At 45.3% G+C, this 72,089-nt stretch overlaps 1 protein-coding gene and 4 long non-coding RNA genes across 7 annotated transcripts; all 5 read right to left on the bottom strand.

Moving 5' to 3' along the window:
* Nucleotides 1–9,443: 9,443 nt before the first annotated feature.
* Nucleotides 9,444–10,442, bottom strand: LOC120701514. The gene is made up of 3 exons (XR_005686135.1): nucleotides 9,968–10,442; nucleotides 9,768–9,868; nucleotides 9,444–9,542 (listed from the first exon to the last, which is right to left on the bottom strand). It is a non-coding gene; the product is annotated as an uncharacterized LOC120701514 (long non-coding RNA).
* A 12,236-nt stretch (nucleotides 10,443–22,678) lies between these two features.
* LOC120699461 lies at nucleotides 22,679–25,811 on the bottom strand. Of its 2 annotated transcripts, none has more exons than XR_005685438.1 (2): nucleotides 24,536–25,811; nucleotides 22,679–24,340 (listed from the first exon to the last, which is right to left on the bottom strand). It is a non-coding gene; the product is annotated as an uncharacterized LOC120699461 (long non-coding RNA). The 2 variants fall into 2 exon arrangements; XR_005685439.1 differs by having other exon boundaries at nucleotides 24,582–25,811.
* A 569-nt stretch (nucleotides 25,812–26,380) lies between these two features.
* LOC120701512 lies at nucleotides 26,381–28,883 on the bottom strand. 2 transcript variants are annotated; one of them, XR_005686133.1, is made up of 4 exons: nucleotides 28,728–28,883; nucleotides 27,940–27,999; nucleotides 27,792–27,847; nucleotides 26,381–26,831 (listed from the first exon to the last, which is right to left on the bottom strand). It is a non-coding gene; the product is annotated as an uncharacterized LOC120701512 (long non-coding RNA). The 2 variants fall into 2 exon arrangements; XR_005686134.1 differs by having other exon boundaries at nucleotides 26,381–26,708.
* Nucleotides 28,884–29,118: 235 nt separating this feature from the next.
* On the bottom strand, nucleotides 29,119–29,931 carry LOC120699460. The gene is made up of 3 exons (XR_005685437.1): nucleotides 29,581–29,931; nucleotides 29,354–29,427; nucleotides 29,119–29,264 (listed from the first exon to the last, which is right to left on the bottom strand). It is a non-coding gene; the product is annotated as an uncharacterized LOC120699460 (long non-coding RNA).
* A 1,195-nt stretch (nucleotides 29,932–31,126) lies between these two features.
* LOC120699459 (putative polyol transporter 1) lies at nucleotides 31,127–33,778 on the bottom strand. The gene is made up of 3 exons (XM_039983463.1): nucleotides 33,393–33,778; nucleotides 32,914–33,260; nucleotides 31,127–32,409 (listed from the first exon to the last, which is right to left on the bottom strand). Exons 1-3 carry the CDS (start codon nucleotides 33,523–33,525, stop codon nucleotides 31,417–31,419), a joined length of 1,473 nt encoding a protein of 490 aa, XP_039839397.1. The 5' UTR covers nucleotides 33,526–33,778; the 3' UTR covers nucleotides 31,127–31,416.
* Between the last annotated feature and the right edge of the window lie 38,311 nt (nucleotides 33,779–72,089).

Here is a 72,089-nt window from a genome sequence, read left to right as displayed (position 1 = left end):
GACCAACGATTATCAACTGTGCCACAACATCAATGGGTCAGCAAACTCTTTGGTTTTGACTTCTCCGTCGAGTATCGTCTTGGCAAGCTAAACACAGTAGCTGATGCACTATCACGCAAAGAGCCACAGTAGCAACATCTAACAGCTCTGTCCGAACCATCTTTTCAACTCTATGATGATATCTGCACTGAACTTCAGCAAGATGACCAACTCAAACACATGAGAGACAACATCAGCACCACACGTGGTGAAGGCTGGCGTGTCGAGAATGGATTGATTGTGAAAGGTTCACGTGTGTTTGTGCCTTCCTCTTCTCAACATCTCGAATCCATTCTGCAGCTTGCACATACAAATGGCCATGAAGGAATTCAAAAATCCTGCACCGTCTCAGAAGGGATTTCATCATTGACAATGACAAAAAGCTGGTCAAAAACTATGTCCACACATGTTCTGTGTGTCAAAGCAATAAGACTGAAACATTACACCCCGCCGGCTTGCTACAACCAGTTGAAGTACCAACACAAGTCTGGACAGACATTTCCATAGACTTCGTGGAAAGCCTCCCCAAAGTGCACGGCAAGAGCGTCAACCTCTCATTTGTTGATCGCCATTCTAAATATGCACACTTCATCCCCCTCAGCCATCCGTACATTGCAGCTTCAGTGGCTCAGGCATTCTTCCAAGATATTGTCCGCCTTCACGGATTTCCATCATCAATTGTCAGTGACAGAGACCCAATCTTCACTTGACACATTTGACGAGATTTATTCAAACAAGTGGGCGTCAAACTCCGGATGAGCACAACCTTCCATCCTCAAATAGACGGCCAAACAGAAGCAGTCAACAAATCCATTGCTATGTATCTCAGATGTATGACTGGTGATCGACCACGTGCCTGGTTAGATTGGCTCCCATGGGCAGAATATTGTTACAACACAAGCTTTCACACTGCTCTCCGCACGACACCTTTCCAAGTTGTTTACGGCCGCAAACCCCCGCCATTGCTATCATACACGCCAGCTGCTTCACAGACGTCCACAGTTGACTCCATGCTCCGGGAGCGAGACGCCTTCATTAGTGACGTCCATGACCGGCTCCATCAGGCTCAGAACTATGCCAAGAAGCAATACGATGCTCACCATCGCCAAGTGACATTCAACGTGGGCAATTGGGTCTGGCTTCACATGCTACACCGACCAGCTCAGTCGCTGATGCCGGGACGCCGGACAAAGCTGAGTCCTCAGTTTGCTGGGCCGTCCCAGATTACAGAAAAGGTGGGTGATGTCGCTTACCGCCTGAAGCTTCCAGATACTGCTCGTATCCATGATGTCTTCCATGTTGGAGTTCTGAAGCCATTCCATGGCACACCACCAACTACGACTCCTCCATTGCCACCAATTCAGGACGGTCGTCTACTCCAAGCCCCAGATCGAGTCCTGCGATCCCACCTTTGGCGTGGACAGTGGTACATTGAAGTTCAGTGGATAGGCCTTCCTCAAGCATCAACTACATGGGAGAACGCAAATGATTTTCGTGCAGCTTACCCTAACTTTCAGCTCGAGGACGAGCTGTTTTCCGAGATGGCGAGAGATGTTATGGTCGGCAAGGTCTATAGAAGGAATCGCCAGGCCTGAGACAGGCACACACGCCCACGACATCGATGCAGTTGTAATCAGTTTTATTTTCAAACTTTGTAATCTTAGGCAGTTGCTACAATTTGTGAGACAAAACTATCGTATGGCAATGTAATCAGTTATGCCGGAGATCAGTTTGATCTTTGGGCGTCCCTAGTCCTCTCTCGCGTGAACTCCTCCTCCACTCGTGCGCTCCCAACGACGCCGGCCGTGATGGCGTCATCTTCGCGTCGCCGCCGGGATCCATCGCCCCGTCCTCCAGTCTCCCACGGCTACTCGCTTCGGAGATCAAGCTCTAACACACACTGACTTGTATAGGAAATTATAACCCAAATAGTAGAGAATTACACAGAAATATGAAGGTGTAAATATAGTAAAAGACATTAGTGATTTTGTGTCAAAATATCTAAAAAACATCTTCTACCAATATACCATCTATCACATTGATCTTGCTCAGATGCACTAGTCCAACTAGCAGCTACTGTTGTTATTAACAATCTATTGGAGATTACAACAATTCAACAACAACAACAAGAAAGCCTTCATATTGGACTGAATAGTTCTTTTTACAATGAATACCAAGGTGCAAATTTCGAGCTATGCCACTGTCTCATAATCGAAAACTAACAATTCAGAAAATAAACATAGTAGACCACAAACAACAAGACTATCAGTCCCGAAAAATGTACAGCAGCGGAGCAGAAATCAAACCTATAATGGCTGCATGTTGGATACAAACAAGAGGAAATGGTACCTGCAAAAAAAAAAAAAACAAGTGGCACTGGAGAAAATGAACACTACAACACCAATGGTGCCAAATCGCTAAAAGTAATAAAATAAAAAAGGCGGCCTGATAAAAAATGGAAATCTTGCCTCTCAGGCTTTGCTACTGTCCTACATGATCAGATTTGCGCCTGCAACATTGGCTTGACGACACAAATATACAGAATGAACATAAACACACCTCTAATCAACCACAAATGAAATAACATGCAATGAATCTGAATTTACAAAACAGTGAACAACCAGGTTCTAGTTGCAATATCTCAAAGTCTAAAATTTCAAAATGATATAAGAGAAACACCTTAGTCTCATAAATTTAATAGAGGGGCAAAACCAAAACAAGGGGACACGAGTCGAATCAACTCTCACATTGTGTATCAAAAGAACTAGCGAAACCATGAATCCGTTTCACTTCGATAATATCTAACACCACATTGAAGTTACACTATTTAGGAGATGTTACTATAGTACACAGACATATACATGGCCTACTATTGTCCTTATAAAATCCATAAGATGTCAAACAACCTTGTCAATCGGCATTCCTAAAAGCCACAAGAATCATAAATGCAAAATACATAGGAGAAATATAGAAATTACACAAACATCTCTATGTGTAAATTTAGAACAATAACCATGCAAATTTTCCCTAGGACTACAGTTTTCTCATGGGCAGGCAATACAAGAGATTAAAATGGTAGATATTTAAGAGGAATGACTGTATACTCAATAAAAAGTTTTCTCAGTTAGTAGGAGATTTATTTCTAATACTACATCGCTACCATGACTTACACACAAGATGAGGGGACCCACAGCTTGATTTCTAATCATTGTATATATCATTGACATGAACTTCTATTCATGATCATTATCAGCATACATACATATGTAATTTTCACATATGTCTGATAACACCAGTATGATACTCTAGCAACCACAAGCCAACCTAACCACTCGAGTCCAACAAGTATGTTATTAGCTTGTGCTTCCTACAACTAGTCAGCTTGGAAACACAATCTCACCAATAGTGCAACCTATTTTAACAAATACTGACAGTGAAGGTTAAATTCTTGCAACTCATAGATACTTACATGTTACCTTTTGAGCTTCCATCTCATCTGTTATGTGCCAAAAAATAACTTTGGTGAAATAGTCTTCGACAAATTCTCTCCTAGTAATCCTAAGTTTAGCATCAAAATTCAAAAGAGAGTATGCCTAATTAGACACGATTAACGATCCATTGCCACTGCAGAAAAATGATGTGATTGAAGTAAGCATCAATTATTATATTCTGTAGAGAGTAATTCTTCAAGTAAATTGGACATTGCCACTGCAGACAAGGAAAGAAAAGCTTCAGTAGATTAGTAAAAAGTTGATTTCATTTCAATAAAAGCTTATAGACCAAAGCAACCCATGTAAGCGCATGGCTTGAACCTACTAGATGCGTGGATCCTTGAAGTTGTTATCTATTCAAAGACAAACCCATCTAAGAACATTGTTGAATGATTATGTGCAATACATGATGCTGCGAGCTGCACTATAACTATCTAGCTCGCATGCTAAACCAGTGTTGAATTATCCCTCACTCTACCTTCCTCCTCACGTACCTACTGTAATCAGGCAACTTAACACAAAAATTGACGAAATCGAAACCCCAATAGACCACAAATTAGGCGCAAACGAGAAGTCGAATTCGAACCACATATCAACGCTATTAACCAACGGATCAGAAAAAAAACATATCAACATCTCAAAACCCTAGGCTGCCCAAATCATAACCTATGGAGAATCTCAAAGGGACAGAATGGTGAGTGGAGGCAGAATGGCACCGTAGGGACTACAAAGAATCGGAAAGGAGACGACAACTTGGAGAAGACATCAGAAACATCCTGACGGGTCCGGAAATGTACCCGACACATGCTGCAGACCCGATAACAAACAATAGCATTAGCTTTCATTAGATCCGTCTGATCATGATCCAAAATGGACAACGTCGTCGATTGAAAGATGACACAAAAATCAGTCGACTGACAGCGAGTAAATCACAAAAAGAAAATATTGGAATTAAAAATTTTAAACTATATAAATCTAATGTGCGAAGCAAATACTAATTATCACTATCGTTTATAGTCCGCCAAAAATTCATGACCGTTAGACTATTGAATCATGATTAGCTGAACGCTTGCGTTCGTAGCAAGTGGAGACACCGGCGCATGTGCGCGCCAACACGTGGTCATCTAGCTGGTGAACGGTCAAAGATCGTGGCATGCGGCACCGTTACTCGCAATAGGGGCACTCGTCCATCCGAGGCTTGCCTTGTATTGGTCCCCTGTCTGGCGTGGGCCGTAGTAGCTCGCCCCTCGCGCCAATGCCTAGGGCCGGGCCTGACGACTTGCTTCGCTCCTTGTGGCAGCTCACCTCACATGACCGTTTGTGAAAAAAAGGTTACGGAGAAAGACTAAATTTATAACATTTTTTGTTTGATTACAGGAACTTTTATTCATTTCAACGGGTTTTACATCACATTGATCCAGCTCAATCTATAACATGGACGAAACTGGGGAGTAGTTGGCCTTTGTCGTTCTTGATGTGCACGACATCGCGTAGCAAGGTACGCCGGATCCTTTCTTCGTCTTGGTCCTGAAAAAATTATGAACATGTAGTGGGTGCGTTTCAAAAGAGAATGTGAAAATATGAAAGAGCGGCGATAAATACTTACATTTTGTAGACTGGCTTCATGCATTATTATACCATCGAATGTTTTGCAAAATTGTATTGCTAGTATACCAGAAGTGATGCTGCAAAAAAAAGGAAGGTTTTTTTTTTATAATGTAACGCCTTCTTTAATATAACAACATGCCAGGACGTGATGCAAACAGTTAGTTACCTTGTTTTGGTGCTTTTCGGTCTTCTGTCACAGACATTTGCGTTGATGAAAACCTTATTAGTGTCTTCCCAATCAACGTGCCAGCTGTGGAAAAATGCTTGGGCGCACTGACGAAACACACGGTGCATCGTGCTAACTACTTTTCTAATTTGTTGCCATTCGTCTGTTGATGGACGAGTAATCACCGACGGCGAAGCATATGTTGTGATGTGCCTCCTTTTCATATCCCGGGCTACACTTGCCCAACTTCTATCTACGTTGACCATTGCAAAAAACTAGACCGGGTGGCATAATAAGTACCTTTTGTGCAGGTGTGTGAGTTGATATAGACATTATATTGTCACTCACCATTTGACACCTGGATAGGTCGTATGCAAAGTGGTCGCCTAGGAACTGGCTCCTCATCGATTTAGCTTGTATGAAATTTTCGCGGAGGGCTGGTGTGTCTGGAAGCGGACGGGCTTCAGCGATGGCTTCTGATTTGTTGCCGCTGATGATGGATGATATGGTGTCAACTAGAATCCTGGTGTCCCTGTCTATTGCAAGTCTGGCAGACGTGAGGTGCTTCAGACACCTTGCCCTGTGTTCTCTTACAGCAACTAGTGTTAAAATCTCCATTTCGTGCTCCATCTGCTTATCGACAAAAAAAAAACGTGAGTATATATCAGTCGTCATCCGTTCGCGAAAAAGTAAAAAATGTAAAATTGCTCGAGACACCTGCGCGCTCCGTCCCTTCGGTATACGAACTGGTCCGCCGGCAATATCTAGAGATAACTTCTGTCGCATGAATCTATGTGGGGGAAATAGAATCTTACGACACATCGAAACTTAGTTGCGGCTGGCTCGGTACCTTCCCAGCGCCGAACACGCGGACCGGTGGGGATCCTTTGAGACTGTTGCTGTCGGCTAGAATAAGTCTAGATACAACAGATGGTCATAAAAACTTGATTCTTGGCAAACCAATAGGACGAGTCGGCCCTCCCCCCTCCCCCCTCCCCCCCTCCCTGGCCGCCACCCACCCTCCCCGTGGCGTGTGGCCTGGGAGCGGCGGACCCCCGCCTCCCTCCCCCCTCCCACGGTACGGTGCGGCGGCACGCCGGCCCACGGCGGGCGCGCGCAGTGGGCCCCCGCCTCCCTCCCCCTCCCACGGTGCGGTGATGCGCCAGCCCCTGGCGTGTGAGCGCGGCGGCCCCCTGCCTCCCTCCCCCCTCCCACCGCGCGGCGCCCCGGCTCCCAGATCCCGGCGAAGGCGGCACTTCCCTCCACGGCAGCGGCACGGCGGCCCCCGGCTCCCGGATCTCGGCTGCAGCGGTGCTCGCCTCCGCGGTGGCGGCACACTCTCCCTCATGGTGGCTGCGGCCCAGCAAGGAGGCTCCAGATCCCGCAGCGGCGGCGGGCCCTAGATCCAGCGGCGGCGGGCCCTAGATCCAGCGGCGTGGCAATTCCCTCCCCGGGCAGCGTGCGGCTGTCCGGCCGCCCTCACTCGGCGGCGTGGCGGCCCCCACCCCGGCAGCGCGCAACCATCCGGTGACCGGTGGAGCCCACGGCCGACCGCAACCCTCCTGACTGCAGCCCGGCGGCGGCTTGGGCGTGCGTGAAGGAGGTGGAGGAGGCTGCGCGGCGCGCATGGTGCGGCGTGGAAGCTGCGACAGTGTCAAGCAGCGGAGGCGTCGTGCATCTGGGCGAGGCGGCGAACCCAAGCAGCGGAGGCTCCAACGGCGGCGAGGAGCGTGGCGCGGCGGCATCGAGCGGCGTCGCGCGGAGGCGGCTCACAGGGTGCGGCACAGAAGTTACTGCGATGTCGAGCCGCACGGGTGCTCCGCTGCAGGTCAACGAATGGGGCTCAGCGGTGCGGGGCGGCCCCCATTTCCTAGGGGATGGCAGCGGCCCCCCATGGTCATCCAGCTCATGGAGATCTTAGATCTGCTCCTCTATGACATATGTTCATAGTTTCCTTTTGTACAATATGAACATCTATGACCTCTTATGACCTGTATAGATGCATTCTCTGACCTGTATGACATGTATACTATGTCTTCTATGGTTAAGTTTTTAATTTGTAGCAGAAGTTAGATGGTGTTCGTGCCACACTTTTATGACATGTATTACTGCCGTCTTTGACACTACATAGAGCATAAAATGATCTTATAAATATGTCCTCTATGACCTATATTGCTGTCTTCTATGACATACTATTGTGATTTCTATGAGCTAACTAGATCCAAAATTCTAATTTCTTCCACCCCTAGGTGTTATGACCGGTTCCACGTGTTATGACCTGTATTAATGGCTTTCTATGAAATTTATCTCTGCCTTCTATGATATACAAAATGATATATATTGCTGCCTTCTATGATACTGTTTCTGTGACACCACCCATCCTGGTCCAACCAGACCATTTCCCACCCCCACGCCCCCCGACCCAGCCCACGTATATAAGTAAGCCCCCATCCCCAAAAACCCTAATCTGCTACCCCTGCCCCTCTCCCCACCACACCCTAGCCGCCACACCTACCCCGCCCGCTCGCACACCCCGACCTTGGTGGAGCTATCCCTCTACGGCGACCCGCCCCCGTCGGGGCTCCCCGGATGGCGCTCGTCACTCGGCAAGCCGACAGCCCTCGAGCGCGGCGGCGTTGCTCCCCAGCGGACACACGGCATCGAGCCCCCGGTGGCGGCTCCCCCGGCCGGGCGCGGCGAGCTCGGCAGCGGCTCCCTCGGTCTGGGTGCGGCGGCAGCGCTCCTACCGGTCAGTGGTGCTTTGTTCCGCTCCTGCCGTGACCGGATCCAGCGGCGACGTCCACGGATCGGGAGGCGGCGGGCTCCCTAGATCAGCGACGCGCGGGCCAGCAGGGGGCGCAGACGACGCATGTGCCCCCCGGTGGGTAGGCGGCGGTGCGGACTGCCTCTCGCTCCCCCAGCGGCACTCCCAGCCGACTCCTGGCGGTGACCCCCTGCGGCCCAGCCCACGGGGAGGAGGTGCATGGAGGGCGGCGACCTGTTCCCCGATGGATCCTTGGCAGACCCCCCTGCGGCCGGCAGAGCTCCCTGAGCCCCTCACTATGGTCCCCGGTGGCGCTCCCGGCCCTCCCTGCGGCCATGACGGGATGTCTTATATGCAAATGTCTATGCCTGTATATGTCTCTTTCTATGACATGTCTTATATGACCAGTATCTTGCCATCGCTGCCGTGCTATTAATGTTATTATGATCTGTATCATTTTCTTCTATGATATGTCTTGTATATGTATCGCCACCTCCTATGACATGTATATATAGAGTATAAACTGCCTTCTAGAACCTTCTATAATCCGTCTTTTTTATGACCTGCATCGCTGCCTTCTATGACCTCTGTACATATGTTTCTATGAATACACGCATTTATTTCTATGTCATATTACTGGAACAGATGCTTTGACTATAAATATGGATTTCTATGATGCATAGGTTTGTGCGACGCGACGTGGAAGTCGGGGATAGGGGGAATGCCCATGTCTGAACTTTTTTTATGACTAATATCACTGACTTCTATGACCTTCTATGACATGCTAGATATTTGGCTTTATAGTTCAAATTTCAAATTGTAGAGAGAATTTTGTGCTGTGCACATATGGTTCTATGACTGAATGCATATGTTTCTATGACATATAGGATAGTTGTATCTATGACTACAACTATGAGTATCTATGATGCCTAAATTTTAAAAAAAATTAAAAAAAATTCAAAGCGAATCTCATATGATGCAAAAAAACACCATTAATCTAGCAGTGAAAACCATTTTCAAATTGGATATTCAAGTGAAAAGTTGTCGCAGAAAAATCAACATAAAATGGCAGGGCATGCATGCAGCCCGTGGTGCTAGTGCTGGGCGCGCACAGGGGGTCCACCTTGGGGCAAAAAGCAGCAGCAGCCCACTCATGCAGCAGCACGGCGGGGGGCGCACGGCTGCTGGTGCATGCAGCGCGCAGGGGCCTGGGCACGAACGCTGCAGATAGGGTGCGGGGGGCTGGACCGCCCGGGGGGGGGGCGGTTGCCCAGGGCTCCCTTTAGGGATGATATATATATATATATAGAGTAGCTCTATTAGATACTCTGGGTATGGAATAGTCTATTCCATACCCGAGTGTCCCAGCGCGCTAGGTATGGAATCGTGCTAGGCGACGTTCGGCTCCCTACCTCCAAAAACCAACCTCCGGCTCGACATGTTTGACTGGTTACTGAGTCTCCCTTGCTAGCTTCTACGATCAACAATAATGATTGTTTATTAGTAACAAAAAGTTATGTTTACTGATATTACTATTATTTTCCTTGGTATACTAACCCTCAAATGAAAAACATGTGAATCGTAAATTCCATCTAGTAGCATTGCTTATTAGTAGACTTGAATATAATTTCAGTGATGTGTATACACGGAGATGGGTACCATAAGATGCTACTAGCGAGCGGGCAAATAATGTTCTTACTTAATCTAGCATGCTGCTGACTGCTTTCAGAGACGCAAACGTTTATCCTCGTGGCTCCGCGGAAGCGAGGGATCGTCGTACTCCAGCGAGGGACTCGATGCCTGTTTTTACAATCGATTCAGACCAAGAAACAAGGAGAAGAGGACGTGTGCTTGCATCAGGCTTCATCCAGACAGGGCAACAGATGGATTTTACCATACCTCTTGTCAAGCTAAAGACGGGACGCAGGTTCCGGCCACGGGGCGCTCGGATGGCAGAACCGTCGACGCGTGGTACTTGATGAACGACGGCAGCCAGCGTCGTGCTCTCCGCCTGGCGCTGGCGGGCAAGGGCCGGGAGAGGTCAGGATTGCTTGGTCTCCACCACGTCTGGCTGATTGCCTGGATTGCATGGGCGCCGGCGCTCGCGTGAAGTGCCGGGGAGGGAGCTTCTGGCAGCGACGCCGGTGATTGCCAGATCCTGTCCGGCCTCTGCGAACACCAGCGAGCGGTTCCGAGCTTTGATCTTGGGGAAGGAAAACCGCAACGTGGGGAGGAAAAACTAACAAGCGGATCCGTGGAAAACCGGACGGGAACCCGCGTGCCTCGGCTCCACGGGACGGTGGGGTGGGTTGCTTCGGGTACAGAATAAGGTATTCTATACCCTGGGTATCGAATAGCGGTGTCATATATATATATATATTCTCTAAATTATACAACTATGACAATGATTTTTAAAGGGCAAGTAAAAATATATTTTTTACCCGCCTCTAGTTCTCTCAGCTACAAATGTTATTTGCAGAGACAAGTAATGTGTCTGCTCTAAAAACCCATTTTCAAGACGGGTCACCCCTCACTGGTCCTTGAAAACCGATGTCTTTTTTTTATGGGAAAACCGATGTCTTTTTTTTATGGGAAAACTGATGTCTTGGGATGGATATACAAATCGATTTTCAAGGGCGGGTGGGGTGACCCGCCCATGAGGAGCATATCCCGCCCCTAGAAATTAATATGTTCCCAGCCTGTTTTGAGTTTGAAATTTTCAATTATGTTTCTTGCTATTTTTAAAAATTTGGATTCCTGTCAATTTTGATATATGAAGCTACGAATATGAAGCTACGAATCTCATCGTGATCGACACATGGAATATATTTGATAAATATAAATATTTACGCATAACAAATAAATCATATGCAAACAAAACATCACTATAGAGCAACATTACAGTATTTCATTAAAGTGCACATTGAATACATGTTTTTCCCCTATTCCTTACGAACGCTACTAGAGGTAGCACAATGCTATTCTCCCACTCACCAAGGTCAATGTATTTAGGATCCATTGCCAATTCTTGTGCATCATAAAAATATTTGGCCCTTGCGTTGACCACTTAATGCATAATGAAACGTTACAAATCATCGTCTACATTAGAAGTTGTTTATTATGAAGTTGGTCCTGGTACTTTTTCAGATGAATCTGCAATTATTGAATCCATGGAAAAATTAATAAGTGTTAGAGTAAAAAACAATATGGACATATGCATCATCCCTAATAAAGAGTAGCCCCTTACGGGAGTAGTATATCTCTCTTGCACTCTCGTACATGCATCACCCACATTACACGGAATTTAAAGGGTACATATAGCATGAGAAGTTTGTACGCATATTTATTTCATTTGTAATATCGGCGTGATGAGTTCCTCCTCTTGCAGCGTAGGACTAGTAAGCCCTTTTTTAATAAGTTAGTTATATATACTTTTGCGGACAACTTAGCATGATGTACACATGGAAGATAAGAAATTCACCGAGGACCAATGGTGGTCAACTTTGAATGATGAGAGATTGACAACATCGTGTGGATCTGATGTATCTCTTGGCTCGTGATGCGTAGGTGTAGGACGTGACATGGCGGTCGATGGCGCGCGGTGAAGGTCAGATGAAAGATTCATGCTGAAGGACCGTGGTGAATGATGGAAGCGAGTAGACTCGAAGAAGCGAATGGTTCATGCCGAGGGACCAAGATGGTGGAGGGTAAATGTGAGTAGGCCTGGACCGAGGGACTTGAAGAGGCCGGCGGAGTCATGAGCGGTCCACATGGTGCACGGAAGAGCAAGAGTACATGGTGTCATGGTGATGAAGATGGCATCGGCCAAGTTGGCGAGGACGATGGCGAGTCAAGTAGGAGGCCCGTGCGGCGGGCGCGCGCAAACGACTCGAAGGCGTCAAGGCTCGGCGGGAGGTTGGACATGCGCCAACATCAGCAGTTTGACCGGTTTGACCTCAAAACCGGGGAGTCAGTCACGTCGTGCGGCGGCGTGCGAGAGGGTTTGACCAATTTGACCTTAAAACCGGGGGCGACGGGATTGACCGGTTTGGGCGTCAAAACCGGGTACGGACTTGGCACGGTCATAGTTCGGACGGAGGACACGTGGCGCCATCGCGAAGCTTGCATTGAGGCGAAGTGAAGTCGTGAAGGCGGCGTGTCCGTTCGATATTTATGGCCGAAATTTCACTTCGATTCATTAAGATTTGAACGAGTATTTTTGAGTTAAAGTTTCGGTTTTTGGTTTGCTCCTCTCGTTTTTGTTTCTGTTCGTCAGGTGCAGTCCGAGCTCGGCGAAGGGAGACAGAGCAGCGCGGCGTTCCCTTCCAGGCGCACACGCGCGCGTGCGCGCGGCCAGCTGCTCGCGCGGAGCGCAGTCGCTGCGAGCAGCGCGCGTGGTCGCCGGCGGCGGCTGCTACGGCGCTAGCTGTGCGCACGCACCTCAGGTGCTCCAGCAGGCCGATTCCGCCCAGACGCTCGGTCCGGCCCAGGTGGGGCAACGCCCGTGCGGCCCGTGCGGCCAAGCAGGCCTCTGGTGCACGCACGCTGCAGCAGGCCAGCAACCTAGTCCAGCACGCGGCCCAAGGCTCAGCAACGCATGCGCGGCCCATGGCGAAACAACGCAGCAGCCCAAGCAGCAAGCACGAGGAGCAGAACAACAACAGCTAGGGTAATTTGCTTTGCATACTTCTTTTTGCACCTGTAATTGAATTCCTTGCTTTCATGGTTAAACTAGTTGATTAGCTTTCGTTCTTGCTATTAACTTTGAAGTAATTTACATGCTTAGTCAAATATTTGTTGTCACTAATCTTTACTAGATTTAAGCATGCTTATTTGATCGAGGTTGGTTAGTGCTAGTCTTTTTTTGTGAGACTTGTGATCGGTTTCTTGGATAAGTTTTGCTTCCGCTTGATTTTGAGAAGTGATAATCTTTGTTATATCATCGCCTGCTTACTGAAGTGAAGCTTTTTGTTGATAACTTTGCTCAAGTCGATTGCTTTGATTTTCCATCTACCTTGTGTCAAGCCTTTGGCGTTTTGACTAACCGTTGCTTCCGCTGTATCGTGTCTTGCTCGAGTAGTTTGCTTTTTGCCTGCTTCCTCTTTGCGTTGAGCTTTTCCTAACCGTTCCTAGAGTGAACTTGTCATGTGTTGACTTGTGTCACCTTGGCGGCTAGAAGAGAGGTGCGTGGGTTGAATTCGGGACATAGGCCTTGTTCTCTTGAAAGAATTTTAAAAGCTTCCATTTACCCCCATCTGGTCGTCTGTTCGGTCCTTCATTCACTCACAATTCTAGGATGGCTATGAATTCTTTGTATATACTCTATGCCAATCTAAGGAGTCCAATACAAGGACTCTTCCACACTTCGACTGTAGTATAAAAGTAATACAAGGATTCCTGCAAAAATATTATATACAATAATTTTTAGGCATGGATTAGAGCAAGTGTTTGTTATATCAAATGATTGAAATTAGACTTACTGGATGATTGTATGGCACAAATATGGAATTCATGTCTTTCCACTGTCGCATCATAAGCAATATTTAGGCCGCAACTCTCTTTATGGTCTCTTTATGAAATAATTTTGTTTTTTGTTTTTCCTTGCGCGTTTTAAACTACTTTAGCATGTCATCCCCATCCTTCATCCAACTTGGCCCGGCGTGCAAGGACTCGTAAATCGCTAATGGGTCAAGGTACCAGATCTTTTTCTTTAAAATAATGACATCTCTTGTTTGTAGCCAGTAGAATATAATGTATGACAATTAAATATTTATGCATATATAGTTCTTTAAACCATTATATACAAAATATTAGTATCGATGGGGTACATATATGCACCAGAGTCTAGCTATTTTAATACCATGTTCCTTTGAGGCATAACATGTGTTGGATGTCTTGAAAATTGAACATGATATCATTGATTTCATTCCCTTTATGTCCAAATGCATCCGGATCATGTGGAGCATATATGGTTCTGAGCCCAAGTCTGCATGCCCTCTTATACTAATTATGCATCCTTTGCATGTAACTTGAAACCCCCTCGATTGCCCAGTTTGGTAGAAAGTCTTTACCTTACTCAAACTCTATAGGACAATCATCTAAGTCTTGAATTTGATCAACCCCAACATCTAGTTTGTGTTCCGTGTCATGCGGGGCAAGGAAAAGCCACTGGAATTTGCATTATCCTTGATTTAGCCTATTCAACAGATTTCTTGTTTGTAGCGTGCCATCTATCTAAAATTTCTAACCCTTCTTTTTGATCCTGGTAAGCTCGTAATACTCGAGGCAGTTGTTATTGTTGTGGTGCTAGCAGAGCCGGGGTCGGTGGCGGAGCTGGTGTAGTATGCTCTCAGGGCTACCGAAGCCGGTGGTGGTGATAGTGGGGCCTGTGGTGTTAGCTCTTGTGGTGGTGGTGATGTTCGAGCCGACGGTGATAGCGGGGCCTATGGTGATGGCTCTCGTGGCGGTGGTGATGTTCCAGCCAGCTATGGTAGTGGGAGCTGTGCTGATGGCTCTTTGTGGTGGTGGTGATAGCGGGGACAACATGTGTGTTCTGTATATGTGTAGATATTGAAAAAATTCAATTTAACATGTACTAACAAATTTGTTTTTCAAAACCCAACCTATTATTGTAGGACTAAATGTTGAACAAAAATCATCATGCATTTGTGTAAATATACAAAAAATTTCTTCCCCTCTCTCCTACGTGAATCTAGAAAATTATTTACTTGGGTACGAGGCTAAAACTATATTGAGCCCAAATGATCATGTTCTCCTACTAAAACAGTACAACTTCATTTGAAAGTTTGAGACAAATGGATCCCTAAGTGGATATGAATATATACTTCTATATATGCGTAGATATTGAAAAAGTCAATTTAACATGTACTAACTAAAAAAATCAAACACCCAACCTATTATTATACCACTAAATCTTGGAAACAAACTATCATGCATTTGTGTAAATATAGAAAATATAAATTCTTCCTTTTTCTCTCCTCCATGGAACTAGAAAATTATTTACTTGGAAATGAGGCTAAAACTTAAAGATTGAGCCCAAATAATTTTATCATTACGTTCTACTACTAAAATAACACAACTCCATCCAAAAGTTTGATGCAAATAGAGCCCCAAATGACATTTCCACACCATGGAGATCCAGATCTAGCTAGAGGCTGTTATGAAGAAATTAGAATTAGTGATCAATTTCTGTAATAGTTAATTAGACGGTTACCTTTCATGAAAAAGCCATCACGAAAAGTACAATTCATAAAAGGGCCAACTCACGAAGGGGCCATCCCGGGCATGTCCCTTCGACCTCCCTTGGTCTTGTATATAAATTGTAAATTCCATCAATGGAAGCAATCATTCATTCCCTCAAATCTACTCTTAACACGTTATCAGCACGCTCTCCCATGAGCGAGAGAAGAGTCCATAGGCAAGTTGGCAAACTCGTCTGCAAGAAAAAACAATTGGCATGCTAATCGGCAAAAGGAATATGGCCAGAACAGAAGCATGGCCGGAACTGAAGTCTCGCCGGAACTCGCCGAGTTCCTGCAAGAGAAGGCAACGAGACCAAGGCAAACAAGAACTCGACGAGAAACAAGGCCATGAGCCCATGAGGCCTAATCTTCGACAAGTAAGAATGGACTATGTTCATCTTTGTTTTCTTTGCATCTCAGAGGAGGAACGTACCATCGTTCCTCAACGCCGACGGCGCATCCGCGCCCCCACAGCCGGCGGCGGCCGACGACCGAAAACCGGCCAAGCGCGGGGCATGGCGCACGCGCAGAGGCAAGGCGGCGGCACACCCGCCGCAAGGGGCAAACGCCGGGGCCCGCGCACAACGAAGGCGGCGCTGCAGCGCGGGCCATGGCGCACGGTGTGCGGCGGACGGAGCAAGCCGCCGCCGTCGGCGGCGGCGCCTTAGCGAACAGGAAGGGTGAGGCGCCCCATCGGGCAACAGACGGGCAGCGGTGGTGCCAGCGGCCGGCCCTTGGCCGGCGCACGGGGGCACGGCGTGCACACCGCAGAGGCAAGGCGACGGCACACCCAAGGGGTAGGACGGCGGCGCTTTAGGGAGGCGGCGGTTTGGGTTATGCCTAACCGTCCCTTTGCCCTTTTTCTTTTTTGCGGGCTGGCCACTTTGGGCTGGTCTGGGCCTTGAAGGCCAAGCCGCCCACACGCACGCCAAGCCTAAGTCCCCTATCTCCCATGCAACATTGCAATAAGGCTCTTAGAACTTTATCTATTTCCATTTTAGATTATTCAATTCTGCATATTTATATTTGAGGTCCTATATTATTCTATTTTAGCCCCTAGCCTAGATACAACACTGCAATATATTGCATTTATAATTGCCGATATAAATGCTTGTTTTAGACCTTGTGTTTAAATAAATTATGATGCAAATTATTTATCTAGAGTAAATTGATAGTTTTGAGACCTATGAGTCTGTAGAAATTGCATCATAATACATTATATTGCGGAGATTTTACTATTTACTATTTATATATGTTTTTCTATGTCTATGTTTTTCTGTTTTAGTCATGGACTCTGACAGAATTTGTATAGTAGAATCTTTACTCCTATACATTGTTTGCTTTTAAGACCAGAAAATTGTATATGTAAACATAAATAGTTTATCGTTTTTGTTGGTTGGCAATTATTTTAATTGCAATAAAATCGGATGCTCTTAATTAAGTGATGCTTAATTAATGACGGTTGTATTTAGGCTCATATTGGCCTAGTTTAGAAAGGCAAAATGGCAGCCAAACCATTTTTGCTAGCAAGGCTAACATAAAAAGTGCATTTTTGCTTTAATCCCTACAAAATTTGCACAAATTAAGAATTTTTTAATTATTGAGGGGTTATGCAAAATTATTATATCTATATCTTGGATACATTTTGGATTCTAACACAAGTAATGGAGTCCTAGGCATTGGTTGCGTTTAATTCATATTGAATTTTCAGCCCAGAGACCGTGCCTATGGCAGCGATTATTCGCCCATTGCTGAAAGGTCTACATCACATTTATTTTAAACTTGATGATTACCTCCGTTGTGTTCTCCCAAATAAGTGTTTTGGAAATATACAAATGGTACACTTTACAGTGACTACCATCATTCATTATTAAAGGTTACACACATGTTGTAGAGTCTTAGGTATTGGCTACAGTATATTCATGTGAATATATCAGCCCAGAGACCGTACCTATTGCAGCAATTTATTTGCCTACTACTGAGAGATCTACTCTATGTTTCGAACATAGAGATTATCTACTTTATGTGTGCCATATTAATAATCATTGTCTATGAGGTATACACATCTTGTGACTACCTCTAATTGTTGTGAGATTTGAAGTTTTGTTGACTACCTCCAACTATCCAAAACAAAGTAAAGATATGGATCCCCCTAAAATTTTGCATTGGAGATAACAACATCACCATATGATTTTTAGTTTACCTTTGTTGTAAATTAATTAAATCAATGGTCTGTCACATATTGTGGATATTGACATAGATGAGTTTAATGAACTCGCTGTAGATGGTATCACTATCACACATGGAAAGTCGACAATAAGCATTGGTTTTATCCCATTGACTAAGGGAACCATTTCATGAACCTCCATTAGGGGGTTGTTTGTTATACATCATAGATGTTGTAATACTTATTGTCAATGCATAAGTATTGTAGGTATCATATTGATAAATTTGATACTTGACAATATTTATGGATTTCTATATATTAGATGAGAATTTCATTAAATTCTTGTCATATATAGATATAAATCTTACGGGGATCATTCCAATATGGGAATGGTATGTGCCTAGTGGATTTTTTTACCACAAACTCTATAATTGGGGAAGCAAAATGTTCCTAGTTCTTATGACTAGAAGAGGGAATATTTTTGCTATCGTTGATGCGATGCAATGATAGTTTGGTTTGCTCTACCACTATCATTCTTCCTATGGGTATGAGTTAACAATTGAGGATATTTAATTATGTCCTAATTCAACTCATATCTTACCAAATTATAGGGATATCTAAATGTGTTTTTGTTTGGAAACACAAAAATAAAATATTGGATATGACATCTAGGTAATGAGATAAGTCTCATTTTGATTGTATTATGCATACAATCATCCTAGTACAAGATGTTGCGTATAAGATAATGTTTCACACTATTGATGCATTCCAAATTTGGAATGATCAACTTGCCCATCCTATGGGATTAGTTAAAAAATTATTAGCAATTCTATTTGTCATAATTTTCCAAAAGTGTGCTTATGACAAGTGCCATAGACAGATTTTTAAGACCCTCTTATCTTAAAATTATATTTCAATGTCTTAGGTTCGTTGATCATATTCAAGAGAATATGTTGGGTCCGATACAAACATTGTATGGACAGTTCAGGCATTTCATAATTGTAAAGATTCATCTATAAGATGATCTAGAGTATGTGAAGTATCCACACTCAGCCATACATTTGGTAGATAATGGCTCAAGCTGTGAGCTCATTATCCTGAACACTATTGAATTTATATGCCTTAAAACGATTGTTTTGGCTTTAGAAATTCAGTTAAATATCCAAAGGGATAAATGAAATCTATACGAAAGATATCAAATAATAGAGAACCAGTGTTAGAGAATTGCTATTTGCCAACTTCATGTTGGGGTCAGGTAGATTTACACACTCCCGACTTATGATTAACTGCATATCCCCTATATATGCATTTAGTACGTGGGAATCCTTGAAGATTTCCTATTTACGTAAGATTGAGTTACTTTGTATACGTATCAATCTCACCACCACAGCGTACATTGATGGGTACACACAGAAAATTTGGGATCAACATAAGATTTTCAATCTCCGTCAATCATTAAGTATCTAGAACCTCTCAAGGAGGACCTATTTACGGCTCATACGCTGGGTTTATTTTAATAACGAGCATTTTCAGGCATTAGGGGGACATTTGAAGTACCATATATAATACCAGAAAAATATTTAGAATGCTTAAGGCATTTCAAGCTCAGGATCATGTACTAAATGAATTGAATTTTGAGTTCAAGGAACTGATTCGCAAAATATTGCAAATAAACTGCCACATGCATTTACTGACTACTAAGGTATCTTTTTAAATTTGTTAATCCTTCACAAGTATGTGCCAGAAAGAGTGGAGATACCAAATAAATCCACTCAACTCCTAATTATAAATAAGAGGGGGGAGAAGTATGGCCATAAAACATGATTATTCATTGCTAGCAATAGAAGGCTTTCCTTCTAAGATGGTAAATGCAAGTCAACCTATGGTTGGCAACACATTGTGGGTAAATATTGGTTATTACCCGATGGATGAATGTCATCCACAAACCTAGCTCAGAGGTGCACCTAAATACTGATGCTAGGATATCAAAAAGCCATGACCCTCGTTTCAGGAAGTCATGATGGGGCGTTAATGGTACTTTTGAATCTTGATAGACTGGAGAATTATATGATACAAAGGCTATATGTGTCGACACATATTTCTCTGAATAAATTGTATACAACATTCCAAGTCATCCAATTAATAAGACCATGGCGGAGTGTTTTGAACACTCTTATTGGAACTTGTTGAATGAAGTATTACATACAGAGATAGTCTTGCTCACCAAGAAAGAGATGGGTTAGCCTATGGAGCTAACATCTCAAGTATCTTTACTGTGGGATACATAAGTGTTTTCATCCTAGAATGGATTGAGAACAATATGGTGGTGAGATATAAAGCAAGACTAGTAGCACAAGGGGTTTACGCAAAGCCCAGGCATTGATTTTCAATGCAAATTATTCTCCTAAATAATTGTTATAAATTTTCAATAATATCTTTTAATTGGCAGTACAAAAGCATCTATCATTACAGTTGATAGTTGATAGATGTAGTGATTGCATAGATTTATATGATCACTTGATTTGGTATATTTGTGAAGCTTCCGGGGAGGAGTTCACATACCCAAACCTCATATATAAAATCGCAACATATATTGTGTATTGCTTAAGTCAATATATGGCTTAAAGCAGTTAAGTCGAATTTGGTACTATCGACTTTGTGTGTATTCCTTAAACTTAAGGGATACAAGGTTGGTTACACGTGGGTGTTAATTTTTGATGTCCTTGATTGTATTTTATAGTCTTATATGGTGGTCAATAAATTTGACACCATTAGTAATGGACACACATTGATAGCGCGTGATAATCAAAGACGGAGTTTAAATAGGAAGATATAGACTAAACCAATATTTAATTTGTGTTTATGATTTAAGCAACTTCTCTAAAGACTTTTTACAAAGTTTCTATATCCAGAACATATTGAGCGATTCAATATGAAGGTATCCTATGGTTGTTCCATCTCTAAAAAGGAGAAAGATTATTGTATGCCATAGTGATTGAGATGAGATAATAGGACATATGGTTCATTATCTCTGTGCTATTAATGCGCTAATAGATCTTGCAAAAGTTCACGGCCGGATATTATTATGCAAAGATTTGATTTCTAGTAGCAGCGCTAGTCCAACCAAATATTAGTAGATTGGAATTAAGAGTATCTTTTGATATCTCAAATAGCACATGTGATCTTGGTATAATTCATGATCCGATCATGTGGATATAATGATTCTGGTTTTCTCTAAGATCCCAAAATCCAGATCATTGGAAGGCTTAATGTACAAATAGAAAGACCATTTTGTAATAGTCTATAACTAGACATTTAATGGTCGATTCCACTAATAATTCTGATATTGTATTGCACAAGACTTCACATGAATGTGTACAGCTTGACAGAATGATAGATCACATATTGAAGTTACGTGGTGTTGATTCTATTGAATCAATAGTCATTAACTATAAAGGTAATGCAACTTGTGTTGTGTAGATGAAGACAAGTTACACTTAGTGTAATATTTCTAGACTACGATGGTTCTGCTCCATAAGTAATATGGACATACGAACATTTGCAAAATAAGTGATGTGATAATCTCGTTGCAATATTCATAGAGTCTACCATACTCAACATTTCTTATGTGTTGAGTACATTGGTATGAATTTAATTTGATATTTGCAAGTATCAGGGGGAGAGTCTCTCTGAATAGTAACTTGTTGCAAACATCATATTTCTCTCTTTTCTTTCTATGAGTTTTTCCTTTGGGGCTTCTCATATAAAGTTTTTAATGAGACAATATCAACACAAGGTCATGTCATATCATCCATTTTTTCCATGGGGTTTTTGGTGGATGATACTCGGACATAACATGCATTGTACTCTTTTCTTTATGTGAGTTTTCCCTTTGAGGTTTCTTATATAAAGTTTTTGACGAGGCAATGCCAGAGCAAATGTATATGCTATATCATCTATTTCCCCACAGGGGTTTTTGGAAGATGATATTTGAATCGTATTGACCATAGGGTGAAGATGTTATTAGACTAAGACTTTGGGTTTATCTCAAGGGTCTATTAACATTGGTAATTGTATATTATGGAGTTTCTCCTTATTTTTCCCACTGGGTTTTAAGGAGTTTTACCTAGTATACCAGAAATACTTTGATTTTTCCCATAGGGTTTACCAAAGATTCTTCTCACATTTTTCCTGAAAGGTTTTTAGGAGTGTTATGTTATATATATAGGCCAGGGCTAATCTCTACCCTGGGTATGAAATAGCCTATTCCATACCCGAGCCCGTCCCGACGCCCCCTCACCGGCCGCGGCCGCGCTTCAATCTTTCAGTTTTTTTCCCGACGCGAGTCTGGTTTTTCCCGAGCGGTTTCTACTCATCCCGCGCCCACGCATGGCGAGCAGTTGAGGCGCTCGACATCTCAGCCAGACGCCGTGAAGACCGAGGAAGCCTGATCTCTCCCGGCCCTTCTTCCCTGCGAGCGGAGCGGAGAGCTACGTCGACGGTCGCCGGAACCTGCGTCTCCGTCTCTAGCTCGACAATAGGTATGGTAAAATCGATCCGTTACCCTCTCTGGGTGAAGCCTGATGCAAGCACATCCTTTTCTCCTTCGAGCGTCAACATCTGCGACGCCCTTCCACGGAGCTATAGAAGCCACGCCGTGAACGAAGCCGGTGGCAGTCTGCGACGCTTCTGCAGCGTGCACGGGCGATCCGCGGACCTGTTTTTTCCTCGCTCCCCTTTGCGATCTCGCTCCCATCTGCGATCAAGGTCTTCCTGTCCCTCTCAAGAAGCTAGCTAGAATTTTCTGCTCGTATCTGGTTACGAGACGCAAGGAGCTATCTTTACGAGACGCAAGGAGCTATCTTTACCATGTAGTTTTTATTTTCGGTTCATATCTTGTTAGGTGACGCAAGGATCTAAACTCAACTTTCCGGTAATGGTAGAAGCCAGCGTGGGAGACTCAATAATCAGGCGAATCTAGAAAAAGAAGAATCGACAATCATGCGTCCAGCCCCGTCGACTACCATCTAGACAGGTTCATCTTCCTGTCACTCGCCGGAGGCGGAGACTCGGAGACCTGACGCTGCTCGCCGGAGTCTGCGATCGTATTATATATCTATGTTGAATACATGCCAGCCTCACAAGTGTGTAAAAGCTAACCTTCAGTCATTTCCACGGCAGTTATAGAAACAAGAAACAATAAAAGTATGACCTCATCATAAATCAGGAAACAATTATTTTCGCCGTACACGTAGCCATTTGTAGACTGAAACTTCAGTCTACGAACAGCCTCCTAGCTGAGTTTCAGGAAAACAACCTTCAATCATTTCAACTCAGCTAGCTTCTGACCCGTACACGTTGCCATTTGCAGACTGAAGTTTCAGGAAGACAAAATGTTGAATGTGTCCACCTAAATGATACAGTATCATCGTTGTCAGAGACATATCATGCTGAGCTCGCTCTGCAATCTATGCTTGTGTATCCACTCTTGCAGTTTCCTTGCGACCTCATCTTAGTCATTGCCGCCTGCAATAGGAACAATATAACAAGAGAACATTTTCGCAGATAATGTCACATGTGAAAAAAAACTGAACTCTTGGAATTTGTTACTTCCTCACAAGTAATGACATGCATAGATGCAAAAATCTAGCTGCCTTGTATATTGAGTGAATCATAAAAAACCTGTCGCAAATATTCCCATGTGTAATGGAGCAGATGACTAGAGTTCAGCTCAAAGATACTTCGTATGCAAAGATTGAGTGGGGTGATAAGCCACCTAATGTTAAAAAATGTAGTGTCCTTAATAGAAGTACAAAATAAGCCATATGATCTAGTATTCAATGGTACTAGCTGCAGATTAAACTAAAAAAAACATTACAGCAAAAAATCAACTCCTCCAGGCACCAGAACGTGCGATCTCCTGCTATCAAGCAACTCCAGCAAGCAATCATTCCAGCTGACCTGCTGCACAATATATCTACTCTAGCATTAGGTACTGAATTACCTATGTGGTGAACAATTTTTATTTGCTAAACTGTTCATGGCCCTTACTCTAGCATTAGCTACTGAATTACCTATGCGGTGAACAATCATTATTTGCTAAACTATTCATGGCCCTAGTATAGTATATGTTTGATGCCATTGTGCCACATTTGAAATTAAATTCCATGATAGCAGAACAAAATGCGAAGAGAACAGACTGAACACTGCAACACTAAAGTCCTAATCCACCACACATCTACAGTGATCTATCACCATCATCCAATCCGGCTCCTATGCATACAACTTTTATATGAATTGTGCACTGGAACATTAATCCATCAAAAACATATGGCTAATCTAGCATTATCATCAAAAGCACAAGTCTGCAAAAAGAAAAAAGCATGAAGTTCAGTATAAGCAGAGGAAACTTAGGGATGAGCTGCTGCCGAAACCTGCAGGTGGAGGACCTCGAGGCCAGCGTCAGGTCGTAGGAATCTGGTGGCAACATAAATTGTTCATGTGGGGTGTGATGATATGTCAGATGTTCTTGGCGTGCATATAAATGCCCAACATCATACTAATCCAAGAGTTGATACTATGTCAGAAAGAGTACTTCAATATTCCTTATTCTGATAGCGTTCAGCCATTCACACATATCCTAGCAAAATTTCAGTTCATGTTCTTGCCAAAGAAAAAAAGTAGAGTAAATGTTTTTTAGTCTATCCAACTTCTTGCCAAAAAAAAAGTAGAGAAAAAAGTAGTGACGGGATGCCAGGTAGAAGCGTCGCCGGGGGCGCGGAAAGGGCCACAGCCTCCAAATCCAGCCAGATAATCTACTTGTGGGCTGGTTCAAATTAGTTTCTGCATCAATTTTCCAAATTAGTTCAAATTAGCTCAAACGGCGCAGTTCAGTCCCGTTAACCAAGGAAAGAAATTCTTGAGATCACCATAGTTACAGTTGTGCTATAATCTATTATCTATTATAAAAAATAAAAGTGATTAAGTCAGGAAAGCTATTAACAACAGATAACAACTAAATCACGTAAATTAACTTACATGAGAACCATCCTGCCAGTCTTAGGGAAATTGCAAAAGCCCCTACCTGGGTACCATTAGAACCCCTCAGTGCGGCCACCTCACCTTGGCACCGCCGCTCGCTGCTGTACGCCGCTGCCACCATGCACAGACACCATGTGTCAAAATTGGTCTAAGCCTTAATGAAAATCTCATGTATGCCACACAACTAATAGGGGATCACACCTCATATTCCCTACACAAAAATATCCATGCTTTATGCTCGAAGGAGAAACAATACTAGCTGTCAACGATGCGAAAGGAACTAAAACCAATTGGCACAATTTTTGCATCCTATGCAGAACCCTAACAGTGGAACAAGAACAATCAAAGTCCATCAATTAAAAGCAATAGCAACTTCTATTTCGGCGTAACATAGCTTGCCTGGACATTTCATCAAACAAGCAGCAGGTAGGCACCCAAAGCAACACACCACATGACTAAAAAAAGCTATTTGTAATCAATACGCAGCAACGCTCGACGACGATGAGCAGGATGATGAGGTGCTGCTGCGTTTCTCCACTCCAACGTGCTGAGCCGATCTCCGCTCCGCTCTACAGAGAGAGAGAGAGCCGAGTCCATGACCTGGCCTGGGCGCCTGGCCGGGGTTCGCTTCGCAGGATCGTGGGCTTGGCGCCACCGTCTCGGGCCGGCTATCGCCAGGAAGGTCGCGCAGCGTGGGATACGCGCAGGCCACGGCCGCCGTCTGCTGTCGTGGAAGGTTGCCGGGCCGTCTCGACGCGCTGGCGCCGCCGTCTCGACGTGAGGGTGTGGCCGCCGTCGGCTTTCGTGGGGCTGCCTATCGCCAGTAAGGTCGCGCCCTGACCTGCTGCTGCGTGACTCGGCGACGTGTGAAGCTCCGGCAGCCGGAAGGAGGCGCGGCGTGGGTGGCAGCGGCCCCGGCCGGATCTGCGGCGGGTGGATTTCGGCATCAATCTGCGGCGGTGGAGAAGACGATGGGCGACGTGCAGGCCGCAGTCGCTGGGCGCAGTGCGCCCCCTCATCCGCCGCTGCCGGATCGGGAGGTTGGTGCGGCGCTGGGAGGGACTGGGGGCTGGCCAAAAAAAATGTGGCCGTGGTGGGGGGGAGCACCGTCGGAGGAGGCGAGCGCGGCTGGGAGGAGAGCAACAGCGCGGGGAGGGTCCGGCGCCAGGACGGGAGCTGGGCGGTGGAGGGGAGCGGCGCCGGGAGAGCGACGGCGCGGAGGGGTTGGGCGCCGGGAGGGGTGGGTATTTGGGCTTCGCAGGAGCTGGGCGGTTAGGCGTGGGGACGTGGGGGGAGGTAGTGGGGGATGTCGTCGCGGCGAACCGGGTGCAGAAAACCGGAAGCGGCGACCGGGAGACGAGGCGGATCGGGTGTGCGGGCTGGCTCTCGGGTGTGGAATTGCTTATTTCATACCCAGGGTACTCAATAGACCTACTATATATATATGCCAGGACTAATCTCTACCCTGGGAGTGTTATTCCATACCCGAGCCAACCTCCCTACCTGGTGCGAGCGCCCCCTCCCTCCCGTGGCCGAGCTACCCTCCCACGCACGCGGGGTCTCTCGATTTTTTCCCCACGCGGCCCGTTCTTCCGGTTTTCTCCGCATGCTGAACATGGCTGGCGGTTTTCTTATTGACGTGCTAGTGCTATAGTTGCCGTAAAGAAAAAAACAGCCCACCTAGTTCCGTGTCAAGCTCGGTTTGTATATGACCAAAAAAAAGGGCTTGCAGCATGTTCGTTCAAGACAGCAAGATCACAGAATGATTGCAATTGGCTGTGGTCCAAATGCCTTTCGTGGATTGAAGCCTTGTGATCGTCATAAATACTAGCAAGCAAACTCGTAAAATGTGCAAATTTTGGTCCATAGAACATGCATTGTTTTTTGTTTGCCAATACTGCATGACAAAACTGCAGAATTTGCAAATTTCACTACATAAAGCATTCAATAATTAGGTTTGCAAATATTTCTAACCATGAACCTAAATACTATGAATTTCGCTCCAAACTACCAAATGCTCCCATTATTGAGAAATTTCACACCAAAACTTCAAATGTTTACACTCTGAAACTAAAATAAAATTCTAACGCCAGCTCCATAGGCCACCTCCGAGCGCATCCCAAAGCTCTTGTATATCTAGTGGCCGACAAAAACTTCGATTATGAGCAATCTAGCATAGAGTTGCACCCTTTTCAGAAATACATCTATATGCAAAATCAATTATTTGCAGCCTTTGATTGCAAATTATATCATGTCTTGCCGGGAAAAAAACTAGTCAAGCTTCCACATCATTCTGCAAGAACATATAGCTATCATTAGTACTAGTTTATTAGTTGAGAACAACAATAGAAAAATGAAACATTCTATCAGATGAATTATGAATCAAATATTCTTCCCACTTTCAGGCCATCATATCATGAAAAAATCAGTATGGTGGGAGAGGCGACCCCCAGATAGTTGTACATGGTGGCATCCTATAATGAGAACAGTGAAATGTTCATATCAGGGGTAAATTTTAATCACATGCTACCAAGCACATATCTCTTTGTTATAAATTTCAGATACCAACTTCCATTATATTGGTTAACAAATGAACATAATGAGTACATGAAAAATATGATGTCACCTTGACCAGTATGATCTAGCATAGATCTGGACATGGAATTATTGATTTATATTAGCAGAATGATAAATTGAGAGGACCTTGACAACAAACATGAAGGGATATTTTCATCATTATGCCATCTGAAATTTAATCCCATTAAAGCAGAATAAATGGAGAAATAGAATAGTAAACTGACATAAAAAGGAACTAAAGAGAAAGATGTTCTAAAAAGCATCCTGATCCTGAAGATGAATGGGTGGATTTGTCGTAGGTAGGAAGGAGAGAGACTGTTGGTCAGATATTTTGCTCGGATAAAACAAAAAAAATGAAATTTACTACACAACAGCAAAGGACTGAACATTCTTTCTCCATATCGCTATGATCAGTGCTAAGGAGTGCATCATTTCTGCACATTCTTTCTCCATATTGCACATAATAATGAACTCGGGAAGAGATTTTTACTAGAATAGAGTGACAGTCCTAGCTAAAGAAACCCTCCTTCACTAGCCAACACATAAGGATAATAAATCCTGTTACTATACATTTTTCCTACTGACAAAAGACTTGTTTAATATAAAACCACTGAAAGTGTAAATCAATCAACAAATAATAAAGTAACCAATTACCAAGAGATGGGAGCTAGCTCACCTAACTTGCCTGAGGCTGAGCTTCCAAGGAGCCAGCTCCATGAGCACCTGGTGTTCCTGGACAAAAGAAGGTTGAATGTTATGACTAAAGTTCAATATGTTGGGAAACTTAAAAAGTTCATATACTGACAAGATTCTAGAAAACTAACCATAGGCTAGCTCATATAGCATTTGGCAACCATGGAATCGACACTCCGATCCACCCTTTACTGCACAACTTCAAATAGCAATCAATAAAAGGTTATTAATCCCAAGAGGACCCATCTCATGGAAGAGCCAAGACAAAGAAACTCTAGATTGTGAAAAATATATAAAACCTGGATATGGCTCAAATAGAAAATGATTTGTTTAAATAGTAAAGTTATTAATGCACACAAATTTGAATGACATGTGGATATGCCTAATATAATGAACCGGTTATCATGACACATTCACTAAAAAAAGGTTAATTAGTATAAGGTCATTTGCCTGAAATTGCTTCTAGATGACAGCATTGTTACTGTCAGAGTCCTTATTAAAAGCACGAAATAAGGCAATGAAACAGTATTCAATGGTACTAGGTGCAGATAGGAAAAAAAACATTACAGGGAACACCGTAACACCTACTCTTGATCACCAGGAATATAAGAACCACAGAAATAGTAGCAAGCTAGAGAGCTCACAACCACAAGATACAGTAATAATTTGACAATTGTCCATAAAAATAAATTGAACTAATAATCAACAAAATCTTCCTAATAATTTGCTTGTTGATCGAGTGATCATAACTCTAGCAAAAGGATGATCACAGTTATCTACAACCAACGACAGAAGTTGAAATCAGGATATTAATAAGCCAAATTAAAAGCTCACCACCCGAACACATGCACCAGTGAAGTTTCACACAATGAATACGATGCTAGTCGACAGTAGAAGAAAGAACAAAGGGACAATGCACCTGAAAAGAGAGGCTGCCACACTTTCTCCTCTCTACTGTACACATCGTTGCACATTTGCTCATTGCTACTAGCTTGTTGGTAAAAGATGAGCATCGCAGCAGGATTGATGCCACCACCATGCAGTGAGACCAACTCACCGAGTCAGGAACGACATTTCTGAAAGAATAATTTTATGGTAAACAGTGATGCAAATTGTCCATTGCTCTAAACAATCAACAATTTAAACAGGTCGACCTTTAAAAAGAGTGCTTAGACAAAGAAAGATAATTTCTTAGACTGTCAAAAACGATAGTGCTACCTATCATATGAACATTCTGATCGTATAGCTACTCGCATCACATAATAGCTAAAACTTTAAAAAACATGTTCTAATATAGCAAGTGGCTTAACTGATGCTTGCGGATTGGGCGTGAGTCCGGATGAGATGCTCCCGGATGCCGGCCGCTGGTATCTACCACCTCATGGTCTGCCTGTGGCCATTAGTGATGTCCCCATGGATGTCCGAGAACCCTGCCACCTTCCTGCCTTCCGTGATCCTTTAGCATTCATTCATCTGTAAGAATATTGGGTGTACAGATTTTCTTTCCCTGCAGCCAACATTTATGCTTGAATTAAGGAGACTGACCTTGGTTTAAATCGCGATGCGGAAGTTGCAAACCTGATTACTATATACATCTGCATCCTCACGCACGAGCAGGGCTGCAAGGGAGCAAATTGAACTCAAACTAGATCGCTCAATCAGGAAATAGATCAATCAGTTTAAAGAACACTAGTTGATGGACGAGATGAGATTTATACATAGTAGCTGATGAGGGTAGTCTCCGCGCACCGAGAGTGAGAGAAGCCATTTACCAAGGGATGTTTACTCGTCAATCCTGGAGGCCTAAATCTGTCACAGCCGCACTAACACTTGCCGATCTATTTGGCCCAGATCTGCCGCTAGCAAGTCCCCACCGCCCTTCTTCCTCCCGAATCGCCCCCAAGCCGAATCACCGCCCGGTCTTCAACACCTCGAGTGGCAGCTAGATGAGGAGGGTGGTGCGGCGCTGGGATTGGCGGCACGTCTGGTGCGAGGTTCGCCGGCGGGATTGGGGGCGCGTCTGGGGGAGGAGGGAGCAGCGAGGCACGGGGATCGGGGGTGCGGCTGGGGGAGGGCGAGGCGGCGGCAGGGATCCCGGATCCGAGCGGGGCAGTTGTGGTCATGCGACGTGGGGGGCGACCTGGCGTCGGGCGTTCCGGGGGGGGGGGGGGCAAACCGTGGCGGACTGGACGCGGATGACCGGGTGCGAAGGGAGGTTCGGGTATGGAATAGCTTATTCCATACCCAGGGTACTCAATAGACCTGCTATATATATATATATATCGCATCTCTTGATTTTTCCATAGAGTTTTCAAGGAGTTATTCGATTGATTACAAGACCACAAGAAAATCAAATTGATTACAAGACCATAAGAAGAAGAAAATTGATCAAGGGGGAGTGTTATGAAGAAATTAGAATTAGTGATCAATTTCTGTAATAGTTAATTATGCGATTACCTTTCATGAAAGGGCCATCACGAAAGGGACAATTCATGAAAGGGCCAACCCACGAAGGGAGCATCCCGAAGGGACCATACCGAAGGGGCATGTCCCTTCGGCCTCCCTTGGTCTTGTATATAAACTGTAAATCCCATCAATGGAAGCAATCATTCATTCCCTCAAATCTACTCTTAAAAAAGGCAAAGAGAGCTCCATCTGACCCTTAAAACTATTCAAAAAGCAAAGAAAAGATATGGAATTAGCATCAACTTACCTACTACAACCCTCAACTCGAATGAAATCAAGTGTAAAACCTTCCATCCCTTTTTAGTTTTTATAATTTTCGGGCAGCACCTCCGTGAGCAAACAATGGGTTGTTAGAAGAAAGAAGTAGGTGGTTTGCTAATTTTGTGGGTGGGTGAGGGGGTGACCCGCCCCTGAAAATACTTTTGCAGGGGCGCAGGTGTTTTGCTATAGTAGCCCGTCATCCTTTGTAGAAGTATGTCACATTTTAACCTGCCTATAGAAAAAAAGGGTGCTTCTACTAATAATTTTTTTATCGTGCATCGTGAAAATATAAATATATATTTATATTTATATATAAGATATTCCATTTTCTTCTAAATTCATGTTCAAATAGCAGTGCACAAAATATAGCTGGTGTAAAAAATATAGATGACCCGTCGGTTGGGCCCATCTAAAACAATTATAATGGACATCATCTAGAAAACTGGAAAAAAAAAAAGCTAACCAGATACCCTGCTTCATCAATCTTAGTGCCACGTCACTCCAAGCAGCCCTTTTTGTAACAGCATATGCAGGGCGGAGGGGGGCAGGGGCCATGGCCCCGCTAATGTTGGTGTAATTACACATAAAATCTCTTAATCTCATTGATAATATTGCTCATGATAATATTGCTCATTAGTAAGGTGTGGCTCTTTCTAATTGTCGGCATTAGTAAATTGGCCTCCTCTATGTTTCAATCCTGGCTCCGCCCCTGAGCATATGCACACTCCTAATTAAGAACCAGTACGTCGTTCAAATCAAAATTTGCAAATAAAATTACACACCAACGAAACAAAATACTGTACTACTAGTAATAATAATTGTACTAGCAAACCCCTAAAAACCTTGCGTTCAACGACGCATAATCGCTGCCTCTGTCCGGATCACGAGAGCGTCGCCCGTGGCGAGGGCTTGTTGGCAACGGCGGTGTCGAAGAGCGACTCCATCTCCTCGAGGCTCCTCCCTTTGGTCTCCGGCAGGAACGCGTAGACGAACACCCACGCCGCCGCCGAGAGCGCCGCGAAGATGTAGAAGGTCTCGGCCATGCCGACCGCCTCGTACATGGAGATGAAGGTCATGCCCACCAACGCGCTCATCACACGATTCAGCGCCGTCCCGATGCCGGTGCCCTGCGCGCGCAGCCGCAGCGGCAGGACCTCCGACGCGTATATCCAGATCACCGGCCCGAACCCCAGCGAGTACATCGCCATGAACGCCGACGCCGCCGCCACGCACGCCGCCGCCGCCCACCACGTGGCCACCGCGCGCACCGAGATCCCGAGGACCAGGAGCGACGCGGCCATGCCCCCCGCGCTGGCGAGCAGCATCGGCCGGCGGCCGAGGCTGTCGGCGAGGAAGAGCGGGACCACGATGGCCACCGTCTTGACGGTGCCGAGGAGGACCGTGGCGCCGAGCACCGCGCGGTCGGAGGTGATGCCGGCGTGGCTGAACACCCGCGGCGCGTACAGGACCATCGCCCCCACGCCGCTCGCCTGCTGGAACACATGCAGGCCGAGGATGGCCACCATCACGCGGCGCACGGCCGGCGCGGGGTGGACCAGGATCTCGCGCCACACGCCCGGCGGCGACTCGCCGGCGCTCTTGGGCGACGCCTCCCGGACGGAGGCTACGATCTCCTGGAGCCGGCGGTCGGCATCCCCCGAGATGCGCGCCAGCACGCGCCGGGCCTCGTCGGTGCGGCCGTGGAGGACCAGCCAGCGCGGGGTCTCCGGCATGGCAAACACCGCGGCGGCCGCGAGGAACAGCGGCGGGACGGCGCCGATGCCGATCATGAGGCGCCAGCTGAGCGTGGTGGGGAGGTCGGCGAGCGCGAAGTCGGCGATGTAGCTGAGAAGGATGCCCGAGTTGATGGCGATCTGGCACGAATGCACGGCATCGATCATTAAACAAAAATTAAGCTGAAGAAATCAAATCACATAATTTAATTTGACAAAATTACATGATGTAAATTAATGTTGTACTAGCACTTTACTACTCTACTCCACATCATGCTTAGTAAATTTGGTCGACAAAGAAAAAAAAAGCATCAACCACCGCTAGTTCTACCACTTGATCTGCAAGTCAGCCCGGCGTGGGCAATATCTTACAATAATTCCGGTCTGATTTGACATCCAACTTAATTTAGGCGCATGAGATCCAATCAACTTTTCAGTTTAAAATTAACAGGTTTCCTTGTATTTATTTAAAACCGCACGTTAAGCTCTAATATATATTAAAAAAATAGTACCTGGTTGATCGACTTGTTTTTTATATCAAATTCCTATTAACTTAATCATCTCCACAACTAGGACCACCGCATTTGCAAGAACAAGTAACCAACGGCAGCCATGCCGCAAACGCCGCCGCCGACGTGACCGTACCTCTGGGATGCAGGAGAGGAACCCTCGCGACCTCGCCGGCGCGATCTCGGCGATGTAGACGGGCGCGACGACGAGTCCGAACCCGCAGGCGACGCCGGCGACGAGCTGCCCCGCCATGAGCGCGGCGTACCCGTTGGCTGCCGCGGTGACGGCGGAGCCCGCCAGGAACATGGCCGCGGAGAGGGCGACGGCGCGGCGCCGGCCCACGCGGTCGCAGGTCCACCCCGCCGCCACGGAGCCGACGAGGGAGTAGATGTTGGTGGCGCCGATGAGCACCTCCAGCTGCCCGTCAGTGACGCCCATGTCCTCCTGCACGAACTTCTGCGCCCCGCTCATCACGCCGCGGTCTGCATCCATGCGGTGCGCGCGCGCGCCGGCGAAAGATCAGGGACACGTCGCAACCCAACGTGATGGTGCGCGGCCATCTCCACGCCGACAACAACAACGACAAGAAGAAGATTCCGGCGGCGCTAGCTTACTGTAGCCGAAGATGATGGAGGTGAGGGAGGCGAGGAGGGCGCAGACGACCGCGTACGCGCTGCCCTCCGAGTCCGCCGGCGCCGGCTCGACGTCGGATAGCAGCCGCGACTCGAGTTCCTCCTCCTTCCTCATCGTCGCCGCGCCGCCGCCGCCTAGCCTGCACTGCAGGCCCCCGCTTGCTACCTAGTAGATAGCCGGATTTACTAATCTCTCATTCTCTCCCTGATTCACCTCGATCGAGAAGAGACAGGTCGACGGCTAGCTATATAGAAGCACAAGGCGCCACGGCGCGGCGCGGCGGCCTGGACGCCCAATGAGATTATCGTGGCGCGCGTGAGCCAGCGCAGCGAGAGGCTACGGTCCCTCGCTAGCTAGCTCAGGTTTGCATTGCCAGCCAGACCGCGGGGGACCTCTATTCATTGCGCATGCGATTGGCTTTCGTGCTGTCGCAGAAGGCTACCAGCGTGTACTCACTGCTCGGCTACAGGGGCCGGAGCCAAGGTGGGGCGCAGGGGCCTGCCCCCCTATGACTGCTCGGCCCCCCTCATGCTCGGCTCACTACCGGATTCACTGGCTTTGCCGAGTGCCGGTTACACTCGGCGAAGACTAGTCTGTACTCGGCAAACTCTTTGCCGAGTGTAACGCTCGGCAAACGCCACTCGGCAAAGCCTCACATGGCAAATGGATCTTTGCCGAGTGTCGAATTTCGGGCACTCGGCAAAGACTTTACCGAGAGCCTTGACACTCGGCAAAGCAGCCACTTGGCACCACCCTGGGCCGGCACTTTACCGAGTGCCTAACGGGCACTCGGCAAAGTGCCGGCCCAGGGTGGCGCCACGTGGCCGCTTTGCGGAGTGCTGGATCCTGGCACTCGGCAAACGTTTGAAACTTTGCCGAGTGCTAGGGTTTTAGCACTCGGCAAAGTACTGTCGTGCTGTCCTATGGAAGGCCACTTTGCCGAGTGTATTGGCTTAAGCACTCGGCAAAGTGGTCTATTTTTCTATTTTCTTTCTTTGCTTCTTTTTTCTATGTTTTTCGATACAAATACAACATATATATATATATATATATATATATATATATATATATATATATATATATATATATATATATATATATATATAAATGTAGGGGTCATTACAGGCAGTTATAACGACAAATATATAATTGTCAATTGCGACAATAGCATCGATACAAATAACACAAGATAATGTCCATCACATCACATAAAACGAGTCTAAAAGTCCATCACATAGATAGAGTCCGAATACAAGTCCATCACATCATATCACAAGTCCACAAGGGTACTACAAGTCCATCACATCACAAGTCCAGTAGGGTACTACAAATCACTCACGGTCAGGTGGAGGGGGGTGGCCAAGATTGCCTCAGGGCCGCCGGCGAGTTCTGGTCCGGAGGAGGGTTGTCCGATGCGTTCCACGACTGATTCTGCAAATAGAAACACATAAATTGAGTAAGAATAACAAAGATATAATAATTAATATCTAGAAACAAAGCATACTCACGGGAGTGTCAGAAGGTCTTGCAGGAAAATAAGGCTGAGCTGGTAAGGCGAAGGGAGGAGGCGGCGTCGCATAGTTTATCGACGCGCCAAGTCCTTGCATCTAGGTGACCATGCTGTGCAACATAACCGACTGCTCCTCCCTCAGCTTCCGCTCCTGCTCCAACTTGGCCTCGATCTCCATTCGGCACCTCCTCTCCTCCTCAAACTTTGCCTCCATCTCGGCCTACAAGATTTAAATCTCTATGTTACAATACGAAGCAAAGTTTCATTTTAATCATAGAACGGCCACTAAATCTAAACTAACCTGTCTCTGGTGCATGCTGGCCATTGAAGTCTCAGGCCGTGGGCGTATGGGTGGGGTCGAGTCGGTGGTACTTGCCATAAGCTGTGAGAGACTGGGCGTACTCACCGTGTCGACCAAGCTGTTGGCGATCAAGTACCGGCCGTGCTTATTCCCTTGTCCCGCCCTCATGATGGCTTCTCCGGAGAGTGGCGTGGTGGTCGGATCCCAAGTCTCCCCGTGGAGCGCCCTTCCCACCTCCGTGTACGCATTGATGCACGCGTGGATGCTTGGGTTTGTGTAGGCCTCTGGTGGAGCCGCCGGGTTGTAGGCCACGCCCGACGTCGCCCTGCCCATGTGAGACATGGCGTATGCCGTGAAGTCGTTGTAAGACTGGCCTGGATGAGACTCTGACTGCCAAGAAGTCAACAAGATGATTAGTAAGAATTAAAAATATAGCTTTAGAAAGAATGAAGAAATTAGTGAACTTACCCAAGTATTCTTGTACTCGCCGAGGCTAAGGCTCCCTTGATGATGTGCCGGACCCGGCATCATCAAGCGGCGCTCTCGGCATAAGGCGTGCTGGCGGGCCCAATCCTCGTTGATCCACTTGTCCACCATCATAGACCAGCACTCGGCCTTGTTTGCGCACCAGATCGGAGGCACCTAAACGTAATGAAGTGCATGACATATTGTAATATCAAATACAAGATAAATGAGTAGAGATGACATTTATTTACCCTTAAGTACTGGTCTCGCGTGAGGAAGATGTCCCTTGCGGCTGGTTTCTTGACACTCCTCTTCTCGAACTCGGCGCAGTACACAACGACGGCCTGGACACGCGCCTCGTAGTGCATGTCCTTCACCAGCTTGTAGCAAGCCTGGTGAGCCAGCTCGTTCGCCCGGGCCTCATAGCCTTCCTCGCACCTGTAGAAATTCTGCATATATATCCCACAAGATAATTACAATCATTATTCCAAAAATTGAAACAAAATGCGATATTTCAACCATTTTAGTGCGAGGATGACTTACCCACAACTCTCCGACCACCCGCCTCGCTTTGGTGGTGAAGTTTCTTCCTTCGCAATCAGTAGCGTCCGGGCTGGCCATGTAGTGGTCCCACGTGTATGCCGGCTCCAGCACCCCGGCATGCATCACGAGCCCGGGGAAGTGCAGCCGGCACAAAAGACCCAAGATACCATTGGGCTTCCGTTTGTGCTCACCAGGCTACACAAAAAACCACCCCCTGCAAGAGTGTTTAAGGTAAAATTTTATTTAGTATTGCAATTTTAAATATATGTAATGCATAATAAATAAGTACTAACATACTTACTTAGGCTCTAGTGGCCGAATCATCGGATGTCTCGCTAGAGGTATCGGACGTCGCGGGAGTTGCGACGGTCCACGCAACCACACCACCCGCTCATCTCCTGCCGCCCCCTCCTCAGCCTCCTCCTCGTCCTCCTCCTCGTCCCCCTCCACGTGCTCCTCCTCCTCCTCTACAGGAGAAGGGGTCCTCTCCCTCCTCCCCATCCTCACCTTACCTCCTCCACCACTCCCACTACCTCCTCCTCCACCCCTCCCTCTCCGTCTCCCTTTCCCTCCCCCTCCTCCACCACCTTTGCGAACACTACGGCTCCCGGACCCCTCGGGTGCGTCGGACCCACTACCGCCTCCTCCACCACTACCTCTGTACAAGGAGCTCAGCTAAGTCATCTTGTGACCGCCTGGCATCTTTGTTTAGTTACCTGAAATCAAAAGGAGTGAACGAATTAGTCAGGATAAACAATACTTGCAAATAAATAAAAAATAAAGAAAATATAACTACAAATTAACATAATATATATTAAATATTGCGAGTCCTACATGTTTTAGAAGTAGTCATCATAATTGGGATTAGCTGGATCGTAATCCTCATCATCACTATCAGCTATGTCAACATAACCAGCAGAATCCGAAGGAGGAATGTCGTCTTCACTGTCTTTGCCTAAACGTAGTCGCTCTAGTAATTGTAAGTCCTGAATATTTTGAACCTCATCTCCACCTTCCTCGTCAACTTCCCTTTCATTGTCGACTTCCATTCCAATCTCGTCGGATAAGTCTATCTCAAAACTCCCTTGTAGCCCCTCTTCTTGAAAAAACTCTCTATCATTGTTGTAATCTTCGTTGTTTGGGAGTGGTAGTTTGCCGTGTGGCGATACTTTATACACAACATCCCAACCCCAAAGACGGTGGTCGGTTTGGCACGGGTTTGAGAGATAATAAACTTGTATGGCTTGTTGAGCCACAATGTACACATCTTCGCCTTGTAAAGTTGAATCCTGTCGAATTTCGACTAGGCCAACACTAGGGGTATGTCTTGTTAATGTTGGATCAAACCAATGGCATTTGAAAATGACTGGAGTGAGCGGTACAGAACCATGAAACTTGAGTTCGTATATTGTTTCAACTCTTCCGTAATACTCGACTCCATCTTGACCCGGCGTAAAAACGCCGGTATTAGTGGTTCTTCGATTGGGTCGACTCTGCTCGTATGTCATTGTGTGGAAGCGATATCCGTTCACGTCATAAACGTTAAACGACTTGACCCTGTAGCTAAAACCATCGGCAATCTGTCTCAACTCAGTACTCATGGACGAATCAGTTTGGCCCTGCAAGCGTATGCATGATAGTTTGTCATATAGTTCGAGGACAACGAAATGGAATAGAACTATGAATTCAAGACTACCTTCTGTTGAAACCAATAAATAAAATCGGGTTGTGAATTTCCCGCGCCATTTTTAAGAAGGCTCTCCATTTCCATCGGGGTTGGAGCCCTTTAGCGACGCCAAAATAGTTGTTGAAATTCCCTGTATCAAAAATGACAAAGGGGGTTGGATGCTAAGTAGTGGAAACTTGTGAAACGGAAACTCATGAATTGGGCACAATGTTGAGTACTTACGCAATATACGGCTCCACCTCGGAAAGGTTGGTCAACACGTATAGCATGATACGGCTCCACTCTTCATGGTTCAAGGTCTTGTACCTCGCATCACTTGCACTTCCAAGTTGTCCTCGGAAGATGCTGAGACTCGATTCATTATCGCTAGCATTGTAACGAGGGGGTGGATTATGCACGCTGGGAAGATTGTCACCATAGTATTTGGTTGTGAAGTTTGACACCTCCTCCAGAATATATGACTCTGCAATAGAAGCTTCAATTTTACATTTATTTTTGCATTTTGTTCGAAGGACCTTCTAACATCTCTCAATTGGATAGCACCAACGGTACTGCACAGGCCCCCCATCCATGCCTCGTACGGAAGATGTAGAAGCAAATGCTGCATCGGATTGAAGAAGGTGGGTGGAAAGATCTTCTCCAGCTTACATAGCAACACAGGGACCACTTTTTCCATGTCCAAAATGACGACTCGAGATAACTCCTTAGCACACAGCTGGCGGAAGAAATTGCTCAACTCTGCCAACACTCGCCATATATTATCAGGGAGATAGTCTCGAACCATCACAGGAAGAAGCCGCTCAATCCATATGTGGTAGTCATGACTCTTTAGCCTGTTGATTCGCATCGTAGTCAAATTAACTCCCCTCCTCAGATTCGCTGCATACCCATCTGGAAATTGTAACTTTTGGATCCACTCTAGTGCTTCCTTTTTTTGGGGCCTCGTTAGGATGAAATCCGCCGGAGTCTTCCTCCATTATGTCCCTGGTCTCGGAGTCTTCATTTCGTATCTTGGTCTATCACACAATGTTGCCAGATCCACTCGAGCCTTGACGTTGTCCTTCGTCTTATCAGGAATGTCCATGACAGTTCCAAAAAGAGCCTCGCCCTAATTCTTTTCAGTGTGCATGGCATCAATATTGTGTGGAAGGAGGAGATTATTAATATAGGGAAGCCTCCACAAGCCAGAGACCTGAGTCCAGGAATGTTCTTCGCCATATCCCACAAAACCACCTGCATCATTGACCTGGAGAGCATCTATCTGAGCATGAAGCACGGCACCCGTCAGCATCTGCGGTGCAGATTGTGTAACTACGACACCTTTCGTGAAGTTCTTAATGTCTCTTCTAAATGGATGGTCAGCAGGAAGGAATTGTCGATGTTTGTCAAACGACGAATACTTGCCCCCCTTTCTCAACCAAATGAACTGCAGAGTTGCCTTGCATGTTGGGCATGTGAACTTTCCATGAGTACACCACCTGCAGAAAATGCCATACGCTAGGAGGTCATGCAGAAAGTAGTGGTACCACACATACATTCTGAAGTTTGTCTTTGTCGCTCGGTCGTACGTCCACACCCCCTCCTCCCATGCTTTGATCAACTCATTGATTAGAGGCTCCATGTAAACACTCATTTTATTCCCTGGGTGCTCAGGAATAATCAACGACACAAATATGGTTTGTCGTTGAAAGAGAACGCCGGGGGGGGGGGGGTGGGAGATTCAAGGGAATAACGAACACGGGCCAACATGAGTACGATGCGACCATCATACCATATGGATTGAACCCATCGGTTGCCAGCGCAACACGTACATTACAAGCTTATTTAGCTTTCTCATGATGAATCTCATCAAAATGAGTCCATGACTCACCGTCGGAGGGATGCACCATCTTATCTGGGTTGTATCGAACACCTTTTTTGTGCCATGTCATCTGTTTCGCGGTTTCCTCGGTCATATAGAGTCTTTGGATCCTCTGAATGAACGGAAGATAACGTATGATTTTCACAGGAATCGTGAGCTACCTCTTAGGCTGACCGTCACCAGCATCCACCTCCAGGAATCTTGAGGCTTTGCATTTTGGACAGTAAGTTTCATCCTCGTGCTCTTTCCTAAATAAGATGCACCCATTAGGACAAGAATGTATCTGGTCATATGGCATCTTCAGTGCACTAAGGATTTTCGTCGCCTGATACATTGTCTTGGGCAGAATGTGATCTTCCGGAAGCATGCTCTCAAAAACAGTCAACATACTATCAAAGGCGTCTCGGCTCAGGCCAAACTAGGACTTTAAGGCCATAAGGCGTCCAATGCCGTCCAGCTGAGAAACCTTTGTTTGGCCATGAAGAGGTTTTTGTGCCGCCTCCAACATCTCGTAAAATGCCTTTGTGCTTGCCTCTGGCTCCTCCACCTGCGGTCCTTCACCGAAATGTGCCTCCTCATAGTCGTCTAACATGTCTCCAATCCCACCAGCAGCATCACATTCATCAATGCGTTGCCACACGACCTCGTCCCTCGTACGATGGGCTTCACCGTGAAAGATCCCCCGGGTATAGTCTGGCGTAAATCCATAATTGACAAGATGTTTGCCCATGAACTTCTTTGTCTTTCGTTTCTGGTTTCCACAACTCTTGCAGGGACACCACATGAATCTCGAACCTTCAGCTTGTGCCTATGCCCCTTCCAAGAACTCGTTAGTCTTCTCAATCCATTCATTGGTCATGCTAGCTGGAGTTACCCGGCCGGTGTACATCCACTCACGGTCATCCATCTTCCAAGATATCAGCGACTACTATCAAAATTCGGCTTAGACTCTAGTAGGTAAAGATAGGTCCTAGTCCCACCCGACCATGCGTAGATAAGATCAGCTGTCCGGGCACTGCGGGCCGGGGGCGGCACGCCCAGAGTGGCACTGCGGGCCGGGGGCGCGGTCCGGCGGCGCTGCGGGCCAGGGGTGGCGCGGCTGGAGCGGCGCAGGATGGCGCTGGCCGAGGTGGCGACGAGCGGCGGCGGCGCCGGCACAGGCCCGGGCGGGGCGGGTCGCCGGCGCGGGGCGGGACGACGGGGCCAGGGCGAAGCCGGGACGCCGGGGCTGGGGCGGCGATGGCGCTGCTCGGGTCGGCGGTGGGGGCGCGCTCCGGGGGCGGCACAGGTCGGCGGCGGGCCGGGGGCACGACGGCGGCGGCGTGGCGCGGAATGTGGGCGGCACGGGTCGGCGGCAAGGCGGGGGCGCGATCCGGCGGCGGGACGGCGGCAGCGTGAGCGTGCGTGTGTGTGTGTTGAGTATGTGGCATGCGTGCGTGTGTGTGGAAGGCGCTGGGATAAGTCCTGAACCCCCCACTTCGCCGAGTGCTGCATCGGCTTTGCCGAGTGCCCGTGATCTAGCACTCGGCAAAGCCCTTTAAAAAATAATTCTTTCGTATGTTTGCCGAGTGCCGGGTCAGGTGGCACTCGGCAAATTTTTTTTTACAATAAACTGCGAATTAGAATGCAAATAAACCATGAATTCAAAAAAAATATTATTTCATGCATAATTATTTCAAACTCAAATTATAACAATTTGTATTTCAAGTTTCTTGATTTTATGCGAGAAAATCTGTTATTTCATGTGTTTATAAAGTCAAATTTAATTTATATCAACAAATTTGTTTTGATGAGGTATGTAACAAAAATTTAGTGACTATCAACTAAATAATTTACCAAAATAATGCAACAATTTATGGTTCATGATTTCATGCAAAAAATCCTATTATTTCATGCGTTTAAAGATCAAGTTGAAACTAAATATATATATTGATTTTCAATGTGTCCCATAAATAATTTTATATATACATAACGAAATAAAAAATTAACCAAATTTTCAGAGGACACATATTTTATTGTTATTTCTCTATATAAGAAGTCTCACGTTGAAAATCATATGCAACTTTCATTTCAACCACAAATCTCTTTGAAACTTCTCTGGAGATTCTCCGGCTTGTAAGCGGCGTACATTGTCACGTGTCTGAAACACTATCAATTTTTTTCCACTCTATCCTCGCATGAAACCAAGAGATTTGCACAAGTCCCATGATTTTTCAGACATTGTATGCTATTTTTGGTTTTTTCCGAACGTCCGTGCACACGCTTGTGATCAAGTTTCCGAGTAAAGATGCTTCAACTTTTAAGTTCTTTCGCGCATACGGCATCAGTTTTGATTCACGTACATCAATATCAAATTTCCATTCATTGATTTCGAAATTTCGACCCACTTCTAATTTTAAATTGACTTCAACCGATTATTCCCCTCAAACAAATAAATTAACAGAAAATAGTAAACCAATCAATAAAAGTATTTATGTTACTAGGCATTACATTCTCAAATTTAAGTACAGAACAAAAAAATTTGAAAGTTCAAAAAAAAAACCACGTTTGCCGAGTGCTGGAGCCCGAGCACTCGGCAAAAGAACCTTTGCCGAGTGCCAGCTGTGGGCACTCGGCAAAGATTTGATCTTTGCCGAGTGCCATGTGTAGACACTCGGCAAAGACTTAACGTCATGAGCCACCCTAACGGCCGGCGCACGGCGGGCGCGCGTGCTGGGCACGTGCGCAGTCTTTGCCGAGTGCGGGCCCGATGGCACTCGGCAAAGAGCAATAGTTGCTGAGTGTCATACTTTGCCGACGGCCAGCTCTCGATGAAGTTAGGGCATGCCGTGTGCCACGTGTTTGCTGAGTGCCCTTTGGCTGGCACTCGGCAAAGATCATGTTTGCCGAGTGCCCGTGGTCTGGCACTCGGCAAAGGCCGCGACACTTGGCAATTATTGGTTTTCCGGTAGTGGCTACCGCAAGTCCGCAAGGGCAAAAAAAAACCCTTCGGTCAGTTCTTCACCGGATGATTTAACTGGTGAAGTTGTAGTGTTCATTCAGTGGGCTGCTGGTGGATATTTGTCCGGTGGGGGAACGCGCAGGGTGTTTGATTGGGGGTACAATAACCCAATCCTAGGCTGATTTTGATTTGCGTTCGGCAATTCCTACGGTCAGCGGCAGCTCAAAGCTAAGTTCACTTTCGATGCGGATTCGTCATTTATATGCGTCGATGGCGACTTGATTGATTTAGTTGCCGGATCGCAATGCATTTTTGCAATGGAAATAGCATTGAAAAGTTCCAAAGCTGCTAAGCCACATTATACCACTTATCCTTTTATGTTCCTCACTCACTTTTTTTTTGAGGAGGCATAACTCTTTATTCATCAACAAAGTTATACGAGTTACAAATGCCTTGAGCCGGACTTAACAGCCAAACTAGCCTACCAAACTCAGCATAAATCGCACTCCTTGTGATGGTATGAGCATCCACATTGGAGCACCTGTTCTCATGAACAAAATCAGCAATGCTAAAAAGCGCTGCTCTAGCCTTTATCTCCCTGATGATATGGCCATGAACGGCCATTCCTTCCTCCTTGATTCCTCTGATCACATTAACATTATCCGAGGCTAGCCTGAAGTGTTGAACCATGAGGTCACTTGCCAATGCCAGGCCTTCCTTGCACGCAATAGCCTCAACGGTCTCTGGATCTGAGAGTCCACGAATCACCAACGCAGATGCTCCTAGAAAATTACCTGCAGCATCCCTAGCGATGACAGCTGCCACAGCCTTGCTTGAATTCTTCGAAACTGCTGCATCAACATTGATTTTAACAAGTCCTCGTGGTGGGGGAATCCACCGGGGTGGAACACCTTGGGTTCCCCTCACCGGCGCTGTCTGCACCGTCTTCATCATCTCCATGTCGGCTATAAAATTATTCACAAAATAGTGAGTAGATAGAGGACTCTGAAAAGAGCTCTCGTGGATCGCCTTCCTGCGAGCATACCAGATGGCCCAAAGAGTGACCACCAACCTCGTCGGTTCTTCATGCTTTAGCAAGCTAAAAATAGCCGCTAACCCACCCCTAGGTTCAGTCTCCTGAATTTCACTCATCAGCTGTGTAATTTCCTCGCGTTCTAGAGCACACACACATTTCACCATGTTGCACTCTATCAGTGAGTGCTTCCACGAGTCAGGCATACCACAGATCGAACAAGTGCTTTGAGTAGCCATGTTCCTATGGTGCAGTACATCCCTTGATGGCAAGGAGTGATGAGCAAGCCTCCACAAGAACACATGTATCTTTGATGGTACCTTTACCTGCCAAACCGACATCCATTCATTTTCCTCAGACCTTAAATCTGATCTCCCAGCAATATTCTCTAGGTATGCTGTAGCTCGTTCTTTGTTTATGGCCAACATCCTGTAGGCTGAGCGAACTAAGAAGAAACCCCTCTTTTCATGGTGCCATGCCCAAAAATCCCCTTGTCTCCGAGTACAAAGGGGTATATTTAGAATTGCCTCAACATCATATGGACAGAAAACAGCATGAAGCTTTTGGACGGCCCATGATGCCTTCGTGTGATCTATCAACTCACTAACCATCTGCGGAGGATCAGTCAAATCCCTCCTAAAGGGTCGAAGAGAGTTTTCTCTCGGAATCCAATTCATTTGCCAAATATGTGTTGATTCTCCTGTTCCGATCCTCCTAATTAGTCCCCGCTCCAGGACTTCCCTGCCATCAAGTATGGAATGCCATATCCAAGACGGAGAAGACCCTAGATTAGCATCTAAGAAATCCACATTTGGGAAGTAAACTGCTTTTATAATTCGCGCACTTAGTGAACTCTCCTCCGTGAGAATGTGCCAAGCCTGCTTCGCCAGTAATGAAAGATTAAACAGTACAATATCCCTGAAGCCTAGGCCGCCCATACATTTTGGTTTGATCATCTCATCCCAAGCGACCCAGCATGTTCTCCTTTTTCCATCCTTGCTACCCCACCAGAAGTTCCTTAATAAACCATTGATGTGCTGGCATAAACCTCTAGGGAGCTTAAAACAGGACATCGAAAAAGTAGGTATTGCTTGCGCAACTGATTTAATCAGTACCTCCTTGCCACTTGATGACAAGCACTGCTCCAGCCAACCCTGGACCTTTTTCCACACACGATCTTTAATATATTTGAAAGCCCCGTTAGTGGAAGCACCCACATCTGTCGGCATGCCTAGGTATTTTTCAATCAGAGATTCATTATGGACATCCAGCTCGTCCTTGATAACCTCTCGAAGAGACTGCCTGCAGCCCTTCGCAAAATGAATTGAGGACTTATCCATATTAATCCTTTGTCCAGAAGCTTGACAACAAGTGTTGAGTACCTCCTTGATTTCCTCTGCACTTTCCCTATTAGCTCTAAAAAACAGCAGGCTGTCATCTGCAAAGAGTAAGTGAGACACCACCGGAGCTGATGGTGCCACTTTAATCCCATTGAGTACGGACGACTGATTTCTAACTTTTAACAGGAACGAAAGGCCCTCTGCTGCTAAAAGAAACAAATAGGGAGAGATATGATCTCCTTAGCGGATACCCCTCGAAGGTTTAAAACTGTCAAGTCTATCACCATTAAAAAGAACTGAAAAGGAGACGGATGTTACCATGCACATCACTGTCTCAACCCAACATTGGTGGAAGCCCAAATGGACCATGATTGCTCGCAGATAGTCCCACTCAACTCGGTCATAAGCTTTCCTCATATCTAACTTCAGAGCACAACATCTAGATCGACAAGGCTTTTCCCTCTTCATAAAATGCAAACATTCATATGCCGAGACTATGTTATCTGTAAAAAGACGCCCAGGAACAAAAGCAGACTGCTCTTCTGATATAGCCTCAGGCAAAATTTGCTTCATCCTGTTCGCAACAACCTTTGAAGCGATCTTATACAAGACGTTACAAAGGCTTATTAGCCTAAACTGGCCCAACTCCTCTGGATCTGCCACCTTGGGGATTAGAACAATAAATGTATCGTTTATTGATGTAGCTTCATCCTCCCCTCTCAAAATCCTCAACACTATAGAGGTAACTTCAGTTCCACATAAGTCCCAATGTCGCTGGAAGAAGTGTGCCGGAAAACCATCGGGCCCCGGGGACTTTGTCGGAAACATCTGGAACAAAGCTTCCTTAACTTCCTTCTCTGAAAAGGCTGCAAGTAAGCTACTGTTCATTGCTGCGGAAACCTTCGTTGGGACTGTATTCAACACTGCATCCATATTACTGGTCCCGTCCGAAGTATACAACTCCCTGTAGAAACCAGTTGCTAGATCCCTCATCTCCTGGATATTTTTTGTAACCTGTCCATCTGGTTTTTCAATCTAGCAATCCTGTTTCTCCTCCTCCTTCTGCTAGCTCGGATGTGAAAAAACCTAGTATTTCTATCACCTGCAGAAAGCCACAAAATTCTGGAACGTTCCTTCCACATTATTTCTTCTCTATGGTTCAGTTCCAGAATGTTCTCCTTGATCTTGAGCTCCGCATGAGTTGGACCCGTCCGCTGCGGGTCGGACTGTAGCCACTCTAGCTCTTGTTTCAACTTGCGCAGCTCCCTGCGTACATGCCCAAATGTGTTCCTGTCCCACCTCACAAGATGGCTAGAAACTTTTTTCAATTTGCTCTGTAATTCCTGCAGGGTCGTTGCCTCATCCTCCTTATGCCATGACTCAAGCAGAGAATTAGAAAACTCAGCATGGGATTCCCACATAACTTCATACCTGAATCGTTTCTTCCCTCGAGGCCGTGGCTCCTCAGACCTCCAACTTAGCAAAATCGGCACATGATCTGAAGCGGCCTCCGACAGATGCTTGCACTTCGCCAAAGGGAAACGCACGCTCCAGTCCGGGGTTGCCAGCGCGCGATCCAGGCGCACCCGACAAAAGGACCCCCCAGCTACCTTCTTTTCATACGTCCAACTGTGACCTTCATAACCTAAGTCATTGAAGCCACATACATCCACCATCTCACGAAAACCGGCAATTTGAGCATGGCATTTCTCCTGTATGCCTATGTGTTCCGTTTGATGTAGCACTTCATTGAAGTCACTAATACACAACCAAGGAAGGTGCGATGATGACTTAATATGTTTCAACATATCCCACATCTTGTGCCTCTCATTTGTTTGTGCCTCCCCGTAAACACAAGTCAAGCGCCACGGGTCACCATCCCCTTCCTAGACTAAAACATCAATATGGTACTGAGAGTAAGGCAACAATGTCACTCTTATATTATTGTTCCAAAAAATACCAAGTCCGCCACTACAGCCCGAACTACTGACAGCAAAAGAATTATCAAAACCAAGTGTCTGCTTCAGTCCTTCCACCCGTGTTTTGTGCACCTGAGTCTCCAGGACACATACCACCGACGGGGCAACATCCTTCAATAGCTCGCGAAGATCCTTAATTGTCGCGGCGTTGCCGAGTCCGCGACAATTCCAACTGAGGCAACTCATTGGGACTTGCAGCGCTCCTCATAGGAGCCCGCTCCGTTATTTGTAGGTAGCGCTTCATAGCCCGCCTTTGTCACCTCCCTCCTAATTCCCTTCCAAACACCCAGGCAGAAAGCCTGAACCATAACAATCGGGCAAAAGAAGACCTCACGAGTTAGAAACCATGCAGATAGCATCTTGTTCTTTAGTGAAGTCACGCTGAAACCTTTCACCGTTATCAGCTTTGCCCCCTCTTTTGCCAAGAACACTCCCTGCTTCTCATCATCATTCATGCGCAGCTTCTGGAGCAGCACCTGCACACCCACGCCCTCCTTGCTTCTCTTCGTCTTTGAAAACTCCACCATCATCCTCGTTCCAACCGACAACCGGATCACGAAGCCCTAATCTGACGCTACCAAGGCTAGGCAGCCGAACCAGCCGGCCCCGTGGTCAGCCCGAGTAGTGAGCAGATGTCGGGGAGACGATCACCGGTAACCGATCCGATCCGAAAACCCCCGGCGACAAAAATCGCTGCCGCGGTCACCCAACCCTAGATACCTAGGTCCTCATGAACGAATCTTGTCCGATTGTTCCTCACTCACTTGGTCCAAATGTGGGGGGTCCCTCGCTCCTAGCCTGTCACGGGCTCTACTTCCTCGTCCAGTACCGGTCCAGCTAACCCTTCCAAGAAGGCCTAGCAAGTCAGGTAACATCAGCCCAATCCACGCTATGCAGACCCAACCTGGGACAAGCTGATCGAGCACGACATCGCTGAACTCCGATAGGATCTACAAATAGCTACTGTTCTTCTTCTCCTGAATTTAGGCTGAATGTAATAGGGTAGTAATATGCTGGCTTGCCGGGGACTTGGACGATGAATCCTTTGTCGTTGTACTTAAACAACTATCGATGGACTGCCTACCATAGCCTAACACTTGGTGTGAGATTATATTCCAGTTCTACCTTACCACCGCCGCCCCCACATCCACCTTGGCAAACATCCCCGGTTACCTCTAGCGCCCCCACTACAACACCCATATCTAGACGCAACAAATGGAGACAAAGAAGCAGATCTTCAACATCACAACATTGCTGGAGAAGATCCGGGTGACTTTGTAGGGGCACACAACCTTGTTCGCTGAGTTGAAGACATGGAAGCACGGTGGCGATGCCTAGTTGGACGATATTGATATCGCCTCCAAGGTTGCGGGTCTCTCTGCATCGGTCGAGGATCTCCGTCACAGACCGCGCTGCTCTAGCAAGATCGCAACCCTGCCTACAAGGTGTTCGAGACATCAATTTGATAAAGCCTAGTGCTGTCGATCTGGCACATTCCTCCCTGGAGATGGCTTTAGGGTCTAGTGACCACGGCGATGCAACACCCCAATGAAAGTCTAGTTCTGGAGGGGTCACCACTCTGCAGCCGCCTCTAGTCACAGGTGTGCATCACCTCTGACTTTAGTCGGGTTCCATGCCTTGTATGATGGTAGAAACCCGAATATCTAGCAGTGAAAATAATGTGAATCTTACTTTGAGCTCTATGCTTTGTCACATGTGGATTAAGTTAGCTACTATTAATTTTATCCAAACAACAGCATTCTAGTTGCAATATGTTGATCCCATGATTTATAGTTGCTCCTAGAAAAATTTCTATATTGCAGTAGTGACTAATCTCATTGGTGGCCTTAAATATTAAATCTATTGACATGATTCATAAGCCTGTCAACCTCGATTCTGCTAGTTCGTTGGCTTTGTTACAGAAGGAGCTAGTCACTGATGTGTACCAGAGGGATATTAATAAGCCTAAGGGTTTTATGGTTTTCGAACACTCTTTAATGCAATCTCCAAGTACTCCTATGTAGAATCAAGTTCCAAGAACACCACATTACTCAAGTCCTGAAGGGAAGCAACATGTGGAATCTCTGAAGGTTCAATCATTTGATGATAAGCTGGTTTCCATTATGGCTCGAGTTTTCCATTGGCTATTTCGACCTATCACAGTCAAGAGATGGAAATAAGTTCTTTTATATTTAAATTCATTGGAATGCTGGATTTAGTTTATCACCTTGGCTGTTAGCGCTGTCTCGGTTAGGTATCATACGATTAACGGTGACGATAAATTTGGTTCAACAAGCTTGATGCAGTTCATTTATAAGTGCACTTATCTTCAATTCTAGCTGTTACATGAGAATCGGCTCTACAACCGATGATCTTGCTGGCATATCGGGCTACATGGCCGATATCGTTTTCATGGAACTATTCAAAATACTAGTCGATAAGTTCCTTTATTGATTACTGATTAAATTTCTTTTCTTTTCTTTTCTTTGTCAATTGTAGGTGAAATTAACTGGCACACCCCGAACCTAAAGGGCAAGACCTGCATTGGAGATAAGCAGAGGTCCCAAGCCTTAGCGTGTCGTGCTCTGAAAGATTAATCGCGCCGAATGTCGCAGCAATAGGGTTCTAACAATTAACCATCATCAATGTAATTAGATCAGCAATTAGCCTATATTTAGCCCTACTATTTGACATGTAAATAAAGTAGGCTAAAGTTTAGCCTATTGGATCCAAACAATCTATACAAAGTCAACCATCTCACATGAAGACACAGTCTGGCATGGAACTAAACTAACTAGTAAATGAGATTTGCAGCTATAGACTAGCAAAGTACGTGGCTCCTATTACGCTCACGCATTCTAGAGAAGTGATGAGGTTGTTGAGATTTGTTCTTATGACGTGAGAAGCGGTGTGCAACTGTTGGTCCTAAATACTAAATTAAGATGCACATAACTCTTCAGCAGTGAGCATCTAATTAAAGTAGAGAAGCGCTAACTGAACAAATCTGAAGTGGCTCTAGACACCAGTAAAAATAGTTATGAAAGGATCGGATGCTCTAGCCTAAGAGGGGGAGGGGGTGAATTAGACACTCTAAAAACTTAGACCTATGGCTCCAACTAGTTTGCACAAAACTTAAACTTAAAACAAGCTATCTAGATGTGCAACTATGGTTGATCTAGTGTGAAACCCCTATCCCAAAAGAATTTAGCAACCTATAGCCTTTCCTATCAAGAAACTACTCTATGAAAATAAAGACATACAAAATGCTAGTATGAAATGCGGAAGCTTAATGAGCGGGATAGGAGATAGCAAACTCTTAACGCGGGTGTTTATCCCGTGGTTTGGTTAGCCACAAAGGCACACCTACATCCACGTTGTTGTAGCACTCACTAAGACTATTACTACTCGGCCACCAAGTCTCTTTCGTGAACACAATCACGGTCACCTTGGCCCCGGGTTCCACTAATGAGCTTCTCCACAAAGGATGGGGGTCTCCACGTCCCCCGCACAAAGATGTCGTAGCCGCTCCACACCAAGTCGGAGGGTCGATGACATTGCCGGCGAGCTTCACGCTCCATGGTGCCGGCGCACCAAGCTCTTATTTTGGTTTGCTAATGAACCACAGCACAAAGGCTCGAAGCCTTGCAATCTCACTCACTAAGAGCTAATCCTTTACACAACACTCTCAAAGTGTGCTAAGGGTTAAGGATATGATCTTGATGCTCTTGTATGGGTTGGAGATGTTCTTGGGTGTGTGTGGGATGTCCAGCAACTCCAGCAAGCTTCAAATGGCCGGGGTGAGGCGTATATATAGGCCACCAAGTCTTGTAGCCGTTGCTCCAACGGTCAGTAGAAAATCTGCGTATCATCGGATGAACCGATGCCTCTGACTGGGGTAGCGTCGGTTCATCCGGTCACTCATAACCCGAAGTAGTCATTGAACTCCTGACAGCTGACATCATTACACCGATGGTATGCACCGATGCTTCACCGGTTCAACCGGTGCTGAAGACTTGGCTCTTGCGCGACTTGCATCGTCTCTGGAACACAGTACGCCCAATGCACCGATGCCCCTTTTTGAACCATCGGTTCATCCGATGGCTATAAGCTGACTTGGCTTCGATTCCCTTCTGCACCAAAATACCATGGCGTCGGTTCTTCCGACAACCATCGGATGCACCGATGCTCATGCGTCGGTTCTTCTGGTGCTACCGACCGAAGACCTCCGGGCCTAACTTTGCCTATCTTCTCTTTGTCATCACTTGAACCTAAAAGACTGAGAATAATCATCTTAATAATTATATTAGTCCAAGTGTTGTGTGTGTCATCAATCGCCAAAACAATATATTGAAATATGGCATGAGAGATCATTTTCACTACAAGTTATGTCATAAATGGTGGAATAATTATGTCTAATGCTTTACATTTGTCCTGATCTTTGTTGGGTTCGGGACTAATTGTCTAGATTAGTTCTGGGTCCAAGACAAGGGGACGGAAGGGCTTTAATCTGGTTGGAGTCACCAATTGGAATTAAAAGTCTATTTTTAGTCCTAGTTTGGTGGCTCCAACCGGGACTGAAAGTTCATATCCTTAGTTCTGATTGGTACCATCAATAGTTTAAAAAGAAATAATTCTATGTGGAGCCACATGTGTTGTGAAAGTGGAGTCGTAAGGAAGTTGGGTGCTAACTTTCAACAAAGAAAGCTAAATTTTTCAGCGTCAAAGGGGTTGCGAACCGAGACTACAATGAGGCCATGTTTAGTTCCCAAAATATTTTTTACAGTATCCGTCACATCAAATGTTCAGACACATGCAGAAAGTATTTACAATTAATAATTAGATTAATTGAATATTATTTGTCAAATAACAATGAAATATGCTATAACAACTTTTCACAGTTTTACACGTGATTGATGCTAGCGTTAGTGGTGGTTTGGTACGATGCACACTGGTGTGAGATAGTGTGCGATGGCGGCATGCAGCCATGGTCGCTGGCAGAAAACCACCGATGAAAACTGTCAAGCGTTAGCTTCAGATGGAGTCGGCAGTTTCTATTTTTTATTGGAGCGTAGGCCTCACCGGAAAGAACACTACAGGCCATCGTACGAAATCGACGTAGCGATTAAAAAACCCGGCGGCCATCTGACACGCGCGGCACGCAGGACGACGAAGCGCTTCAGGGAGGGAAAGCAACTGATGGAGCAGCGGTAGTTTTTTTTTTCTTTTTTATTTGGAACGTGGGGGGTTCATGTTAAAGTCTGGTCAAGATCAGTTCCGAACCTTATATGATCTGTGGGACCCAGTTTAATAAGATGGGCCTGGCTCATATATACACTGTGGATGTCCTTAATGAAATCACAACCGTTAAGTTTAGATTAAATAAAACATTTATATAATGAATATAATCGGGACAAGAGAGAAAAAAAAACGCCGGTCATCACGGATCACGGCAATCATGCAGCTCCTCCGTCCATACGCACGGAGGGGAAAGAAAAACTCAAGCCATCTCCAGCCTCCATTAAATAACTCTAACCATCTAAAGTAATGGAGGGGGCACAAACAACGTGGCATAATTTCATCTTGCCATCTCAGATCACGCCAACCCGGTACAAGAAAAACGACCTTTTGTCTCTTCACATTATTAGTATGGGCCATAATGCGTGGTCCGATACTAAACATATATAATTGTACGAAGCGAGGCTAGCAATAATGCAAGCATGCATGTTGAATCATGGGAGCGAGTCGTCTTCCAGATCGACGGTGATAATTAGGTGACGCTGAAGGTGAACGACGGTAGATCCCAACGACTGTTCCCTAGCTAGCTTGGTGTCGTACGTACCCGAACAGCCGCCCATGGAGCGAGGGTCCTGGAGTTTTGTTGCCCCTGAGCGAGATGGCTTCCCTTTGTCCACAGCATCGAGAGATCCTCACGCTCAGCCAGCTGCACCTGCAGGTCGATACTAATACTAAATTTAATTACAGGTACCTAGCAGAAGAGTTAGTTGGAGGTCCAGCTAGCGATTGTGAACTGTCTTCACCACGTTGTTGTACTATATATAGTCGATCTGTTTCCCAGATAACTTGGACGATCGATCCATGTGCTCGATCGATCAAGTCATACAGCAGATGCAGCTGGTTTACTCTCTTGAACCTTATTACAGATTTACAGTAGCTAGTATTCTGATGATTACGGAATCGACGCAGTAGGAACGTGCATGCATGTACCCCGGCTTCTTCGCTAGTACCCAATGCCACATGGTTTCCCCACATAGACAAGGCCCCACTTCTGTAGTTCTGTTCTCACGTGAACCGACGTTATTGTAGGCACTGCTACCTTAAGCCCGATCTGAGTTTCTTGACCGTTTTCATAGGTGGTTTTCCACCGACACTACTAGAAAACATCTTCAGCACCGGTTGAGAAGGGCCAAATGAACCGGTTTCCCAACCGGTGCCCCGCAACCGCGACCAATGGTCTCGCCTTAAGACACCGGGTTTTTCAACCGGTGCCTTAGGCTTCCATTGGTACCGGTTGGAACCGGTACCAAAGGGGCTGCCATACTGACGCAAGGCGGCAGCCCCTTTGGTACTGGTTGGTCTTTCCAACCGGTACCAATGACCTTTTTCTTTTTTTTCCCAAATCCAGTTTTGTTTGTTATATTTATTACTGTTTATTCTTTTATAATTACTAAACACACTCAAGCTCTACGGTACTATACATTCATTGGTCGTTCGTGTTCGTTTTCAGAGAATATTTGAAACTAACTAAAAGTGAAATGCGAGCATATAATTAAGCTAATTAGATGAACTAATATATTTACAAATTTACAAACATCAAGACATAATGTTTAAAAATATTTACAAATGTACAAGTCATGTTTGTAGTCCAACTACTGGTCCCCTTAGGAGGTCGATGGAAGTCCTCTATGGAAGTGACCGTCGTGGTAGAACTCGCCTCTAGGATCCAAGATCTCGTTTAAAATGAATCCGGCGAGCTGCCCGCACACGGCGTTGATCCGATCAGTAGAGTAACATTCATCCCCCATTTGAGACATCTATCATTTAGAAAAAAAGATTAACATCATGTGCGTTAGTACAATTATGAAAATATACTAGTGAACGGTTTGGATGTAGTCTCGTGTCTTCATCAGTAACCTTCCCGCATGGAGTCATGATGTGCAAGTAGTTGCATACGTAGTACCCACACCAATCAGTTCCTTGTTGTTGTCTCGCACACTTAAGGAGAAACAAATAAATTACTCAATTTAGAACAATTTGGGATTATATACTTAATTAGAAAAATCTTTATGAATCAACATACCGGATAATCCATGTTAACGTTCAGTTCGGGCCTCCATTGACCACGTCCTTTGTTATTTTTCACAAATTTTTTCCAAATCCTGTGGTCAAAGTTAAGTTTGATATTCAGAAATTGTTATTAACAGAAAAAAGATTTGATTGTGCAAACTGAACTTACCTGTTCAAGGGGTCTATGATATGTTGGATTGCGGACTTTGGATTTCTCATTGAGTCAAAGACTATAAGATTGCCGGTCTCTACGGAAAGTATGAGTAAAATCCAATGATAACTGCGGATATAGATAGGATATATACATACATGCATTAGACGACTTAGTATTTATTTAATAATATAACAGAGGATTGAGTCGACCAAGGCTTACCCAAAGTTGTATGGTATGAATATATAGGATTTGTAATTTTGCCTAGTCAACGAATCGTACATGTTTTGGCACGTTTCCTTGTAATTTTCGTTGAGCACTTTCTGGTTGACTAGCAAAGAAGACATGAAGCCGATCTGATGGTGCCATCCATTTTTCGGCTTCTTTGGTTCTCCTGTCTAAACGATACAATAGAAATTTTATAATGCACACATATAATTATATTCTTGTTAACAAAAAATATTAATGTAGAGGTAAGTGATACTTACAAAACCCAAATGGTGATGGTAGAGGCGTCGAGGGCTTGTCGATGGTAAATGTGATATAAATTTTCGAAGTACACCCAGAAGTCCTCATCCCCGCGGAAGAAATCATGGTCACGATACTTGACTCCAAACATTTTCCCATGGTCCTTCGACATTCGCAGGTACCATCTATGCAAATTGAACATCTGCGTGTCTAGACTTTTCTCCTCTTCCTCAGTGACAAAAGGTTTTCCATACTGGAATGGAGTAAGAACGGGAGTGACAGGGATTTCCGCCTCCACTTGCCCTGTTGCCTCCTCTAGCGTTAATCACGGCCTGTAGGTCCGCCTGGAGTTGTACATCCGTCGGGTGTTGGAGTGGCAACCCTGGCACCCGGAGGGGCTCGAGTCCTTTTTGTTGTGTGCCAAGCTGAGGAATGGTCTTGCCACATTTTTTCTTCAGATTTCTCACCTTGTTTGCTTTTGTCAGAATACGATCATAGTCTGAGGGTAAGCTTTTCGGTTTTGGTGGGTTGTCTAGGTTTGCAAGAAGCTTTTTCCCTAGTTCTAGAGGTACCTTTTCCCTCGGCGGGGGGACTTTAGGCTTCAATTGTTATTTTATATATCGAGCAGTCTCCTCTTCCAACTCCTCAGTAGTTTTCTCGTAGGTTAATTTTCTTTCGACTGTTTTCTGCTTCTTCTTTGAGGGTCCAGCCGCTGGGAGGCCGGATGCTGTCTTTTTCTTTCCTTTTTCTGGGTCAGGAGGAGTTGGAGTACTCGTGGCCCTTTGTGCCGGCGGAGACGGTGGTGAAGGAGGTGCTTGTGGGGACGACGGTGAGGGAGACCGCGGAGACGGGCGATCGGTCTGCACGGGAGCCGTTGTGCTTGCAGTAAGTTTGATGTCGGCCTTGCGCCATAGAACGACCCCGTGCAGTGCGTCTCCCAATGTCTTCTCTCCATCCCTTCCAACGAAGTCGAGCTCAAGATCCTCATTGTTTCCAACTATCTGCTCGACTGTGACGGAGGTGTAGCCAGGGGGTATCGGCCTTCCATGAATTGTAGTAGAAGGATTCAGGGGCAGGGCTGACCCGTATGCGACATGAATGGATATATTTATTGCTCGCACATGAAGCTCGCACGGTGTTGGCATGGTGACATCGTCCACTGGATACCTCTGGTCATCTACCGCTGTTGGCTCAATCTGGGGTTGCTGTTCCGCTTGTACGTCGGGCGCCACTGTGGATGCACAGCTGCTGCGTCGCTGAGAGACCGGGCTTATCACAACATCCGGGTGCGACCCAACAGTGCCCCTTTGGCTCAGAGCTAGCTGCACTACCTTATTGACCCTGGCGTCCATCTGAGATTCCAAGGACGCAACCTTCCTTGTCATCTCTTCTTGCATGGCACGAAGTTTCTCTTCCTGTTCGGCTTTGCTCTTTCGGTGAGTCTTGTAAGAGGAATCTCCGGCCCAAGCAACTTTCCATGGGACCACGCCGATGCCACGGGCTCATCCAGGGTGTTCCGGATTCTTTAATGCCCTTGTCAGCTCATCATTCTCCCTTTGAGGATGGAATGTTCCTTGTTGGGTCTCATCTATTGTAGCGACTAGATCGTGGGACACTTCTTGCATATGCTCGGGCACGACCAAATTTCCATCCAACTGGTTTAGTGTCACGCCATTAGCAAATAACCACCACTTGGATCTATCCGGCCAATCCCAAGTCGTCGTCCTGATGCCTCTATCCATAAGGTCCTGCTCCATCTTCTGCCATTTTTTATTGACTTCTTGTACCCGGCAGCCCCAAGGTGGTGGCTGTACTTCTTATTTGCTGCATTCACCTTGGCCTGTTCGGATTTTTCTTGGGCTTCATCTGATAGTTTGTATTGTTTGAAATCCTCCCAGTATGGTTTAACCTGAGGAAGATCGTCCCAGTTCGGCTCCTTATCCTTCTTGATGTAATTGATGTCCAACTTCTTCTTGAAAGTTGCAAAGGCAAGGGCCATCTTTTTCAAGACACATTTCTTCACAAGTTCTTGGTCAACTCCTTTAGAAAGAGTGAACATATCCTTGAGTTCTGCCCATAGCATTTCATTCTGATGTGCAGGCATGGCGTGTTGCTGTTCTTCGGGTTTGCTCATTTTCCATAGTTTTGTGGTGATCGGAATTCTTGCCCGAACAATAACACCACATTGGTTGACAAAATTTGTGCTAGCAGCCTCTGGAGCACTTGGACAACACTCTGCATCCACTTCTGTGATGACCTGTCTTCCCTCCATTTTCTTGGTTGGCCGGCGTCTCCCTTTTGATTGGCTCAACGAAGTCGATGCGGAGGTTGACTAAATTACAGAAAAGATATGTTAATTGCAAAACTAATCTACTGAAGTCACCATGCATATATTTTTAAGATTCGTACTGGAACATGCTGCTGTTGATTGGGCGGCGGCGCAAAGTCATCATCTTCTTCATCGGCATCTCCAGACATATTCAGGAACGAATCAGCTGGCCGAGCATCTTCTTCAGCGATTGGCTGGGTGGTGTTGGCCCTCATATCTTCGTTTATTGCGTCCAACATGTATTGCTTGGCGACCTCGTCATCACCGAAGGGGTCCATCCTTAACTGAAACTGTAAAAATGTGTTAGAGTATGTGTCCATCCTTAAATGAAGCAGGAGAATTCTATTCTTTGAACGAATATGCGTGTTTGAAAGAGAGAGAGAGAGAGAGAGAGAGAGAGAGAGAGAGAGTGGGTGTGTGTGAGAGAGAGTGTATGTATGTTAGAGGGAGAGAGAGTGTGTGTGTGTTTGTGTGTGAGTGGGACAGAGAAAAAGAGAGAGAGAGAGAGAGTTAGTGAGTGTGTGTGTGAGTCAGTGTGTGTGTGTGTGTGTGTGTGTGTGTGAGTGGGACAGAGAAAGAGAGAGAGAGTTAGTGTGTGTGTGAGTCAGTGTGAGTGTGTGTGAGTGAGTGTGTGAGTGAGTGTGTGTGTGTGTGTGTGTGAGTGTGTGTGTGTGTGCGTGTGTGTGTGAGCGAGAGACCGAGCATCGGTGAGGAGACAGCGAGACGTCGGTGGGGAGACAGCGAGAGAGCGTCAGGGACAAGGAGACAACGAGAGTTAGCGAGAGACCGATCGCCGTTAAGAAGTCGTTAAGAAGGAGAGAGCGTCGTCTCTGATTTCATAATTAAGAATGAAGAATTCATAATACATAAATACATGCATGAGTTACAAAAATACACAAGTTACATGATAAATACATGAGTTACATGATAAATACATGAGTTACAGAAATACACGAGTTACATGATAAATACATGAGTTACATGATAAATACATGAGTTACAGAAATACACGAGTTACATGATAAATACATGAGTTACATGCACGATGCAAGGATCGCGTGAGCGCAAGAATCGCTAAAATCGGAGTCAAAATGTGAAAGATATGGCTAAAACAAGATTCTAGGGACTTATTTGCAAGAAAAATCTAGAAAGGGCCTCTCTGGAATTTCTTTTGAACTAGGAAGGACCGCGGGTTAATTTTGAACAAACTCAGGGTCTCTTTAGCAAAAGCACCGGGGTGACTCTGGTTCGGCTTGGATCTAACATATGCATAATGCAACGATCGCGTGAGCGCAAGAATCGCTAAAATCGGAGTCAAAATGTGAAAGATATGGCTAAAACAAGATTCTAGGGACTTATTTGCAAGAAAAATCTAGAAAGGGCCTCTCTGGAATTTCTTTTGAACTAGGAAGGACTGCGGGTTAATTTTAAAGAAACACAGGGTCTCTTTAGCAAAATCACATGCTCGGCTCTGGTTCGGCTCGGATCTAGCAGATGCATGATGCAAGGATCGCGTGAGCGCAAGAATCGCTAAAATCGGAGTCAAAATGTGAAAGATATGGCTAAAACAAGATTCTAGGGACTTATTTGCAAGAAAAATCTAGAAAGGGCCTCTCCTTCCAAACTTTTGTGTGGGGCTTCAGTTAGTACAGCAGTGTTCACTTGAGCTTCGAAATCACCTCCGTCAGACTCCGGGATCAGCTCGTACGTCCCATCCGATAGAGCAGACGTATCTATATATGATGCAAGAGATGAAATTATAAACACGCTCATGATGAGGTGAAGCTAAGCAAACAAAATTAATACACACATGGGCAATCGTTTATAGAGTAGTAACTCAACATATCTAACTACACAAGGCATCATGATCAACGACACAAAAGAAGCTTACTAACTTCATAAAATAAGTTGTAGTGGTTTCCTATAACAAGTAAACTATGGTTTGCTAATAAATAAACAACTCAGCACACATACAGTAGTAAATTCAGCAAAAATTACATCAAACAGAAGGTAAACAGAGTGATCTATCCTGTAAAAATCATGCCAACTCATGCAGCCATTTAATTAGAATAAAACAATTATTCAGATAGCACCTAGATCAAGAATGAAATATACACAACAAACCAGAGGAAAAAAGAAGCTGAAACTTTAACATTAGGTCTACACAGAGCTAACTTAGCTACTGTAAAATTTTCAGAATTTATTATGCACATAATTAAATAGAAGAAAATAAACAAAACAGACATCAGCTTAACAAGATTCATTTTTAGCTCCTGTTCTATTCATGAACTGGTGCTCAAATTTTACAGATAGTAAGTTATGACTAAATGAAGGCTCTACAAGAATTACCAGGATTTTCTAGGTAAGTAAACTATTTAACATGATTAAAGCTTACTTAAAAAGTATTAAATCAAAGAAATAGCTAAACAGAAGGAAAGACCACAAAATTTTTATAGCAATACTAGAGTTACATGAACAAACCATCATAAAAATTTCAGAGCATAACAAGGCTTCAAGCAATAGTTAAGAAAAAGATAATACAACTAGCCTTTTTGTACCTAGTAACATAAATCTACTTCTACAGCAAAAACTTTCAACAAACACCCATCATATTATGATCCTACTGCATAGAGCTACTCTCAAGGATTCCAAAACATAAAGGTTTACATTTTTCTGAATTTCCTACGAATTTCTATGGAATTTCAAAGTTTACAGCAAAAATACAAAGGGGTCCCTAAAGGCACTATTCACTTGAGTCTATGGCTATTCAAATAACCCCCTGGGTTTTTGTTTCTTTTCACCTGAGGTCCCTGGCCGGTGGTCAGAGAGGGGGGCGGTGGTTTGACCGCCAACTCCGGCGAGAGGGGTCACCGGCGGCGAGGTTTAGGGTGGGGAAAACGGAGAGGAGGCCGAGGCGAACCCTTGGGTGGCTTGGGAGCTCGAGAGGAGGACCGGAGCTATGGCGTCGACGGCGAGCAGCGGCTGGCGGAGCTCGGCTATGGCGGCGGGGTGGTTCCAGTCGGGATTGGGCGAGGAGAAGGGGTGGGGGAGCTGCGCCAGGACACGGCGGAGCTGCTTGTGAGGTCGATTGAGGGCGGGGAATGGCGGAGGAGGGGATTCGACGGTGAGGTCGAGCTCGCCGGGGTTCGAGCGGAGCGGTGGCGGTGTTCTGGAGTCTAGGGGCTAGGAGATGGCAAAAGAGCGAAGGGAACGGCTTGCTGGGGTACTTGTAGTGCTCATGTGCGCGCGAGGAGAGAGCAGCGGGCTCTACCCTGTGCTGTCCACGGCGGCGGCGAGGTGGCGGCCGGCGGGTGAGTCTGGGCGCGTGGCACGGCAGGGGAGGCTCCAGCGCGAGGCAAAGAGCGGTGGAGGAGGTCGGGCGCGACGTGTGGGAGGCCAGCGCGAGCAGGAGGTGGCCGGGCTGGCCCTCCACGGCTAACTGTAAAACAAGGATAACTTTTAATCTAGGGCTCAAATGAAAAAGTTCCCAACATGAAAGTTGTTCAATTTTTCAAGATCTATAACTTTGATGTTGTGCAAAAATTGATTTGATCAAAGGATAAAGAGCTAATTTTGAAAACATAGAAGGTATTTTGAATTCAAAGGACTTTTGTCTTTTTCAAGGTAAATTCACTTTAAACTTAGGCTGAATTGAAAGATTTCCTGCCATGCAATGATTGCACTGAAATTTTGCAAATAAACCCTCCATAAAAGCTATAATCACACATCCAATTCAAATATAACTATAGAGATGACCCTGGAACAATTCATAATTACACAAAGGTCCTTCAAATTTTCAAATAGGCCCTTGCTCAAACAATTTCACACATGAAGCATAGGAAATAAATGTAGTTTTCTTGTGCATACACCTAGGGTGTCACAGCCTTCCCCCCTAAAAGGAATCTCGCCCCGAGATTACAGGAAGAAAAGGAATGATAAGGTTGGATACCTGAATTAGCTCTAAGAAAGTCGGGAAAGTTTCTTTGGAGAAAATTTTCAGTCTCCCAAGTGGCTTCTTCTTCAGTATGATGATTCCACTAGATCTTGTACATTTTAACTTTCTCCCTTCTAGTACTTCTTTCCTTGGTGTCAAGCACTTTGATTGGATACTCCGCATAAGATAGATCGGATTCAACCTCGATATCTTGTGGTTCAAAGATCTTAGTAGGTACCTTGTTGCACTTCCGGAGTTGTGATACATGGAAGACATCATGAATGGCGGCCAACTGAGAAGGAAGACGAAGTGGGTAGGCAACTGGTCCACAAGTTTCGATGATTTCAAATGGTCCGATGTATCGGGGTGCTAATTTCCCTTTTACGCCAAAGCGTTGAACACCTCTAGTAGGAGATACTCGCATATATACGAAATCCCCTACCTTGAATTGTAAAGGATCTCTTCTTTTGTTTGCATAACTTTTCTGTCTTGATTGGGCTACTTTAAGATTAGTCTGGATAACTTTGACTTTCTCCTCTGCCTCAAAGACTAAATCTGGCCCAAAGATTTTGCGTTATCCAGCTTGTGACCAACTCAAAGGAGTTCGACACCTTCGACCATATAACGCTCCAAATGGTGCCATTTGCAAGCTGGATTGATAACTGTTATTATATGAAAACTCTGCCAGTGCTAGGCACTTATCCCAGTTCTTGCCATATTGAATAGCACATGCCCGCAACATGTCTTCAAGAATTTGATTGATTCATTCTGTTTGCCCATCAGTTTGTGGATGATAAGCTGAACTACGAATCAATTTAGTTCCAAGGGATTCTTGCAATTGCACCCAGAAACGTGCAACAAACTGTGCCCCACGATCAGAAATGATCGTCTTTGGAACTGCATGCAAACGGACTATTTGATCAAGATAGATCTCTGCATACTTCTTGGCATAATAAGTCGTATGAACCGGAATAAAATGGGCGGTCTTGGTGAGTCTATCAATGATGACCCAAATAGAATCATGCTTCTGCGAAGTGTTGGGTAAACCGACAATAAAATCCATACTGATGTCCTCCCATTTCCATGATGGAATGGGTAAAGTTTGGAGAGTACTAGCTACTTTCAAGTGACTAGCTTTAACTCTTTGATAGACATCACACTTAGAAACATATCTGGCGATCTCTCTTTTCATTCGAGTCCACCAGAAATTTTGTTTAAGATCTTGGTACATCTTTGTACTACCCGGATGAATCGAAAACTTCGATAGATGGGCTTCGTCAAGGATTTGTTTTCTAAGCTGATGATTCTTGGGTACAACAAGTCGAGATTCAAACCATAAAACTCCTCTATGATCCACTCAGAAACATTTGTACTTTGCTTCTCCTTGGAATAACTTTTCCTTGATGATTTTGATACCTTCATCATGTAATTGTGCCATGATGATGCTATCATTAAGTGTAGGCTCAATAGATATTTGGTTCAAACTTCCTTGAGGTACCATTTCTAGGTTTAATTTTATCGTTTCCTGGCATAGAGTTTCATTGAATGGCTCTACAGATAGACAATGGCATTGTGACTTGCGGCTGAGTGCATCCGCAACCACATTAGCCTTTCCCGGATGATAGTGCACTTCTAGATCATAATCCTTTATCAACTCTAGCCAGCGTCTCTGTCTCATGTTGAGATCAGCTTGGGTGAAGATATACTTGAGACTCTTATGGTCAGTGTAAATATTACAATGAGTTCCCATAAGATGATGTCTCCATAGCTTAAGAGCGTGTATAACTGCTGCTAACTCCAGATCATGTGTTGGATAGTTCTTCTCATGATTCTAGAGAGCTCTTGATGCATAAGCAATAACTCAGTTGTCTTGCATAAGCACACAACCAAGTCCCGTACCAGAAGCATCACAATAGACATCAAAAGATTTGGTACTGTCCGGTGTAGCTAACACTGGAGCAGTAGTCAATCGTGCTTTGAGAGTTTGAAAGGCTTCTTCACATTTATCATTCCAAACAAACTTCACTCCCTTCTTTAATAACTCCGTCATAGGCTTGGCTATTCAGGAGAAATCAGGAATGAATCGACGATAATATCCAGCTAAACCCAGAAAACTGCGAATTTGATGAACTAAAGTAGGAGATTCCCAATCCACCACTTCTTGTACTTTAGTTGGATCAACGGATATACCATCACTAGAGATAGTATGGCCTAAAAATTTCACACTAGCCAAAATTCACACTTGGAGAATTTGGCATAAAGATGATCTCGTAATCGTTGAAGAATGATACGTAAATGTTGCTCGTGCTCTTCTTCATTCTTGGAGTAGATCAAAATGTCATCGATGAATATCACAACAAATTTATCAAGCTCCGGCATGAAGACTGAATTCATCAAGTACATAAAATATGCCGGGGCATTGGTAAGACCAAAAGACATAACCAGATATTCATATAGTCCATATCTAGTCGAGAAAACCGTCTTTGGAATATCACAAGGCTTGATCTTTATTTGATGGTAGCCAGAACGAAGGTCAATTTTAGAGAATACCTTGGCTCCAGCTAACTGGTCAAACAGGATATCAATGCGGGGAAGAGGATACTTATTTTTAATAGTAACCGCATTGAGTGGTCGATAATCAACACATAGCCTCAAACTATTGTCTTTCTTCTTCACAAACAGGGCTGGACATCCCCAGGGTGAAGAACTTGGACAAATAAAACCTTTGTCAAGAAGGTCTTGAAGTTGGATTTTCAATTCTGCTAACTCATTTGGAGGCATTCGGTACGACCTCTTAGAAATAGGGGCGGTACCGGGTTGAAGTTCAATAAAGAACTCGATATCTCTATCAGGGGGCATTCCAGGTAAATCATCTGGAAATACGTCCACATACTCACACACAACAGGAATATCTTCAATCTTAACTTCTTGTATAGCATAGGCACAAGAGTGGAAGCACTCTCGTTGTGGTAGATAGAGTATGGTGGCTCCTTGATGTGGTGAATCTATCTCAATAGCTCGGGAAGAGATATCTAACAGTACTTTATGTTTAGTCATCCAATCCATGCCCAAAATAACATCCATGCCCAAAATAACATCCATGCCTTCTAAATTTAACAAGATCAAATCTATCTTTATCACTTTGCTACCCAGCTTAATTGGCATATGTCTAGTGATTTGATTGGAAGCTATCTTCCCACCAGGGGTTGCTATCATAAAAGATCCCGTAGTATGACAAAAGTCCAATCCTATTATTGCTCCAAATTTGGCACTTATAAAACTATGAGTTGCACCAGAATCAAATAATATGACTGCGGGTTTATTGTGAATAGAGAAAGTACCCGTAATGACTGGTGCTCCTTCGGGAAGCTCTGCAAGAGTAGTGAAGTTAACTCACCCTTGCTGAACTTGCACCATTTGCCTTTTGCCCTTTCCCTTGTTGTTGTTCTGGTTGGAGTTCTACCCGGGATAATTCTTTTTGGGCTGCGGACAATTCTTGGCAAAGTGGGAAGTACTGCCGCAGTTGAAGCATCAATTATCACCATTCCCACAATTAAACTGTGGGGCATTCGGCCTTTGGCCAAACTGCTGCTGTTGCTGCTGCTGAGGCACTGGAGGTCTGAATCCTCCTTGCTACTGAGGCGGCCTAAAAACAAGCTTGCCCGTTGGGGCATTTCTCTGTGGAGGTCTTGGTGGAGTATTCTGCACCAGACGATATCTCGGTGGCTGAGCACTCGAGGGTCCCGTTGGCGCCTTTCGCTTCTTCTCGGTGCGATGTGCTGTGATACAGTCCTCTTGAGTAATGGTCATATTAACCAGCTCATTATAAGTATTGGGCTGAACCAAGTTCAGATGTTCCTTGAGCTTGGTATTAAGGCCACGACGAAAACAGTCATGCTTCTTGGCATCAGTATCTGCATGATGGCCCGCATACTGGCACAGGTGATTGAAGACCTGTGCATATTGTAGAGCAGTGCGGGTTCCTTGACTCAGAGCCAAGAACTCATTCAACTTTCTTTCAATCAGTCCCTCAGGAATATGATGTGATCTGAAGACATTTCGGAATTCCTCCCAAGAGATGACATGTCCAGCAGGCTGCATCGCACAATAATGATCCCACCATATACGTGCAGGAGTAGCAGGACCACGAAGCTGTTGGGCGGCAAAGTGGGCCTTGTTTGCATCAGCAAAAGGTACCGCTAGCAAAGCAAACTTAGAATTGATAGTACAGAGCCAAGCATCGGCATCCAGTGGGTCATCAGCCTTGCTGAAAAGCGGAGGTTGGGTACCAAAGAATTCCTAGTAACCTGCGGGTTGTGCATCCCATCCTCCATGCTGCTGGCGTGGCTGATTCTGCTACCCTTGGACCAGCTGGCGAAGCAATTCTGTTTGCATGGCCATTAGCTCGGCCAGATTTGACGGGGGTGGCGGTGGCTGCTAAGATCCACTGCCAGCTTCACGACCGAAGCCATCAGGCGTTCCACGAGTATGACCAACCATCTGTAATTATGGAAGACATCCATTAGATACATTTTTCTTGCTCCCAAACTCAATGGTACGTGCAATGATCATACATTGGATATCAAAATAAAATCAGCAGAATTTAGCTAGATGCGGTGTAACACAATACGCATAACAAGTATTTGTTCAACCACATAATACAAAATTGGTCAACTGTTAGATAACTTCATGCTCCATCGTATTGATACTCAATGCTGAGAGCAAAAGGGTAAAGAAGATAATCTAGCAATTCACTCTCCATCGTTCTGTGCTACGCTGCTAATCAACAGAGATCATAGTAGTGATTGGACTAAAAATATAGTCTGACAGATTCAATAGGCTAAAATTTGATGAGCACACATGCCACAAAATTTGCAACATCTATAGTATTCATCAAACGACCTAGAAATGCACAAATGAAGAGATTTGGCAAGTAGGAAGATCATGATTTCCAAACTGGTAGTCGCTACTTATATTACATCCAAAGTAGCCTTTTTCATACAACCTAGCATCACACACCCTTACCACACATAATACAACAAGTGGTACTCCTCCCTAGGGCTATTTTACAACATTGTCTTCCCTATGTACATATGCTACAACAGGAAAAACACAAGCTATCTAGGACAAGCCTAAGGTGCCTAGAAGTTGTCGAGGTTGCCCACAGAGGAAGCACTGCCGGAGGAAGAGTCGTCCGGCTGAGGGTTAGGCTCAGCAAGTGCGTGCTCTGAATCTAAATCAGAAACTCCCTCAACCTCCTCTGGGTCCTCTTCTGCTGCTGCAGGCTCGGCTGGAACAACTGGTTGCTCCTGGAGCATACCAATATGGGCCATAGCATCATCCAGATCTGCTTGAAGCTCATGCACCTGCCCCTGAAGAAAACCAATCACTTGGTTGCGCTGCTCTATCGCAGCACCATGCTCCATAACCTGATGCTCAAACTGTGCAATGACATGATCCCTTCCCGCAACAGCATCCTGAAGTCCCTGGATCTGAGTATCTCTCAAACGAAGACCTCGCTGGAAAGTCTGGGCCAAGTCTATCACCTGCTCCATGTGTCGCTGCTGAAGAATCTGATAGTGGGACTGAGCATTCATATATCTGGTTACAGCCTGAATAGTCTCATCCACTACATCTCCAACTAAGTGCCCGAAGTGTGTGGTCCTGAAAAGCCACTCTACATTGCCAGCATTGACTGCTGGAAACAAACCAATAGGATACGCAGCTACCTCCTCGGGATGGTGCTCACAAAAAGTAGTGATAGTTTTGAGAGCTGCTGTCTCAAAAGCATCCACAAGACGGTACCCAATCACCTCTATTTCAATAGGTGGCCACTCCAAAGTGGGGTGCTGAGGAATGGTTATGGTAACTCTGTTCTTCTGAACTCCATCCTCAGAAAACTGGCGTCCCTTGTACCGGGGTGGGTATGGGTAGTGAAAAATATGAAGTGTATCCCACAAAATCCTCGGAAAGCCCTCCCAGTATAAGCAATCAGTATGAGCACATCCCTCCTCACCCCAAAAGATATGGTGCAGCCCGCCATCTGAATCAAAAAGGATTCAAATGTGAGTAATATGATTATCTCAAGACTTCTCAAATATAACTTTAAGAAGACTGCGGAAAAATGTGATTCTAACTCCAAAGTTTACTAGGCTCAGGAAGTAAACAAACCACCATTGGTACTGGTTCATCATTTGAAATTCTATGGAACAAAAAGATCATCAAGACATCAAGATGGAACTATGGATAAAGACATGACTCAAAATTCCTCTCTCAAACCAAGTTTTCATTCAACCCTTTGTTTAACCACACTAAACATATTCATGAAAACAAGTCTAGAGATTCCTTAAGAAGACTCGTAACAATTTCCAATTCTAGGAATCAAAGTAAACATCAATCAAATATGCATGCACGTCCTGTTCGTTTCTCACAAGATAAACAATTGCCAACTATGGTTGGACTTACGTGGTTAGCACGGTGGCATAACATAGGTACAGCTCTCCCTATATAGCTAGTCGATAAATTCTAACCGTTCTTAACTTATCGAATCGCTGTTAGTGTACCTGCAGAAAATTGACAGAACATATATATATATATCCATTGAACCTTTCATGCCAGCACTCATGAAAGTGTTCCCATACATTACCGCTCACTATAGAAGCGACAGCCATACAATTTCCACCGTATGGCCAACGTTAACATACGCTACTCAGTGGCGTATTCACAAGTTCCTTTACTCCCAATATAGTCGACCGAGCTCGGTATATTGGCAGCAGCTCAAGTAGGCCACTGCTTGAGTGCAGCGTTCGGTTCGCATCTCCGACGGGAAGGTCAGACTCCCTCAGCTGATTGAGTACACTTTACTTCCAATATAGTAAACTAATAGTTGGTATATTGGGAGCACCTCAAGTAAGCCACTGCTTGAGGGCAGCGTTCGGCTCGCATCACCGACGGGAAGGTCAGTCTCCCTCAGCTGACTGAGGATCCTTACCTTCTTACCTTAACATAGATGCGTCGTTACAAAAATCAAAGGTTGCTTGTGAGTATAGTTTGACAAAATGTAAAGTGCTGGAAGTCAGATAACATAAACCATACATAAATAGCCACCTAGTAATTCCCATAAATTCCCTAGAACTTTACGTTCTATGCGCAACCCTTAACGAATCCAACGTAGTTTTTAGAAATACCTTGTTGGTCAATTTTATACGGAAAGCGATTTTTAAGGTTCCAACACCTCTGGTGTACGCTTGCAGCTCTGATACCAGCTGTGGCAGAACCACCTGAATTATCCCGGCAGAAGTGCACAGGCCATCACCATAAAGGCAACACCGTCTCAAACGCACTTCAAATGGAACAATTCTTGGTCTGTCGGGTAACTTCCCGATACAACCACCGGTTCTCGGATCGAACAAGCATACCCCGCACGAAGACGAGTCCAGAGATATTACAACCACAATTTTACAACACATGCAAAGTAGTGATTACAGCCAGTTCAAGACATTATTACAAAACCAAACTTAGTAAACCAGTTATACAAACCATAAGGGTAAAGCTTCAGAGTTTAAACAGTGGAAGAGAAAACGACGACTACAACACGTCGCAGAAGTATACCAAGCTAGCCCAAGCAAGGTATCAGTCGTTGGGATCATTGCCGGCCGAAGACGTATCCCACTCTACGGACCAGCCAGGAGGCAAAGAGCAGGGCCAAGACAAACTAGCGACCTGGTCCTCAAAACTCATACCTGAAAAGGGTTTCAACAGCAAGGCTGAGTATTCTAATACTCAACAAGACTTAACCGTCAACGGATATACGTAGCCCACCTAACTAGACTATGCAAGGTTCTGAGAGGCTCTGGTTTTCCTTTTGCTGAAAAGCAATAAAGAGTAGGTCCTTACTTTCAAATTTTAGCTTCCAAGGTTCTAGTTGATTAACCATTCTATGTAAGCAACTACAATTCAATCATGGTAGAACTCTAAGCAAACATCAAGATTGATCATAATAATGTTGCTCTTATTACTCTGTGTGGCAAAGAGATCAAGCAGTCCCAAACTGTGGGAAGCAGACGATTTGAATCGAATTTGTTTACCTGGCCAGGCAGACCTAACACACACGTTTGGAACACTGTCGTGTCGTTCCCAAATAACCATTTACCTTTCTTTCCGGCTTGTGGATAGGGTCACTCTCCCCGACTACAGGGCTCCAAGGTCCAACCTTGTCCCTCGAAGTCGCAGTGTTGCGCAACATAAAAATAAAACCTATCCCTAAGAGAAAGTGAAAGGTATATCCACTCCCCGGTCCAATCGGTTACTAGGCTTACTGCGTACCATATTTACGGCATGTGGCTAGTACGTTCAAAAACTTAACCAGCACTACCACATACCGCGACCTTATCAAGTTCATCAACACAGACGGGGTCTCACATAAGGTCATGATATCGAACACAACACCGTCCATCGTCCTTATATTGATAACAGAAAGTAAACAAGCAATTCCTATAGAGCTCGCGAGTGAAAGGCAATCACTCGACTTTTACCGGTTCTATAAGCTTAGCAATAATTCGATATCAGGTCTAGTGTTCAGTAAATAGGTTCCTAGGATCATGCATCTAGGGTTTCAATTCAAATCCTAAGAACTGTAAATGCACAAGTAAGTAATGGCAATAAATGGTAATAATTTGAAATATAGGTTATGTCCGGGGCTTGCCTTCTCAGTAGTCACTAACTATTTCAGCCCTGGGCTCTTCCGAACTTTGGTCCGGGGCTTCAGTTAGTACAACCGTGTTCACTTGAGCTTCGAAATCACCTCCGTCAGACTCCGGGATCAGCTCGTACGTCCCATCCGATAGAGCAGACGTATCTATATATGATGCAAGAGATGAAATTATAAACATGCTCACGATGAGGTGAAGCTAAGCAAACAAAATTAATACACACATGGGCAATCGTTTATAGAGTAGTAACTCAATATATCTAACTACACAAGGCATCATGATCAATGACACAAAAGAAGCTTACTAACTTCATAAAATAAGTTGTAGTGGTTTCCTATAACAAGTAAACTATGGTTTGCTTATAAATAAACAACTCAGCACACATACAATATTAAATTCAGAAACAATTACATCAAACAAAAGGTAAACAGAGTGATCTATCCTGTAAAAATCATGCCAACTCATGCAGCCATTTAATTAGAATAAAACAATTATTCAGATAGCACCTAGATAAAGAATGAAATCAATAGAACAAACCAGAGCAAAAAAGAAGCTGAAAATTTAACAGTAGGTCTACAAAGAGCTAGCTTAGCTACTGTAAAATTTTCAGAATTTATTATGCACATAATTAATTAGGAGAAAATAAACAAAACAGACATCAGCTTAACAAGATTCATTTTTAGATCCTGTTCAATTCATGAACTGGTGGTCAAATTTTACATATAGTAACTTATGACTAAAACAAGGCTCTACAAAAATTACCAGGATTTTATAGGTAAGGAAACTATTTAACATGATTAAAGCTTACTTAAGAGTATTAAATCAAAGAAATAGCTAAACAGAAGGAAAAACCACGAAATTTTATAGCAATACTAGAGTTACATGAACAAACCATCATAAAAATTTCAGAGCATAACAAGGCTTCAAGCAATAGTTAAGAAAAAGATAATACAACTAGCCTTTTTGTACCTAGTAACATAAATCTACTTCTACAGCAAAAACTTTCAACTAACACCCATCATATTATGATCCTACTGCATAAACTTTCAACTAACACCCATCATATTATGATCCTACTGCATAGAGCTACTCTCAAGGATTCCAAAACATAAAGGTTTACATTTTTCTGAATTTCCTACGAATTTCTATGGAATTTCAAAGTTTACAGCAAAAATTACAAAGGGGTCCCTAAAGGCACTATTCACTTGAGTCTATGGCTATTCAAATAAACCCCTGGGTTTTTGTTTCTTTTCACCCGAGGTCCCTGGCCGGTGGTCAGAGAGGGGGGCGGTGGTTTGACCGCCAACTCCGGCGAGAGGGGTCACCGGCGGCGAGGTTTAGGGTGGGGAAAATGGGGAGGAGGCCGAGGCGAACCCTTGGGTAGCTTGGGAGCTCGAGAGGAGGACCGGAGCTATGGCGTCGACGGCGAGCAGCGGCTGGCGGAGCTCGGCTACGGCGGCGGGGTGGTTCCAGTGGGGATTGGGCGAGGAGAAGGGGTGGGGGAGCTGCGCCAGGACACAGCGGAGCTGCTGGTGAGGTCGATTGAGGGCGGGGAAGGGTGGAGGATTGGGTTCGACGGTGAGGTCGAGCTCGCCGGGGTTCGAGCGGAGCGGTGGCGGTGTTCTGGAGTCTGGGGGCTAGGAGATGGCAAAAGAGCGAAGGGAACGGCTTGCTGGGGTACTTGTAGTGTTCATGCGCCCGCGAGGAGAGAGCGGCGGGCTCTACCCCATGCTGTCCACGGCGGCGGTGAGGTGGCGGCCGGTGGGTGAGTCTGGGCGCGTGGCACGGTAGGGGAGGCTCCAGCGCGAGGCAAAGAGCGGTGGAGGAGGTCGGGCGCGACGCGTGGGAGGCCAGCGCGAGCAGGAGGTGGCCCGGCTGGCCCGCCACGGCGACATCGGCGCTGCACAGCGGCGGCGACAGGAGAAGCAGAGAGGCGGGCTGGAGGAAGGGGAAAAGGGACTAATTTGCAATTTCCGATAATTCTGGGACCTAACTGTAAAACAAGGATAACTTTTAATCTACGGCTCAAATGAAAAAGTGCCCAACATGAAAGTTGTTCAATTTTTCAAGATCTACAACTTTGATGGTGTGCAAAAATTGATTTGATCAAAGGATAAAGA

Source organism: Panicum virgatum, chromosome 3K (assembly GCF_016808335.1).
Source record: "Panicum virgatum strain AP13 chromosome 3K, P.virgatum_v5, whole genome shotgun sequence".
Classification (NCBI taxonomy): Eukaryota; Viridiplantae; Streptophyta; class Magnoliopsida; order Poales; family Poaceae; genus Panicum; species Panicum virgatum.
This window is presented reverse-complemented; position numbering and strand designations above follow the sequence as displayed.

Coding starts and splice junctions, on each gene's coding strand:
- LOC120699459 (XM_039983463.1), bottom strand. CDS start 33,525: ATGAGGAAGGAGGAGGAACTCGAGTCGCGGCTGCTATCCGACGTCGAG. Junction 33,261..33,392: donor CTCCATCATCTTCGGCTACA/GTAAGCTAGCGC, acceptor GCATGGATGCAG/ACCGCGGCGTGATGAGCGGG. Junction 32,410..32,913: donor TCCTCTCCTGCATCCCAGAG/GTACGGTCACGT, acceptor CATTCGTGCCAG/ATCGCCATCAACTCGGGCAT.